Source organism: Hetaerina americana, unplaced genomic scaffold (assembly GCF_022747635.1).
Source record: "Hetaerina americana unplaced genomic scaffold, ioHetAmer1.1.p SCAF_2, whole genome shotgun sequence".
Lineage (NCBI taxonomy): Eukaryota > Metazoa > Arthropoda > Insecta > Odonata > Calopterygidae > Hetaerina > Hetaerina americana.
The window spans coordinates 31,372,018-31,443,068 of record NW_027286763.1 but is presented as its reverse complement, the minus strand read 5'-3'; the positions used below and the strand labels follow the sequence as shown (position 1 = coordinate 31,443,068).

The 71,051-nt window shown below is 38.2% G+C and overlaps 1 protein-coding gene across 1 annotated transcript; it reads right to left on the bottom strand.

The window, feature by feature from the left end:
* Positions 1-10,408: 10,408 nt before the first annotated feature.
* Positions 10,409-56,693, bottom strand: LOC139687694 (sodium-coupled monocarboxylate transporter 2). The gene is made up of 11 exons (XM_071584942.1): positions 56,645-56,693; positions 51,880-52,013; positions 45,209-45,397; positions 43,788-43,942; positions 40,711-40,851; positions 39,273-39,491; positions 38,707-38,825; positions 33,690-33,844; positions 25,874-26,115; positions 15,884-15,984; positions 10,409-10,653 (listed from the first exon to the last, which is right to left on the bottom strand). Exons 1-11 carry the CDS (start codon positions 56,691-56,693, stop codon positions 10,409-10,411), a joined length of 1,749 nt encoding a protein of 582 aa, XP_071441043.1.
* Between the last annotated feature and the right edge of the window lie 14,358 nt (positions 56,694-71,051).

Sequence of the window (71,051 nt, the reverse complement as noted above, 5' to 3'; positions counted from 1 at the left end):
AAAAGGCAGGTTTTTGAAGCCAGGCAAATTATGTTTCTTATCAAATTTGCTACTGTTTTTTGCCGTCAAAATACGCCATTTTCCCGAAAAATGAAAGCATTAAACCGAGCGCATTCCATCTGGGCATTATTTTTCGCTCATCGCCGCTTCTTCATTTTCTGTGAACTGTCTCATTTATAAAGTAAATAAGTCCCTTTGTTATCCATTGTTAGGCTTATTTTCCTCTCGCATCCGAATTCTTACATCGGGTGATACATCCGCGAATGATAGGATTACCTTTTTGCACAAAGTGCAACGCAATTTTAGCCTGCTATATGCCTGATCCAATTTTTAGGGTTATATGTAACTGGAATGATTATAGTAAGGATTTTATCATTCTCTTGATCAAAGTAAAATTAACCAAATATCCACCCCAATGATATAATACGACGACAAAGCTATTAGAGACCGAGGTGGCTCAGCTAGGAGTTGTTTTAGTAATAATATATTTTATGTATACAATTCAGAGATGGTTGCAACAAGTCATGACCGGCTTTTTCACCGATAGAAGCTATAAAGTTTTTAGTTAACAGTTTGTAAGAGACTCTTGTTCAGCCTCATGTCATTCAGGTTACTAGCTTAATCATTTATTTTTCGCGTGTGACAGAGAAGCTCTAAAACTATGCAAGTGTGGTCATGTAGAGGAATTTTCACGCTTATTGCCTTAACTCATTTTTCTAATAAAAATATGAACGGCACAGACTTTCATCCCTAAAAATATTGACGGATTTTGCCGAAACTTGGTGGATATTACGGATAATACGAAAACGTAATGTTGTTTCTATTTGTCTAAAATTACATTTGTGCTAATGTGTAAGAAGTAAATTTTTCCATAACTGCATGCATATTGAGCCTCGTCTCTTCAATATTTGTTGCAATTTTCCGAATTGTGATAAAAAGAGGCACAAGTATTCACTGTGAGGCACTTGTAAAGCTTTACACACAACGCAAGGAAAGAAACTGTGTGCACATATCTTAGTAGTTTCACTGACGCAGGAACTGGGAACTTCTCAAAATGTTGCCAACTCTACCTGAAGGAGAGCTAATGCAAGTCGCTGTATAGCAATCAATAGGGAAGAGGTGGTGGTCGAGTGTGTGTGTGACAAAGAGAGAGTGGACGCGCAACTCCCTTCTGGTGCCTCGACGAGGACTCGCTTGCTCTGCTTCTTGTAGGTTTTCCTTCCAACGCCAGCCACCGACGCTCCCAAACACACAATCACACATACATACACGTTGAAGCGGACTTGGAGAGGTTTTCCCCCACTCCATTTCATTTTTATAAGCCCGTCTTTTAAATCCTCTAGAATTATGGGAAAGAGAGGGGATTCAGCTGCGAAATCATTCGCTTCAGCAGTCCACTTTACAATCCCTTCAACAGTCTCACTTTTAATAAACCTTTGCCTACTTTAATCTCTGATCACGTCAATCGACAGTAATTTCTTGGACTTTTTTATGCCTGCGTTCGTTTCCACATGATTAATGATACAAAAAAATTTCTTCTGAAGAGCCGTGACATTTTTATCATTCTTTAGCCAGTGACGATACTGAGGCGTGTAGAAAAAGGTTATGGGATAGCCGAGGCCTGAAAAGTGTTGAGTTGAGTACATGGTCAAACGTTGACCAATTACGTTCTTACGTGAATCAGCGGTTTAATACTTTTCTCATTCTGAGAACTTTGACTTAAAGCTTTATCTATTCATCTCTAAGCCTAGCTAAATAGTCATTTAAGGAAGTTAAAGCGCCCTGATGATTTTAATCGCGGATGAATCCAAATTCGTATTATTTGTCACAAGTGAAATCACCTCGTACATATGCTGGCTGAACAAATTTCAGAAATAGAAATATAGAAATAGAAGAAAATAATTCTAGGATGTACGGCTAATTTTCATGAATTTTGCTTTGTTATAAAACAGAAAAACATACTTAATTACTCCCTTGCCTGTGTAGTGTTGTAGGAGGCTAAAGGAGAAAATCACTGTTCAAAATAGTCTTGAAATTAACGTTTAAGTTAACTTTTGATGCTAACTTATAGTTTCACTACTTAAAATTCAACCCTTCATTAATTACGTAATTAGTTTTATTCTTAGCTTTATCAGTGAGTAACGGTATCTGACTTGCTCCTTCATCCCCCTCTTCAGCGCTTTACGCCTCAATTAATAATTGTTGTCGTATTTCCAGTGAATGAACTACACTTTTTCAACAAAATAAGAACTAAGAATCAATTGGATCATAATCTTCTGAAGCGACTCATATTCCGTGAAATTATAGCCTTGGTCTCCGCGCTTATTTTACGCTGTGTGCCTGCATAATGGCATTCAATTAAACACGGTCCGCGCGTTTAAATGTATACTGGAAAACAGTATTCATCTGTGTTTTCATTTCCATGCTCACCACAAATAATGTGCTTTGTTTACCCAACCTTGTAATCGTAGAAAAGTTGGAATTATCATGGGTCTTATTTAAACTAGAACAAACCTGTAATTATAAACTCGATCTGAAAAGGAAGGAAAGATAAATGACTTCGCAAAGTCCCACATTTGAAATTGAATTACATGTTGACCAGAATTTTTCCTTACGAGGAAAAGTATTATTAAGGTATTATTGGTACGTTTTGCAGTTTTATAAATGTTCCGCCGCCTTTATAGGAAGTTTCCTTTTTGCCCGTTGTTTTCAACATATCGGTGATAATATTCAGGCAATTTTGTCTCTCTTGCTCGCGTCTTTTTGTAGTGTGTCATGAACTGGCTTACCTATCTCAGGCCTTTTCAATTAAAGTACTAGTAATAGTACTAGAAGTAGTACTAGTAATAGTACTAGAGGTAGTACTAGTAATAGTACTAGAAGTAGTACTAGTAATATCTTGGACTTAAAAAATAATTCTACAAGAGCTGATACCGCAATTGGCAGGCGGTTTTTGAGGAAATTTATCAGGTAGTAGATACAGGTGAGTATTTCAAATGATAAAAAGAAAGAGCGCACGATTAGGGTAGTTGATGGAAATATTTCAACGCTTTCCATGGAATATCAGACTGAATAATACGTAAGTAACTTTGTTCTGCATGCAGAGAACAGTGTTTACCAGGGTTCGCGAAGCTAAACAAATCATGATTGAAAGAGGCGTTAACACACATCGAAGGAATGAAGGCGCACATTCCATCCAAACTTAAATGTGACAGTAAGGAACCTAGATGGCCCAACGGAGGAGTCAGATCGGCATTAAGATGGGAAGGCTATAATCAGATTTTGAAAAGAGTTTAAAAAGTGAATATGTAGTTCATGCGAAAGCATCCAAACAAAAACTAAAAGAATGTCGCAGTAAAACGAAAAGTATCATACGCAAAGCCCTGCACTCCTTCAAGTCAAAAATGCTGTGCGAATATCTTGAAAAAAATTCCAAGTCTCTCTGGTCCTATATTAGAGAAATACAGGCTAAACGTCCAACTGTATGTGACTTGGAGACGGAAAACGGCGACCTAATCACAGACAGCGTGAAAAAGGCAAATATTTTAAACAAGTTTTTCCAGAGCGTCTACAATAAAGACACAAACGCACCAAATCAACTTCCACACACACCCGGGGAACACTGAGCGATATAACATCGCCCAAGAAAGGAAAAGAAGATCAGCTCTGTAGTATGAAAGCCAACCAAGCCCTAGGTTTGGAAGAAATATCTGCTAGAATATTGAAGAAATTAGTTGTAGATATTGCCCCGTTTTAATAAATTGTTTTCCTAAAATCGACAGAAAAAGCTTGAGTGCCTCGCGACTGGAGGCTAACCCATATGACTCTCATCTATAAAGGCAGCCATAGGGATAAGCCAACGAGTTACCGACTTACTTTAGCATCGATCTCTTGCAACGTATTAGAACACATTATTGTCAGTCATTATGAGATTCCTTGATAGTAGCGACATCCAGATCGGATTTATGAATAGCAGATCTTGCGAAACTCAATTGGGTCTTTTCATTCATGGTATATTTAGATCGGGAGAAAACAATACGCAAGTTGATGCAGTATTTCACGAAAGCCCTCGATAAATTTTCCATACAGTAAATGGTTACACAAGCTTGCAAGCTATGGTATCATTGAGAAAATAGTAAATTGGGTTAGAAACTTATTTTCAAACCACAAATAATTAGTAGTTATCGATGGTCTGTTCTCAGCAGATATAGATGTAACTCCTAACTGAATTTGTGGGTTTTTCATGCGGTTTTAATCTTAATTACGGGTGGTGAACTAACACCTTCCGCCGCACGCCTTTGCGGCAGCTTGCGGGGTACTATGTAGATGTAGAACATTGCAAAACCAAGTAGCACACATCCCCTTTGCTTACCTACTCACAGACGAGTAAATATACATTCCATCTCATTTTGTCAGCTTGAATGAAGAACACTTTATTCTGTACTCGTTTAGTATTTCTTCACAATTAATTGTTTTGGGCCCGATTAGTGTGCAAAAAGCATGAAAAATTATCAAAACATTGATTGATGATGTTATGCACATGTAATCACAAAGTTACGTAATTTGAAAAAATTACATAGGGGCATAGTTTAAACAAAAAAGGAAAACATTTTTTTTAAATATCGCCTAAAGAAAAGTTTAATTTTTGAAATAATCAGAAGAATCCTAAATCTCAACTGATCTGCTATTCTAAATGTTTGTACTTGCAGCCGTAAATTAATTTTGTTGTATTTAAATTTCAATGTTGGCGAGCACACGAGTAATCAGAAGCAATGCCAGCATTATTTAGTTATTTATATTGTTTTTTTTCATTTGAACAATACGTATAAAAAATTCAAATGGTATTTGAGTAAAAGTACATAAAAGAAGAACCCAAAATATATAACTGCTAAGGTTTTGTAATTGAATGCGCAAATAAAATACGGGAAATGGAAATTTAGAGATTGATTTAATTCTGACCTACTATGAGGCCAGAAACAGTTCAGAGAGAACAGCGACAATGCTAAATACGTAGTGATTACGTACAACGAGCTAGCATAGTCATCAATGCTGGAGAATATACGTAATGAAGTAGCTAGCTGTGAGGAGATGAGATTGGGCGCTTTGACAAACCGAGGATAAGACTGATAGGTGCTAGTTATGGCGGTTTTTCTATTCTTTTTCTTTAAAATTCTAAGAGTTTAAAGTTCTTAATTATTAAACTGGGAAACTACGGGGTGAATCCGAGGTACAGTTTTATTTTAAGTGCCCATTTTCTCCTGAGCCCAAGTCTTCTGCACGTAGCAAAACAGACGGACTGATCAATACCAAAATCCGTCCCAAATGAAGTTCAAAAATGAGGCATTGAACATCCATTATGTCTGATTGAATCTGTTCAGTGGAGATAACTCCCCTCAAATCGTTCGGCGGTCGAAGGTGCTCTCGCTGGGTTTATTGAGTTCCTCGTCCTCGTGAGCGAAACCATAGTCGTACTCGACGCTAAAAACGTGCTCACCTCGTTCTTTATGTCTAATTCATTCATTTCTATTTCAAGGGCCGAAAATAGCTAAAATTGGCAGCCTAAGCTATGGCATACATGATGAAACGTAACTAATGAACGACCTTTTGGAAAACCGAATTGGAGCATGCGATGATATAGGTATTTTGCTTAGGATGACTTTATAAAGACTTTTCCTGCTGATTCAATTTGATTTTACTTTTGTTTTCATCCAGTGATCGCTATTTGAAATTATAATTAATCTAATACAATGGTATCCTTTTGTGCGCATTTCTATGTAATTCCATGGAGACGCATTTTGCTACCAACTGAAAGCAATGTAATGTGTTGTATGACCGCGGTTGATACTTATGATAGCGATGATTGATGAGTCGTATTTCCCTTGATTAAAATTTGCCTGGTTGAATAATAATGAATATCCATGTTTTTATCCATGTGAAAATATCCATGTTTTTCAAGTGTCAGAGACCAAAAATGTCGACACGACAAAGGTTATATTTCGGCATATAGAAATTCTATTTTTTTCCGTTTATTCAAATTCAATTCGGTGAAATGGGTCAAAAAAAGCAAAATCAGATAAATTGATGGACAGAAATTGTGCTCTTGTCTTATTTGCATGTGATATGACGCGCATTTCAATGCCTAGTATTGAGATATTTTTGTTCAAATGCCCTCTCAAAAATTGAAAGTCGACACTTGTTCTCTTATAATAAAGTTTACCTTTACTTATTGTCTGTGTATTCTATTCATGAACATCAAACTATAAGTGCAGCTATAGAAAATTCAGCAGTTCTCTGTGACAAAATTAAACTTGTTCATCGATTCATTCGACCGTTTTCAAAAGTATTTTTCGCCTTAGCTCACATGGAAGTTCGGCCGGGTGCGTGGCGTTCAGATGATTGTTGGGGACATGGGAGTATGAGTAATTGAAGCGCGACGGTAGGCGAACGGAGAGATGCGGTAGTGCGGTAGGGTACTTAAGTTTAAGAACTAAAGAATCAGGAGAGATTCGAATGAGTTGGAAAGAAAACATTTGTTAACAATATGGTAAATATATTTTGCCAGTAATCTCAGCTGTAGAATATGACGTAACTGGAGATAGCTTAGCTTCAGGTACCTTTGATTGCGCGGTAGAAAGGGAATTACGGGAATTGAATTCAAATAAGGCTCTAGTAGTAGACAAAGTCGCGTAGAACTACTCTAAGGTATGAGAAAACGTGGCAAGAAGAGTTTTTATGAGTTAATTCGTATGTACAGTTGGTAAAAGATAAGGGAGGAAATTGGCCGGAAGATTTCGTCTGATAATCATCGACATCTACTCAATACCCCTCAAGCCGCCGCGAGAGAGTGTTAAGACACCACCCGTAATTAAGAAAGAAAAAAAACCGCATGCAAAAGCCACAAATTTATACCATCCGCAAACAAAACATAGTATGCACTCATGCAAGAACACATACACCCCACACACATGCAAACACTCAAACCAACAACTAACATACACATGCACCTACAAATACACCTTATATCCTTTCTATGTTTAATTTTTTTTCGACTTGTAAATTCAATGTTTTTAATATTTCTATAGGGACTTCGATTTTTTACTATTATGATTTCTGATTTTCCGGGGGAAGAATGAGTATTTGTATCTATCTGTCCTGGACTCTATCTCCCTTATTTTATCTTTCTGGTCTGATCTACCTAAGTAGTGTGGGGCCATTATAATTCCTTTAGTGTCATCGTTAAACTCTTTTGTTCTGAACCTTTCTAAAAGTCTAAGCCTCGCTTGTTCTCTCCGTACTTCAAGTGGCTCCCAGCCTAAACCCCTTAAAAGACTTGTCACACTTATGTTCTTATAATAACAATTTTTAACGAATCTGGCGGATTTTCTCTGGGCTTTATCTAGTTTTTTTTGCCAAATTTTCTCCTAAGGATCCCAAATACTTGCGGCATATTCCAAGTAAGGTCTAGCTAGAGAAAAATAACACCTCTATTTAACATTTTCATTACATTTCCCCACCACCCGTTTAATGATGCCGAGTTTCTTTACAGCGGATTCCTATATTGTCCTGATATGTGCTCCCCGTGAAAGGCGTGGTGTTAGAACTACCCCCAAAACTACTATTTAACTTGATTTGCCGTAGTCAATACTGAACCCTCTATTTCGTAGTTTATGTCCTCTTCCCCACTACGTTTCTTCCAAAATTTCAAAACTGCGCATTTATCAATATTGAGCATTAATACCCATTTCTTGCACCATTCCGGGATTGTGTCTAACTCTTAAAAGAGTATCTCGCGATCTAGTTGCCTCCTTTTTTCCCTGTATACCACCGTGTCGTCGGCAAATAACCTCAGATTGCTACTAACGTGTGTGCTTAAGTCATTAATGTATATTAAGAACAGAAGAGGCCCTATTACGCTTCCCTGGGGGACGCCCGAAGTTACATCTCTATCCGTTGAGCACAACTCATCGATGACTACTATTTGTTTGCGATTTGACAATAAGTCTCTAATCCAATTAATAATTTTCTCATTGATTCTTTAGTATTTAAGTTTATGTAACAGTTTAATGTGTGATCACATCCCAAAAAAGAAAGGCAGCCAAATCTGAGGTTCAGAGAACAATAGGTTTAATCTCGTTCAAAGTAGTACTTCATCGAAATGAGATCTTCAAAAAGATGCTGGGGAAGAGAGGAAATGATTATTTAGGGGCTTGTTAGTTTGAGCTCAGTAAGGGAAGAGGCACGCGGACGGTCGAAGCAGCAATGATGTGACTAATAGAGAGTTACATGGATTGCAACTCTGATACATTTGTTTGTTTCGTAGATTATAAGAAGGTGTTTGGCAGAGTTAATTATCTAGAATTAATGAATGATTTATAAGCAATTGGAATACAGTTTAGGTATAGGCTACTTATCCTCAACCTGTACTAGGTTCAGACAGCTCAGGTGCGAGAGGCGGTTGCAGAGTCCGCAAGGGCAGTTTCAGGAAGAGTACGAAGGCAGGGGTATCAATGATCTTTCTTGCTGTATGTGTGCATTAAATGGCTAATGAGGCATGGGAATGACTAGATATAGGAATGAAAGTCGGTGGAGCAAGAGAAATACTACCTTGATCAAAAAGTTCCCGGAATAACCACCGTGTGGCGCTCCCATCATTCCGATTTGAGTTCTGTTTTTTTTTGTTAAATTGGTACATCTGTTGTTGATATTCCCTTTAAATCTTAGTGTCATAACTTGACATTTGCAAAAGTTACGTAGCCAAGAGTACATCTATCTCTGTGTGTGTTGGCGATTTTTTACAATTTCAGAAATGGATTTAAATTTGCAACAACGAACTTGTATTAAATTTTGCGTAAAAAACGGATTTAGTGGCGCACGGACGTTGGAAATGTTGGAAAAGTGTTTCGGCAACGATTCTCTATAAAAAACGGTCGTTTACCAGTGGCACGAGCGGTTCAGAAGTGGTCGTGAGTCAATCGAAGATGATGAACGCAGTGGCAGACCATCGACATCGAAAGTCGGTGAAAAAATTGATAAAGTAAAAGAAATGTTGGTCAATAACCGCAAATTAACCATCAGAGAAATAGCGGAGGACTTGAACATTGCCTATGGATCCGCCCAAGACATTGTGGTTAATGATTTGGGTTTCCGTCGTGTAGCAGCAAAGTTGGTGCCAAAATACCTCAATTTCATGCAAAAAAGAGACCGTGTTGACGTCGCAAAAGACATGATTTGCGAGGCTGAATCCGATCCCACATTCATCAAAAGGATCATTACTGGAGACGAGACGTGGGTTTATGAGTACGACACGCAATCCAGACATCAGGCAAGTGAATGGCGTTCACCAAATGAGCCGAGACCAAAAAAACTACGTCGTTTTCAGTCAAAAAAGAAGGCAATGCTGACGGTTTTCATGGATTACAACGGTGTAGTGCATCATGAATTTTTGCCACAAGGCCAGACAGTAAACAAAGAGTATTATTTGGGCGTTATGAGACGTTTGCGTGAAGCAATTCGCCGAAAGAGACCAGAAATGTGGGCAGAAAACTCGTGGATTTTGCACCATGATAACGCACCGTCGCACAGTGCTATCATTATTCGTAATTTTTTGACGAAAAATGCAACAAATACCATCCAACAGCCACCGAATTCACCTGATTTGGCTCCCTGTGACTTCTTTCTGTTCAATCGAGTTTAAAAACCATTACGGGGAACGCGTTTTAGCAGCCGAGAGGAAGTAATGGAAAAATCGCAGGAAGCACTGATGGACATACCGAAAACCGAATATAAAAAATGTTTCGAGGATTGGATCAAGCGCTGGCATAAGTGTGTTGCAGTCGATGGGGATTACTTTGAAGGGGACAATATAGATTTAGATGAATAAACTTGTATTTTTAATTTTCTGAATAAATTCCGGGAAATTTTTGATCAAGGTAGTAGATGAACAAGCAAGCAGGTAGGATAATAAGGAAAACAGTAACACGCTGTCATTAAGAGTTGATAAAGTGCGTTTAAAGGCACGCATAGCCCGAAGAATGAAATTAGCTGTAATTGTCAAATACACATCCAAATACGGCAACTCACCGAACGGCGAAAGCATTGGCATCGGCCCGGCAAGTGGAGGCCCTGTGGCTTCAGTCCCGGTGAAGGTTTTCGCAATTAGTGAATTTTAACTGTCTAGACGATTCAACCAAAGTCATTTACAAGTTCTGACATCTCATTTTGAAGAATTGAGTGAAGACGTTGAATTTTTTGAAAGCTTTATTTTTTTCAAATTAAATTACAGTGCATACACACGGAGGTAGTTAGCTCTCCGAACAAACATGGATTGCATTTTCAACAAATCAATTTGGTTTTGGTATATTCGGGGAAACATTTATGAGGAGGGAATTCTGGCGGTTGGGGGAAGGTGTCAACGGTCTACATCCAGGCCACCGTTGATGTATCCACCTTCCTCCTTGCCACCGGGGGTGTGGTTGGTCTTCGTTCCCCCCTCCTCATCCTTGGACGCCCCAGTGGTGGGTGACGCCGCCGCCTTACTCTTCAGCGTGGACTCGAATGCAGCATAGACTCGTGGTTTCCCCGGCAGCCACTTAGTCAGCTTGACCACGGCTGGGTGCACCATCCTCTCCTCGAAGGCGTCACCCTCGGAATTACCTTTCGAAGGAATAGGTATCCATCTACATATCAGCGGCCCATGAAGGCAACTGGTGATACAATTTATGCCGCCAAAACTGTACCAACATTTTGTTACTAATTAATCTTTCATTTCGGAAATGAGTTGTCGTTAACCCTACATTTTTCATGCAAGACCTCACACGCCTAATAGTTTTTTCAACAACTCCCTTCTTTTTCTATCCTTAATATTTATCCCATTGTCTCTCTCGTCGTATTAATTCATACAAATCTCTTTTTAAAAGGTTTTTAGTTGCGTATTTGTTTGCAGGAAACTATCGAGAACGAAAGGGGGTAAAGGCACTGAATAAAATTCGTCCAAAATTGTTACCTTTCTGATTCGTTTTCGTTCAGTTTTCTTTCTAAATTCAACTTGTTATTCCTACGGTATTTTATTGAAAATGCCGATATTTTCAGCCATTATCAAGGACTATCGATTGAGTTATGAGTCATAAATAATGTTATTTTCCGTAATATCCCTGTTATCATTATTATTTCAGAAGCATCGTAATTGTTAAATAATGTTTATAACTAATTAATTTTTTACATTCAGATAACAACTTTTGGGGCAAAATGTACTCGATGAAGTATGCTTACGGTGCTGCCATAAAATAGTGAATATACATGTGAGTAAATTGCCCAGAAATAGACATTTTTTGGTATTTCAGCAATTCTTATAAAAGTAAATTCCTGCACCAGAGATTTTTACCCCTTCTATTTTTTTGCCGCCTGCATTGTGTAAACTATGAGATAGATTGACGGTCATAAAGATACAGTCACTGTTGAAACTCTATGGAACTTTTGTAAAACTTGTCATAGTTGATAAACTATGAGAAAAACAACTGTTAAAAGGTGATGAATGGCCTACTTCATCTGTATAAAATACCTATTTCAATGAAGTGGATTCTCTCCAAGATCACCAATGAAAAATACTAGTAAGTAATAAACCTCTCGGGAAAGGTGAGCAGTTGTGTATCCACTATAAATTCATTTTCAAAGAAGAAAGATTAAGGCCAGGTTTTATAATGTCTCGTTGAACTGAAGGTTAATCTCGGGTAAAGGCCAAAACTCAGTTTTATGACCTCTAGTTAAGTTCAGAACCGATCGTTTAAGACCCCAATGACGGAGAGATTGATGTTTTTGATATGGTTATAATGTTCACAATGGAGCTAACTAATGAGCAATTTTATTTGTTTATAGAATCGGAAATGTCGGTTTTATCCACGTTAAGTTAAAGTTCATATGAACTAACGATTGGATTTAAAGTTAAATTCAAAACCAGGCCTAAATCATGAGCATCAGGGGGAAAAAAGAGCACGAAATATGTCCTGGTTAGCCCTGTAGGTAAGGCGTTCGCCGGTTGATACAAAATCCATGTTTGAGCGTGTCTGTTGCGTATATACATGTTGGGGGTATTGTAATGAATGTAAGGTTTACAGAACGCAATAAGTGCTTAGAGTCAGGGCACTATAATATGCACCAAGACATATAAATGAGCAGCAATGAAAATAATTCGTTAGCAAGTAAAAATCAGTAGTCGGAGTTATCAGCAAGGAAATTAATTAAAAGCTATAAAGGCGACTGGAAAACACACAAAAGTTATTCTTTTGGAAATAAGCTGTAAAACTAGGGCAAATAAGCTGGAAGTTAGACGAGGAAATGCTTAAGTAAAATACGGAATTCAAAAAACAGGTAAGATTTGAAGCTAAAAAATTGTAATACTTCATTTTTCGCCAGTTTAGAGAAACTTTGGTCTGTAGGAACACATCACCGAAGAGTTTAATTGATTCTTTGCATATTTTATTTCTCCTCAAAGGAATTTAATTGTACTATATGAAGAAGGAATTTTGATAACAAATTGTTTTGTTTTTAGTGCTTCTTAAAATTACATCTTTGTTCAGAGGAAAATTCAGTTTTATTACGTAATTTTATTACATTGATGAGCAATATTCCATTTAAAGTTATGTCAACAGTTTTAAAGGATAATTTAGAGGGTAAGGAAGGATTAGAAGTTCAAGAAATTTTTCCACGATAACGTTTGCATGCTGAGATACAGCTTGAAATACTCCTCCTTACTTGACGCTGTCGCCTCTAAATACTAAGAGTTCAGTGTATACCAAATCTTCCTTTTGACCTTTAAATAAAAATAACTTAGTTTCTGTTGTTTCCTTCAAATGATCCCAACGCGGCGAGGAAATTCAGTATTTCTTTTCGGTCATCATCCCATAGCATGTGCAAAATGCCAGCTCAATACCCGCTTCTCAGAAGGGGGGTGTACGTACGTATATCGTCTCTCCCGGGTGTAAACGGTAGCTATTTCGTCACTGCATATGTTTTTTTCCCTAAGGTTATCATTTTCGAGTAGTTATATAATGTTTCTGTGATTATATATTTTAGCAAGAACGTGTTTAAGAGTGCGATCAAAACATGACAGAGCCTATAGAAAAAAACTTTGGTCCTTGATCTTCATTTTTCTGTGGTAATGTCGAGTGAGACATTCGTTGCAGCAGGTGCCTCTTTCTCCCCTCACTGGAATGTTTTCTATCCCATGGAGGTTTGTCCATCACCACTCCGCAAATAAACTCTGCCGGCTAAATAAATATTATTCGAGGTGTTTGTGGCATATTGCCTGCTACTAAAATTCCATCGGACTACTTCGTTAAATTTTATGAATGAGTAAATTTTTTTAGAGTCTAGTACGTAGTTGGCATTTTATATTCTCAATTTTTTCCAGCAACAGCGTGAACTACCCGAATAAATTTTCGAGTGCAAACCCGGACTAGCGAGACTACAGATGCTTGCATCGGATCCACCAACGCCCAGAGGCAATGAATAAAGTCGGAATAATTCTCCCATTTACACGAATTCACTAAAGAACTTTGAATTCGCCGAGACCTTATTGTATTCCATTTCCAGTGCCAAGCCTGTGAATGTTAACTTTCTTACGAGTACGTATTTTAGGATCTACGTCCTTCTTCCAAATTTTCTACGGGGTAGAGGGTATAGAGCGTTCTAGTTCCCACTAGTCTAAGATATTCCCATTACCTTTCAAATCGCGTTTTAAAAAATCTCCTCGTGATATTAATGATTCCTCGTCATCGGAAATCATCCAGCTGACGACGAAGTTAATATGAGACGAGAATCTGTTGGTAAGCTTTTCCTAAACCGACAGAAACGCGAAGAACCCCGTCAGAGAAATAAGCATGAGCGAAGGGAAGAGAGAAGACCGGAGAAGGGATTGTTGCGAGAGATTTGTAGGTTTCCCGGTTGCAACAACAGATCTTGCGAGCCCATTCGCGTGAGAGCCTATGTATTTTGTCTCCTTGGCATTCTTTGGCATTGGCCTTGTCACAAACCGGCGGCAATTATGGAGATTTGGCTATTGTAGATGGCGTTAGGAAACAGCAGTAGGCTTTCTAGGATGGGTAACGTTGACCAGGAATACTCAAAATTGATGTACGGTTGCATTGATCTTCACCAATATGCTGTTCACTTTCAAAATTAAATTTTTTAATAAATTTTAATACGATATGTTAAACAGGCCAGTTTTAACAGGGGGTTAATCACCATTTTCCTTAGTAATAACATCTGTTCAAGTTGCCCATTTCATGATTTTTTTATTTTTAAGTTCTTTTGTGGGCCTCTCACAAATAATGAAAGATATAGTATGCAATGCTACCAGACTTCGCAATCGCCAAGTTTATCATTTCGTGGTAACATTTAGGCGCGTTTAGGTACGAACGAGTGCATTGACGTCATCATTCCATGAGTGAAGCCCAGCGATTACAATACCAAACACCGTGCACCCTGTCCAAAACCAAAGATAGTCTCCCTTCTGAAGGTGCTGATCAGAATCATATAAACATTTACTCCACTGCAAAACTTGACTAAGGTACCAGTGAAATAATTGAATCATTTCTTATAAAACCTACGAAATAAACTGTGGTAGGTTTTTTGTGAATCAATTCGAATCACTTGTTAAAAGACCTGTTTAATGTAACTAGACTCTAAGGAGAAAACTAGAGTGTCATATTTTATTCTCTTCTTTTGAAATTGATTATCTTCCCATTATTAACGTTTTAAGCCATCTTCCACCTGTGCGTTGGGAAAGTACCCACCCTAAATAGCCGAGGCCTACGTAACGTCACTTAGGCCCCGGCTGAAAATTTTTTCTAGCGAAAACAAATTTTCAATGCAGCATATTGCCCTTCCCGTGCTATCTCCATCCTCGCCCTAGGTGAATAGAATGTGTTTCAACTTGCAATGGTCGGTCGTTGATGACGCAATTCTGAGTCAAACCAATGACGTGTAATACTCTTGTATACTCTTATATTACTCATGCAACTAATATAAAACATTATATTAATTTTTTTTCATTATGAGTAATGTGCATTAAAAATAATAACTACTCTTTGTTGAATAGTCCTCGTGCCTTATGGTGTACCTGTTCTTCTGTTTTATTCTCAAATATTATGTAAAATTACGATCCCTCACATCAGGATACATATGATGCACACTTTCTTTTATTTTTTTGATATGGTTTACCAATTTGTGTTTGATGTGCGAGTAACGGCCACAGCGTCGATATGAAAGTTCATTAAGTACCTACATACTAACCGAAACCCTAAATTGAAGATCCTAGATCTTATGACAATTGTAAATTCAGAACGGCATTCAAATTGAAGCATAAAATATTTTCGAAATTTAATAATAGTTTTAACGTATCAGCGAAAATACTGAGAAGACTGAGAAAGAGTGAAAGCATAAGAGCAAAACGAAATATTTTCAAACCCCTAAACCCATTCTAAAAGAAAATTCTTGGCATATATTTAGAAAATGCAACAATTTCAAAGGATAAAAATTATTCGCCTTGACCTGGATGATTTGTAGGCGAATGATTTTTACACTTTGAAAGTGTTTCATTTTATGTACATTATCGGATGATTGTGTTAAAAGTTACCGTCGTGAACTCCTGCTGCTCTTTGAATTTATATGTTTAGGAAATTATATATTATCGAAATTTCATTCTTTATGAAAGACTAAACCCATCGAAATCGATCCTCGCAACTCAATTCGATCCTATTTGTAGTTTTTTCATAAAGATGGTAATATTTTTCTCTGTACATAAAACAGCTGTTTATTTATAAAATAAAAGGACCGCTGGTCCTGAAAAGTTACGATTTATAGTTTCTAATATTAGATGACTCCTTACCCGTTAGCAGGCTCACTGCAAGTCCGACCACCACAGTCACAGTGCAGCCAAATAAGTTGTAATACATAAACGACATAGCGTACAGCCAAGTCAGGATATTCCTGGAAAACAACAGAGTCAGTATTAATTTGCATATTTAATTTGTCAAATTCACCCAGGGATGTTCCTAAAAACTCTTCGCCAAAGAAAGCAATAAAAAAACATTATTTCATGGATGGTAAATATCAATCTAAATATATCTGTCCCATGGCTAAAATTAGGTAGCATAGGTGACCTACAAATTGAATATTTTACTTGCAGGTTTTTTGAATTTTATGAACGAAAAGCAATATCCACTTAAGAATATTCGAGACATTGCATGGAGAGACCCAATATCCCTTCAGTAATCCCCTAAGTCATTTAAACCGAAATACTATATACCTAATTATTAACATATAAACATGTTGAATGGCTCTTTAGCTCATTACATAATTTTTTTAAATCTGCCAACTTTTTGCCTGACACAGGTTTGAAGTTCTTTTTGTGATAAATTTTATCTGGATTTTTAGATGGTAAGAAAGTTGATTTTCTTCGTCGTATAGTTTTTTCAAAGCTTTATTATGATGGATTTCAGAATAGTTTATCATTGGCATGCCTGACATACAGAATTGTAAAAGTGAAAAAAAGGTGCATGGCTAAAAATAGGTAAAAGCTAAGAAGAATAATGACGAAAAATAGTTTAAGAGCTGGTACAGAATATTTTTAAAAAAGTGTATTTAATTACTTTTCATTGCACGGCAAGATTTTGAGTGAGATTTCAATGTGTCGACGTTCCTTCCCCAGGCCAGGAGGGGGGACACTGAAACCAAGCATAGTGCGTTCCTGCCGACGCCAGTCACTGGCAAAGGTGGGCTCAAATTTAAAGCGATGTTGAACCTGTATCGTGTATACTAGAGGGTAGAGTTGTGACGTCTAGGGTGTCTAAAAGTTTTCCACCGTACAATACTTGTATATGTCCAGAGCACATCGAATAATTTGTAAAGTTTTCGTCGCTGTGGAAATAAAATAATTCACTGCCAACTGTTATTAGTATTCCTATTGTAATTTCAACAGTCGAAAGATAGCATGACGTTTAGTAGTTGGGCGTATTTGTCATTCAATCCTTCGGTTGATTATTTACGCTACGCTGCTTGTATTTCCATTATTCCGCCATGGCCGCAACCGATGTACATATAATGTATGTTTTTCCACCGGCCTCGAAGAGGAACTTTCCCTCAAACGGGGATTCCGGATCATTGTTTTATAACATTTTCTATATTATTGCAGTAGATTCATGTATTTATGTATACATACATGTGTATGCCATTATACACTAATGAAGGTGGCTGGGACCACCAACAAATCAAAGTGAGTTGTGATTGCGTAAATATTTTAATATTTTTACCATAATTAATTGCTTGTGTGCATCAAGCAAAAACAAAAAAAAATATATATATATATATATATATATGTGTGTGTGTTTATACATACATAAATATTCAATGCCTATTGCAGCATCATCAAATTATAGGCACAAATTGAAAGTATACCAAAAAAATTGTAAATTATAAAATTGTGAAATATTAATAAAAACAGATATGGCGACTATTTCAACAATTGATCTAGAAGAACGATGCCTTTTAAACTATAAACTTAATATCTCTAAAGCTTAAGTGATACTAATTGTACACGTTTCTTCTGGTTTGGCGACATCGAAAGACGGTAACAATGGTGGGTTGTTTCTGCTCGTAAGTTTTATAAAAATGTTCAAAAACCAAGTTTTAACGCCATATTTCCATTTTAAAAATGGTAAGAATAAATTTCAATTATTCATGTACATTGATTGAAAACTGAAAAGACCAGGTGTTGTAACTATTGATACATTTTTTTCTTGTTTGAAAGCCGTAAAAAATGTCCGCCCTTGAATTTCACCTCATTCTATGCTTTATGACTGGGACCATAAATCTTGTCTCGACTCCAGCTCGGATCGCTCGCGTAGGATTTTCTAGGCCAGCGTGTGAGTGAGTACATACTTTGAAAATTTGGGACCTTCAAGCTTTCTGAAAGTTACCTTGGGGTTTGGCGTCAGTGTTTGAGGCACTTACACTGGTGGCAAAGACCGTACAAGTATTCAAACCTGGGTCAGCTAAAAATATTTCACAGAATTCTACAAATTAAATTTCATTAAAACATATTTCAAACAATATAATAAGTTTATATTCAAAGGTACCTATTCCGCAATTGTACTAAACAAACACACACGCACGCGCATACATATGCGTATGTGAGTTCCTTCCTTCTCTTCCTTGAGAGAGGTGGCTTGTACCACCGAACATTCGAAATAGAGTGAGTTTCTCTCAATTTGTTTGGTTTCTGTGTTTTTGTCTTTTTTCAGTGGTGCTAAGTTCATATGCATTATTATTTACATCTGTGAGGCTGTCATATAAGATATATATATATATATATATATATATATATATATATATATATATATATATATATATATATATTGTCCATCATATTTTTCTAGGGAATGATAATTGAGGTGGTTTCCCGTTGCCTTCCTCAATAGTGTTTTTAACGTGACACCATCACTTAATGGCCGCCCCACTGGGGTCAGACGCCATTGCAACCGCCTCACTGAGGGACAGACGCCGCGTGGACTACCTTTCGTCTGGCTCCTAACCTTCGACCTATCTGGCATGGGTGACCCTACCAGGAGCAATTTTTATTACTCCCGCTAGCACAGCTCTAGGGGTCATCGGAACGCACAAGCCCTTCCACCACGTCAAGGTTGTAGTCCGGGGAGGGACGTAGGATAGACGTAGATTGGAGGCTTTTGAAATGTGGGTGTGGAGAAGAATGGAGAAGGTGAAATGGACAGAGAAGAAAACAAATGAGGAAGTACTTGGTATGGTGGGCGAAGAGAGGGGTTTGTTGGGAGCAATCCTATGGAGGCAGGAAAAGTGGATGAAGGGGGTGTTGACCGGCAGTGGGATGTTGAAGACTGTGATAGAGGGTAGAATGTTGGGCAAAAGAGGAAAGGGAAGGAACAGGATAGGAATGTTGGACGGGATGAAGGGAGGAAGAAAGTACTCAGAGATGAAGAGGGACCTGATATAGAGTAGGATGATGGATTTCGTGTTTTGTTAGGAGTAATAAAATATCTGTTTGGTGGTTAGTTGTGTCCATCCAAAAACCTACCTTAACCGGTAGATTACCTTAAAAAAAAAATATATATATATACTACCTTGATCAAAAAGTTCCCGGAATAACCACCGTGTGGCGCTCCCGTCGTTCCGATTTGAGTTCTGTTTTTTTTTTGTTAAATTGGTACATCTGTTGTTGATATTCCCTTTAAATCTTAGTGTCATAACTTGACATTTGCAAAAGTTACGTAGCCAAGAGTACATCTATCTCTGTGTGTGTTGGCGATTTTTTACAATTTCAGAAATGGATTTAAATTTGCAACAACGAACTTGTATTAAATTTTGCGTAAAAAACGGATTTAGTGGCGCACGGACGTTGGAAATGTTGGAAAAGTGTTTCGGCAACGATTCTCTATAAAAAACGGTCGTTTACCAGTGGCACGAGCGGTTCAGAAGTGGTCGTGAGTCAATCGAAGATGATGAACGCAGTGGCAGACCATCGACATCGAAAGTCGGTGAAAAAATTGATAAAGTAAAAGAAATGTTGGTCAATAACCGCAAATTAACCATCAGAGAAATAGCGGAGGACTTGAACATTGCCTATGGATCCGCCCAAGACATTGTGGTTAATGATTTGGGTTTCCGTCGTGTAGCAGCAAAGTTGGTGCCAAAATACCTCAATTTCATGCAAAAAAGAGACCGTGTTGACGTCGCAAAAGACATGATTTGCGAGGCTGAATCCGATCCCACATTCATCAAAAGGATCATTACTGGAGACGAGACGTGGGTTTATGAGTACGACACGCAATCCAGACATCAGGCAAGTGAATGGCGTTCACCAAATGAGCCGAGACCAAAAAAACCACGTCGTTTTCAGTCAAAAAAGAAGGCAATGCTGACGGTTTTCATGGATTACAACGGTGTAGTGCATCATGAATTTTTGCCACAAGGCCAGACAGTAAACAAAGAGTATTATTTGGGCGTTATGAGACGTTTGCGTGAAGCAATTCGCCGAAAGAGACCAGAAATGTGGGCAGAAAACTCGTGGATTTTGCACCATGATAACGCACCGTCGCACAGTGCTATCATTATTCGTAATTTTTTGACGAAAAATGCAACAAATACCATCCAACAGCCACCGAATTCACCTGATTTGGCTCCCTGTGACTTCTTTCTGTTCAATCGAGTTAAAAAACCATTACGGGGAACGCGTTTTAGCAGCCGAGAGGAAGTAATGGAAAAATCGCAGGAAGCACTGATGGACATACCGAAAACCGAATATAAAAAATGTTTCGAGGATTGGATCAAGCGCTGGCATAAGTGTGTTGCAGTCGATGGGGATTACTTTGAAGGGGACAATATAGATTTAGATGAATAAACTTGTATTTTTAATTTTCTGAATAAATTCCGGGAAATTTTTGATCAAGGTAGTATGTATATTTATATATACATATATATATATATACATATATATATATATATATATATATACATATATATATATATAAATTGAACAACAAGAAATAATATGAAAAGACATAAAAAGAACACTCACACGTTCTTTCTTGATAATTTTGACGGAATTTAGCTCCGTCGTCATCAGAAGAAACAGAACTACTATGGTCAGTAATTCTGTTTCTCCGATGAAGACGGAGCTAAATTCCGTCCAAATTATAAAGAAATAACGTCTGAGTCTTCTTTTTATGTATTCTTATATTGTATGTTGCTGTCGAATTTTTTTATTCAACACTTCCGTGTTAATTCGACGAATATGTATGTATATATATACATATGTACATAAATTTGTTTATATGTATATATATGTGTGTGTACATATATATATGTATATATGTGTGTGTGTATATGTGTACGTATACATATATATATATATATATATATATATATATATATATATATATATATATATATATATATATATATATATATATATATATATACATATTAGGTAATCTACCGGTTAAGTTAGGTTTTTGGATGGACGCAGCTACTAAATAAATATTTTGTGACTCCTAACAAAACACAAAATCCAGCATCCTACTTAACAACAGGTCCTTCTTCATCTCTGAGTATTTTCTTCCTCCCTTCATCCCGTCCAACATTCCTATCCTGTTCCTTCCCTTTCCTTGTTTGCCTAAAATTCTCCCTTCTATTACAGTCTACAACATCCCGCTGCCGGTCAATACCCCCTTCAGCCACTTTTCCTGCCTCCATATGATTTCTCCCAACAAACCCCTCTCTTCGCCCACCATACCAAGTACTTCCTCGTTTGTTTTCTTCTCTGTCCATTTCACCTTCTCCATTCTTCTCCACACCCACATTTCAAAAGCCTCCAGTCTACGTCTATCCTCCTGCTTCAATGACCACGTTTCCGCGCCGTACATAGCTACGCTCCATATCAAAGTTTTTACGATTCTTTTCTTAACATCCTTACTGAACGTCCCCGTCATCAACTCCCTCCTCCTTGTGAAAACCTCTTTGCTTAGCGCAATTCTTCTCCTTACGTCCTTACTACTTTGACCGTGTTGGTCCAAAACATTACCAAGATACGTAAACTAATCTACCTGCTCTAGTTTTTGGCCTCTTTTTTTAATGTTTATCCTACCCTTTTTCTTTCTGGAAAATAGCATAACGTTGGTTTTATTAATATTGATTTTCACCCCATATCTGTCGCACTGAATTTACAATTCACTTAGCAATGCTTACAACCCCTTGGGTGACTGACAAACTAAAGCTTGGTCATCAGCAAACCTAACAGATTTCACGAATTCCCCGCCTACTTTCATTCCTACCTCCAGGTCTTCCCATGCCTCATTAATCATTTCCTCTACATACAGGGTGAACAGCAACGGTGATAATGGGCAACCCTGCCTTACACCTCTTCCTAACACTGCCCATTCGGACTCCCTACTACTTCCCAACTCGCACCTGAGCAGTCCGAGACATGTACAGGTTGCGGATTAGCCTCCTTTCCCTCCAATCTATTCCTATTTTCCGCAATATAATCAATTTTTTTTCCCAAATTACTCTATCAAACGCTTTTTTGAAATCTACGAAACAGGTAAATACGTCCTGATTGTATTCTATATTCCTCTCGATTAATAATCTCATTACTGCAATGGCATCACGCGTACTTCTCCCCTTCCTAAACCTGAATTGTTCAACCCGAAAGTAATCATTTGCCCTTCTCTCTATCCTTTTGTTTATGATCCTTAGAACAACTTTAGCTGCGTGGGATATCAAACTTATTGTCTTGTAGTCCTTACTTGATGTAGCATTTACCGTCTTCGGAATAGGAACTAACACTGATCTCACAAAGTCTTTCGGCCAGATTCCTTCCTCATAGATACTACGAATCAGCCCATATAACCTCTTTCTCCCACATTTTCCTAAACACTTCAGTAGTTTCGCAGGAATGTTATCCACCCCCACGGCCTTGTTTAGTTTCATCTCCCTTAATGCCCTTTCTATCTCATCTTCGAGTAAAGCTGGACCTAAGCTATCTTCCTCTACGTCATATTCCTTTTCTATGTCTAACTTCGTTGGTCTAACTTCTTCACTATACAGTTCTATATATTCTTTCCATCTCTCTTGGATCTTTCTTGCGTCTATTGCAACTATTATCTTACCCGCCTTATCTCTATCTGTCAGCATTGATCTTCCTTTCTTACTGCCGGATAAAGATTTAACTTTGCTGTACAGCGCACCAATTTCACCCTTCCTCTGCCAACTTTCCATATCCTCAGACTGCGTCTTCCACCATGTTTCCTTTGCTTCATTTTTTGCCCGTCCCAAATTATTATTTAACTCTTTCTACTTCCTTTTGCCTAGCTCTCTATTTACATTCTTCTATTTCTTCTTTCATCTATCTATGTTATCATCTCATCTGTTATCGGTTTTTCTTGCCCTTCCCGGTGGCGGCGGGTTAACGTCCTCACCTACTAACTTAGAGGTCGTGGATTCGATTCCCGCCTATGTGGATACTCCATCTAGGGTTTGACTGTATGTAATTTTCTACAATACAATGTCTGTAATGTAATGATTTGGTGGAAGAAGGGACTATAAGTCTCAACCTCGCCCAATTAAGTCGATAAATAAATAAACATTAAGTAACGGTTCCAATAGTTTCATTTGCGGCTTTTTATATCTGTTTCTTGATACATTTCCATTTTTTTCGATGGTACTCAGCTCTTTACCCTCATCCATGATTTTCTATACAGCCTGCTGATACTCCTTCCTTGTCAATCTATTTAATGCTTCTACATTTTATTTCCTAACCCGCCGCCCCTGCCTTATCTTTTTAAAACGGACGCTACATTTCATAACAACTAAACTGTGGTCAGAGTCCCTATCTGCTCTCGGGAAGCTGTGCGAATTTATCACATTGTTCCTAAATCTGGGCCTGACCAGAACATAATGTAACTAATGCCTTTCTGAGTCACCTGTCATTTACCATGTATACCCACGCCTTTTATGGTTTCTAAACCAAGTGTTGGTGATGACTAACCCCTGTCTCCTATAGAACTCAATTGCCTCTCTCCGCGGTCATTCCTCGTACCTAAACCGTAGTCCCCCACCTCATCACCATCTCTTCCTTCGCATACCGTCGCATTCCAATCTCCCATCACTGTCAAATGTTTTTCTGCAGCAACACACTTGATTATGTTCTCTAACTGTTCGTATATCCTATCGACTTACTTGAATAATAACCAAGTTCTCTATTTATTATTTAACTCTTTATACTTATTTCGGCCTAACTATGTTTCCATTCTTACATTTTCTTCTCCCATTCATCTTTGCAATCATCTCACCCGTGATCCACGGGTCCTTGTCCTTTTTCCGTTAACGGTTCTTATAGCGTATTTGTCGGCTTTCGATATCCCTTTCTTGACACAATCCCATATTTCTTAGATAGTCCACAGTTCTTTACCGTCCTCCATGTGTTTGATACAGCCTGCTGGTACTCCTTGTTCGTCTATCCATTTAACGCTTCTACATTCCATTTCTTTACCCGCCTCCCCTTCCTTATCTGTTTGAAACGGACGCTACACTTCATAACAACTAAATTGTGGTCAGAGTCCGCATCCGTTCCCGGGAAGCTGTGCGAATTTATCTAACTTTTCCTTAACCTGTGCCTAACCAGAATATAGTCTGATACCTTTCTGAGTCACCTGGCATTTTCCATGTGTACCGTCGTCTTTTGTGGTGCCTAAACCAAGTGTTGGTGATGACTAACCCCTGTATCCTGCAGAACTCAATTTTTTTCTCCCCGCGGTCATTCCTCGAGCCTAGACCGTAGGTAGACCTCATCACCATCTCTTCCTTTGCCTACCGTCGCATTCCAATCCCCCATCACTATCAAATTTTTCCCTGCTGGAGCACACCCGGTTATGTCGTGTAACTGATCGTATATTCTATCGACCTCTTCCTCCTTATGGTTGCTCGGTGGCATGTATACCTGAACAATGACCAAGTTCGTCGGTTCTGCTTTTATCTCTACCAGTAATATTCTATCCGTTGTTTGTTCTATATTGACTGTGCTTCTACCTGTTTATTTAATATTAAATATGAATAGATTGGAGGGAAAGGAGGCTAATCCGCAAGCTGTACATGTCTCATGTTAGATTAAGAATTCATATTTTATTCCTAGTTTTAAGTTTCACCTTCTCGCAAACCGCACGTCCACCTCAGCTATGTTTCTTTCTTCAATGCCATGCTTTTCTTATGTTCAATTACCGGTAAAGGTGGGACTTCACTCATCGGGATGGTTTATACTTGCCCGCTTGGGCAGTCAATGAACATTTGTGCTGCTCAGGTGCGAGTGGGGAACGGGGAGTCCGGATTGGCAGTGTTAGGATGAGGTGTAAGGCAGGGTTGCCCATTATCACCGTTGCTGTTCAACCTTTATGTGGAGTAAATGATTAAAGAGGCATGGGAAGAACTGGAGGTAGAAATGAAGGTGGGCGGGGAATACGTGAAATCAGTTAGGTTTGCTGATGACCAAGCTTTAGTTTGTCAGTCACCCAAGGGGTTGCAAGCATTGCTGAGTGAATTGTAAATTCAGTGCGACAGATATGGGGTGAAAATCAATATTAATAAAACCAACGTTATGCTATTTTCCAGAAAGAAAAAGACTACGCTAAACATTAAAGTAGGAGGGCAAAAACTAGAGCAGGTAGAACAGTTTACGTATCTCGGAAGTGTTTTGGACCAACACAGCCAAAGTAGTAAGGACGTAAGGAGAAGAATTGCGCTTGGCAAAGAGGTTTTCACAAGGAGGAGGGAGTTGATGAGAGGGACGTTCAGTAAGGATGTTAAGAAAAGAATCGTAAAAACTTTGATATGGAGCGTAGCTATGTACGGCGCGGAAACGTGGTCATTGAAGCAGGAGGATAGATATATAGGCTAATTGGGTGATTTAGAGCTACGAGATAGCTCGTAGATAATTCATTAGTAATTATAAATATAATTACTGATGGATGGATGGATGGAGTCACGATAATTATTGTGTCATATTTCGTCTTTTGACTCTGTTGGAGACATTTGGAAATATTAGTTGATATTTGCGGGTTCTTTTTTGATGCCTATTAATAATTTATTCTTATATATAAAAGTAAAAACCCCGCGGGTGCGAAGTACTTAATATATCAATCACTTCAAATTTTTGTTTATTACATTGATTGCAAACTAATTCTAAGTATAAATTACCCACCAATTGTTAATTTTTTTAAATACCACCGCGGTTACACCTCATATGAGGGGTTTAACCACGGTGGGTTTCTGTGGCGTTTGTGGCATCACTTACGCGCTTTGTCCATAGCCCTCGGCCAGCATTGACTCTACTTGAAGACCGCTGTGGGCGCTCGTGTAGTTGAGGCCATCGGCATAGGGGAAGGGCGCTAGGGAGTCGTAGGTGGTGTTGCAGCCTGCGATGGAAGTTGGCAAGGGGTCAACCCGCGTCTTCACGGCGCTTGTGTCCACGGCCAGTGCGCCAGCCGCCACCCAAAACGTCATTACTTGGCCGGTCACCATGCCGATTATTGCCCCCTTAAAAACATAGGAAAACGTAGACAAAACTAAGATATTTTTATTGACGGCATTCATTTTCTGAATGCCGTCCTGATGGGTCTATACCCAAGTACTTTTTCTTTTGTAATAAGTTAATTTAGAATTAGTTTGATGCCTTGCACTAAATGGATTTCGTCTATACAAAATTATGAGTGCATAATCGTATGAGAATGGATTGAGAGTTCCTAGTTTCTAAAATACAATTGGCTGTAAGAAATTGGAAAGCAACTCCGTATGCTATTCATTACAATTGTTTTTATAGGAATAATTAAAATATTTCACTTCATGACTCATTATTTGTTACGGAACTTTTAAAAGAGTTTTGGCACAATTATTGTGTAGGCCGCATCAGATCAAGAATCTTTGGTAAAGGGCACCGCATTCGATGAGTCGCTCTCCGAGCGGTGGATAAACTTTATCGGAGGAATGCACTTCACAACGCGGCCTTTCTCTTTGAAGGGTCCTAGTCCCGTATTAATAGTCGCCTTTCAACTCTGGAAGGCTCTTAAGAGGCTCCTACGGTGTAATTTTCTGAGCTATTTTCGACGTTGAGGTCTCATTACACACTTCCAGAGCCGGGAGACAATCGTTTATATGGGTCATTATCGCGCATTTGCTCTTTTGTGAAGTGAAAAATCAATGAGAAGGGCTTTTCAGTTCCTCCTGTCAGTGATAGTCAAGGCCGGCTCCAAAGAATGTTACCTTTTCGAGGAAGAGGAGGCGATTGCAAGTCGGCGAGGTCGTTCGGGCCTCGTGCCCTTGTGTACTCGAGGACAACTGCTGAAAACCTAATTTATTTAAAAAAAATAAACCATTTCGCCAGAGTTGGAATTAGAGTGAGTTGAGCCAGTGGTAAAGAAATTGGAAGTAGGGTCAATTTATGAAACGCGAAAATTTCATGAATAGAATTAAATGGAAAATATTGCGTCATTCTTATCTAGTGGGAACGTAAAGGATGCACGTTGAGCTTATAATAAGTAAAGAAGAAAATATTTCACTTTTAATTTTTCAAAATATTACAATATGCGTAATCTTTCAACAATGCAAAATGGCTAACTTAGCGAAAGAGTTTAATAATGATAAGCTAGAAATACCATTGGTACGAATTATGCAAGAGTTGGTAGTATGAAAATGGAATTGATATATTCATGGGTAATTTCAGCACTTTTTAATTATTAGTGGAATTTCAGAAGTTTATGTTTGAAATTTGCAAGTGATGTAAGATGTTTCGGCTTTGCATGTAGATATGTGGGTTTGCTATCTCATATACTATAGTTACCATAAACGACCTTCAAGAAGGCTCTGCAATGCTGCTCTTCGCCGAAAATAAATCCATAATGAAAATGAACTTTGCAATTATCATAATTTTATTTGATAACAGCACCATGCCTTTTGCAACAGAGTTGCGCACTCAGTTTACAGATTAAAATGCTACATGATAGTCCATACAAAGTTCATTTGCGTCTTGAATATCAAAGAATTCCACGAATTTTGATTTCATCCTAAAAAGAGCTCCCATGGAATAAAATTGTATCAAAAAACATCTATCTCTAATGTGCTTCCATGTAGGCGACTGGTTTCTTTTCATTAATTCTCTCGCACAGCGCTCAAACTATGCAAATAAATACAATGTAATTCGATTCATACAATTTCAAGATTCAATTTTAGCGCCCTCTTTATCTTGCTTTTTTCCTCCCGCGTATAAAAGTGGAAGGCTGTGTTCCTCCGACACTTAGTAATTTCGCGAACTTGACATCAGGCTGTAATAGGATATCATTTCATCAAACGATATTGAGGCTATATGGAAGAGGCTGTCAAAATTTCACTCTTCTTATACAAACAGCTGCACCATCCCAAAAGCTAGGTCGAGAAAATTGGATGGTGCGCATTGCCCTAGTAAGCATGATAGACAAAATTCAGGGTTTTTAATATACTGATTCACGTGCCTGTCATAATTTTCCTCCTCCATTATTTTATAAAAATAAATTTTGGGAACTTTTTAGTTTATTTTTTACACATTAAATAAAATTAGATTTCCCATCGACGTTAATCTTAGGTGACTTCTGGTCTTTACTTTCAACCTAATTTCTCCAATTTACTGATTTCAATCTCAGGATTCTCAAGATTCTATTGATGAATTTCCTCGGAAGTCATTTGTGGATATTCCTGTAGTATAAGCTAAAATTATAACCTCTTATAATCGCATTCGTGTTTTTTTGGAGTATAATGTTTGACCTAGCAATTCTCTCACTTGCAGTTGACGAATTTCGAACCAGTCTTGCGTTAAATCTTGGTCCTCAGTTTCTTTCGAGTCCCATAGCTTCCGCGTAACCGACTGTCTTCTGGCTTCCATTCCCCATGGAAATCGACTTTTATCCAACTTATTTCGGGCACATCTCATAATTTCTGACCACGTCGAGTGTCCACCGCAGTACAGCTTGCTTGATCTTTTTTCTCACAGACTGTCCCCGAGGGCTCTTTCTTACTACCTTCTGCCTACCTCGTCCCATTCGTGTAGTTTATTTGTTTTCTCATCATAGCAAAACAACAATCGGAACAACGGAAGTATTTTACAAGTACGCTATTCATGTTTACTTTAACGTGACCCAAATTGAGAGCCATCTTTTCGTGTGGTCATCATTAATATATGAATGTTTTACCTATATTTTTTTACAGAAGGGCTTGTGTCAGAGAATTCAAAAAAAACTTGTAGATGTCATTAGGAATCAAAAATACTGTATTTATTGATTCCAAGACTCGGTCAACAAGTATTTCTTCGACATGATGGCAGTAAAGGACGATTAGCATCTCAACCAAACTTCTTCCCGCTCTTTGAATCAATGTTGATTACCTGATAATTTTTCTTTTACATTAGAATCAATTGCTTAAGTTTCGTTTATGTCTTCATGTATTATCTCGTAATCAAGGTTGTTCTCCTTTGGTATTCTCTCTTTGCATGTCAGGTTGGAAAAAAGGCTTTTCCAAGCCCAACATTAAATCGCACTCATTAGTCGATAGTTTTGTTGCAAAGAAACCGCCAAAATATGAAATAATCAAAGTGAAAACTCCATGGTTCCAAGTTTCGCTTAAAGTTTTGGCATTTTTATTATGAATGAAACACGTTTGTGATATTGTCTTAATTGATTTCCAATATCTGTCTTTCAGATGAGACAGGTCAGATTACCATTGATTTAGCTTTAGTTTATTAATGTGCATGAAATATTATCGAAAGAACCAGCATATTTTACTCTTTATCTGATCCTTTACTTTGGCCTTCATGTTATTGCCATGGTCAGGTGCAAATTACCTTAGTCGTCGAGATATCATTTATTAGCGCTACTATTGTGACGGCTCAGATCATGCGCGAAGTTTGTGAGTCCCTCAAGCACAAACTCACTGTTTGTATATTGATGATGACCGTTATAAAATAACCGTACAAGCCGTAGAAAGAAAGGACGCGGGAGTAAATCCAAGAATGAATGATGAGATGCTAGTATTGTAGGATGTGCAAGGGACGATGAAGTAATTAATAGAATATCAGGTGACAGGATAGCTTGGAAGGCTCCTTCGAGCCAATCCTAAGATTAACACCCTGTAATGATTATGGCTACCTGCATTCGAATTCTCTCTGATAAGCACTGCAGTATCTGTATAAGTGCTTCATTATACACCGAGAAAAAGTCTTCTTTCCATGGAGAAACATTACTGATTGAGTTTTAGTTGACTTTCTTTCGAACCAATACCGGTCACTGTTAGTTCCATCATCTACAGGCCCGCACCGTTACTCACTCCCAAACTTGTTTCTTTGGTCTTTCTCCCCATACCCTGGCCCTCTGCTGCAGTTTCATGGAACTCCTCCCTCAACAGAGACCCCGTGTCAGACATGACTACAACTGCAGCAGTTGAGAGAACTCCGCATACCATCCTAAATATTGCATAAATGCTAGTATTTTTATAACTTTGCCCAAATATGTCCTGAGGAAATCTTTTAAGAACAGCCATTGTTTCCGAGCAGTAAATTTGAGGAATCCGGTAAGGATGAGGGTTGATTGAGTGGATATTGTTTTCCATATCATCTCCCATTGCAGTAGGCCGGCAGCATGTGTTCAAACATGGTGCACTGCGTCCGCCGCCGCACGCGAAGGGGAAGTTGACCTCGGCCCTGCCTTTACTTCTGGTGTGGGTCAACCTTTTGCGAACGAGGAAGGCATTCCTCTCTCCCCTGTCTTACCTCCAGTCTTCCAAACAAAGAAAGAACGAGTTTTTACGTCGAAACATGACCTAGTCCAGCGAATTCGAATTGAGGGGACGCGGAGCGTGTCCTCGCCAGCTAACATGGCCCGTTTTATCTCCCCAGTATCGCATCCATAAGGACAATGAGAAAACAAGATTCATAAGCCCCTAAACTATTACGTCGATTATTCACTTCTTAAAGTCACTTCAGATAGAGTCAATCCAAACAGCCGTTGCCGTTTGATTAGACCTCGATCGACGTTTAAGTGTTCCTCCAGATTGCCTTCTTCTTCCGTTGATTTTACCTTCATGTCCCTTTACATTTTGGGGAATGAGAAAGAGAGAAGACTATCAGGGTATTGAAAGTTAGATGTGCGCCAACCGACCAAGGCTTATTTTTAAGACCTCAAGGTACCTGACATTTCCTTTCTCAATATTCGTCGAATTGGGATAGGCGCAGGCGGTAATTCACGAGTGGATAAATCTGCATGGTAAAATTTCGTGATGTTCATACTTACTTTCTCTACCTTCCAGCGAACGATGTCAGTTATTGTTATGTTCATGATAACTACTAATACTAACCACACACTAATAGTTCGCTAATTTCATTTTCTTACAGGATTTGAATTTATCATTACTCTTAATGAACATTAAATTGTATTTCGAATTCGCATCCTCTCCGGGACACTGTGTGAACTCATGACATTGTTCCCGATTCCAAATAACGTTATAAACCACCACATTTATCATTTCGAAGGTTGGCATAATACGAGGGTAAGCCGAAAAGTAACAATAATACGGGACAATACGGGATAGCAACTGCAGGGTTATAGATAGCAAAAATTCCACTTGCCAACCTCAGCGTCTAAAAAATAATTAGTTGTATTTAAATGCATGCTCTTCCACTAACCTTATGCGTTTTGTTATAATAACCCATTCTTTCCGAATGACCTCATTCGTGTTCTGTTCATCTGTTTTTAAGTTTCCCTTTCAATCCCTCGTCCCTCTCCGTGGGGGGAAATTCCTGCTACCTGCAACGTTGGGTCGCATTCCTTGCCTTTTACAGACTATTTGGGGGTGGAGTGTTTCGTGGTACATTTTCATGTGGTAGTGATGTTTCAATTTCTTGCTTGTTTTGTCCTGGCTTCCGTGTTGTAGGATGGCTTTCGTGCTGCATCATGGGGTGCAGTTTTTTAGTTGTTTTGCGGTATATGTGTTTGCATGAGTATTGGATGAAGGGATTTTTGCATGAGTGTGTGCGCTGCTGTGGGTGTAATTTTCCGTGTTGTTTCTTTTGCATGTGGTATATGTCCTTTTTACGGTTGGTGACCTAACACCCCCCGCCACACGCCCTTGCGGCGGCTTGCGGGGTATTATGTAGATGTAGAGTAATGTACACATGCTTGTAGGCCACAAACATATAGCAAGATCGGACAAAAAGTACAATTGAAGTACAATTCTTAAGTTTCCAAATCTAATATTTATTTTTCAACATATTCACCGTTAAGGCAAACATATTTCTCCCAACGTGTAACAAGTTTTTTCATTCCGTCACTGAAAAACTCTTCCGACTTTTCTCGAATCCAGGGGATGATGGCTGTCTTCACCTCATCGTCTGAGGTGTAATGATAACCCTTGAGGTGTCTCTTGAGTTGAGGAAAAAATAAAAAACGCGAGGCGTAAGATCGGGGGAATAAGGAGGATGTGGAATCGGTTCAAATTTCAGTTTTCGCAGAGCCTCTCCAGTTGTTCGCTAGGTGTGTGGACGAGCGTTGTCATGTTGCAAGATTATTGGCGCCAGGCTGCCTTTAAAACGACAAACTGGACATCGGAGGTGTTTTAGAGTCTGTATATACTGAGAAGAATTTACCATTGCCCCTCGTTTCAGAAAATTGGTCACATAAACTCGGTGAGCATCCCAAAACCCAGTCAAAAGAAGTTTTTTTGCCAATGGCTTTTCCAGGCTCGCAACCACGAAATTGTACTACCCATCGATTTACAGTAGACCTATCAACAGCATCGTCATCATAAACGACAATGAATCACCGTAGGAGCCACTTTTTCAGCGCAGTTTTTATTCGCTGTGACATAGCACTAGAACACGTCTCCACACTTCCGCTTCCCGAAATACGCTGAATGAATGACATGACCTGAAACCTGCGCATGCATGTTGAGGGGGAATGTTACTTTCACTTGCCACCAGGAGTGCTTCTGAAGGTCATTTTGTTTGTGGTCTACAAGCATGTGTGCATTAGTTTTCAGCCTACCCTCGTAAGTGCGGTAGACCTCACCTAGCACCAAGCCCAACGGCGTGTGAAGTTGGCACATTATAATAGGGGGCCAGTGGCGTCTGCCGGTGCACTGCCTTACAATGTGCCGGTTTCCCAGCAAGATCTGGTAACCAAAAACTCGCACACCTGAGGGGGCCTAGAAGCGTCAACTTGAATCGAACTCGGACCCTCCGATCAATAGCCCAGCGTCCTACCCACTGGTATAAAACCTATTTCACAAATTCTTTATCTCCTGGTTTTCCAAGTATCTACGTCTATTGTGCTGTTTCTATCAGGTGTTAGTGAAAATTAAGATATTCTAGCCCATCACTGAGTTCCATTATCCACCACTGTCAAGCGTTAACTTCCAAATATGCTCGCAATAATTTTCTTAGGTTGATCTTTTATCCACTGTCTGATACCTCCTTAATTTGTTTTTTGTTTAAACCTAGATGATAATGACATTAGTTGTTTCTGCTTTAATGTCTACTAAAAAGACTAATTTTCACCAATAATATCACCCATCCGCTCCATTTTTAATTTTCTTGATCCTGCATTGAGTTTAATACTCCTGCTTTCTCACGCTTGCTCTCTTCTTCTTCACTTTATTGCTATGGGACTATTTCTCTAGTTATACTATCTTTCCATCTCGCCTTGCACAGCTTTAACATATCTCCTAATCAATTGCATGACATCTACTGTACCGCATTTCCTCTCTCCTTCTCTCGCTTGGTACTTTCTAACTTTCTTGTCATCAGCATCTCACTTACATTCCAAGTCAAAATTCTACCGGTGGTAGTGCTCGTCTGTGTCCTATTTTCTACTGCTGTTGATAAGGCTTTGCAAGGACTTCGTGTAATGACAACCGTGGAAGCCTTGCCTCCTCCGATGCCGGACAAAACACTCACGATTAGGTTGAGTGCCTTAGTTGGCAGGGTTTAGCATTTTATATTGAGAATTTTGTCTGTTTCAATAACGTACGAGAAAATAAGAGTGCTTCATCGTTTTCCTGCATTGAGATCCGACAAATGAATAATTTTCACCTTTTACCTTTGAGTTGGCCACCGGGAAAAGAATGGCTAGCAGAAATATGCCGAGGAGAGCACCGCTTGTGGCGGAATTGGTAATCATGGAGGTCTCGACGATGCCAGGAAGCAGAGCAGCAGCAAACGTCAGTCCCATGATAATGAGGGCCGAAGCGATGGCTGCGAAAACATAATGAATGAACCCAGGCATTACAATAACACAAATGCCCATCAATCAGTAAAGAAGTAGCTTAAGTAGAAAGCAAAGCGGTATTAATGAGACTTGTTTAAAAGGACAGTCAATAGATATAAAGGATATTTAATATCTAGAATTTCATGGTTACATAACAGGCGTACTTTAACAAGAATACATCTAAGAGTTTTTTCAGTAGTACCACCAATTATTGAACTTGCGGGTAAAGAAGAAAAATATAACGAATAATGGCAATGCAAAAAACTATAATGTAATCTAGAATTGCCTTTAAATCAAGCTTGCGATAAACGCTTCTTCAATAAAGATGCGGCTGGTGCGGAAAACCTTTTACTAACTAATGATTGTTCCACTGAAAGAATTATTAACTCTATTGCGAAAAAGTTCCCGTTTCTTCTGCCTGTTACGGTCGTTCATGAAGTATTCAGCGGATCAACTTGGCGAGGTTTTTCGCTCGTTCATAAACATTCTCAGACCTTGAACTAAATACTTATGAAATAAAGAATGTTTCTTGAACTGTTGGGATTGAGGAAATGAAGTTTAACAAGATGAAGATAAAGTGTTTCATTCAAATATCACATGGACTACTTGAATAGAGTAATTGAAGACCTCCGAAAAATCTTCTTTCTTACCGGTAACCAAGAGTTTCATCTTTTTAATTTCGTGCATTGATCTACGAATTTTGCGGGAGCAGAATCGTGACGGAACAGCGAGTTATGTAACCGATCTCCTTTATGTTAAAAATGAAAAACTCAATCAGCCTGAGGTCACATCGAAGGTCTACATGTATATCCATTCAATTAACTCACACAAACCTCGATTACAGATTATATAAGCTTAGAAATTCCGCGTGATCTGACACCTATTTTTCCCAGTTTCATTAGGGCCAAAGTTTAATATATCGACTGCTTGTATGTTTTAATACTTGAACCGTATTTGAAAAGTAAATACTGTATGCATAAGAGTTTAAGCTGGGGGAAACCTGTGCGATAAGTAATATGTTGGGGGTTTGAGACTACCCAAAACTTTAAACTACTTAAATAGTTCGAGTAAATGCTCTCGAGTGATACTTTTGATTTTTTGAAGCATCCATATAATGTCATGTTGTAAATTTCTTAGCGAACAGATTTACTTGAAATTTTCGGTGTCAGAGAATGATAGAACGTGAATTTTTGTGAACATTGAACGGAAGGAGAATGATGACGGGGCTCTCACTCAATGGGAAGAGAAAGTAGGTCCATGTGGAGGTTGATGACCGAGGTCATCTGAATTATTTTTCTGGAGAGAACGTGGCTTCATAAGAACTAAACCACCCACTTGCTTCCTTAGTACTTCCATAAAAGAATGAACCCATATATTGATGCTTAGCAATTTAACAAATCTTAATGAGTGTTTCAGTTATTACGAAGAAATTCAGTGAACATCGAACTACCGTTATTGTCGGAGAGAAAGAATTGATAGCCATTGTGTAGCTCTTAGATCTCTCTTGAAATAACTATAATATCAACGACAGTACCATTAATTTCCAATCACTTATCTCCATCTCGGGATCTTTGATAATACGAGGCATATTCGAAAAGTGAATACCGTTTTAAAAACTGCGGTTAGAAGAGCAAAAATATATGCATGAAGCGCTATCTACGACTATTGATTGTTTCCAAAGCCGCTGAAGTGATTGTTTTGGTTCAGTAGTCGTTTGCCTGTCAGTGAATGCAGACAATAATGTTCGCGAAAATCGTTGCTCCCGAAAGTGGCGAAGTGCGTGCTGTGATTCGATTATTGTGTGCAAAAAGATCATCAGGAGTCCCTAATTCATCGGAAGTTGTGCCTTGTTCATGGGCCTACAGTAATGAGTGAAGAAAAGGTTAGATAATGGGGTCGATACTTCAAAATTGGCCACACAAATATGCACGGTGAAAAGCGGAGTGGCAAGCCAGTATCCAGACCCATGAAGTCGTTCAGTAAGTGGACCAAGAACAGCGATTTGATCGATGATTGACGATTAGTGCTCTTGCTGATAAATTTCCTCATGCTGGACGCATCACTATTTACACGATTGTTACGGATAAGCTCGCATATCACATATTAAGTAACCCATGAAAGGTGGATACCGAAAATGCTTACCGACCAAGAGCATTTATTATTATGTAGACCCGTGAGGGGTGAGTCCCGACCTTGAAACTAGCAACCATTTCCTATTCTTGTACCTAAAACAGCGGCTTGATGGAGGTTTGAAGACGACGAGGAAGTGAAGACCACCGTTGTCAACTTATTCAATTCCCACGCGGCGAATATCTATGTTGAGGATTAAAGGAGCTGTTGCAGCGTTACAAAAATGCTTAGAAGTGATCAGCGATTATGCAGAAAAGTGGAGTAGGTTTGTAGGAAACTAAAACCGCCAGTAGAAGCTTTTTCTTACGAATATATTTTTTTATGACCAAACGGGCCCAACTGAAAAAATAACCCTCGCATTTTTGTCTGGCGGTTGATAAGTTAGTTGCCTACAAAAGACATTTTTGTCAGAGTCCAATGAAGAGGAATATTGTCGAAGTGAAAATTTGAATAAATGCTATGACGGAAGGAATCTGAAGGATATTATAAAAAAGTTGTTTTCCTTATGCTACTAATACTACAATACAATACAATACAATACAATGTCAAGATGACTCTTTGATGACTAATTGTTTTATCATGACCTTTAATTTTCCTGTTAGTGTTTCCATTGCCTTATTCAGACATGGCTTCACTTCTCTGATGAAATTTTTAACTATGCAATTAATATAACGATGTTATTTTAATTGATTACATCTAAGAAACCAAAATGATGTCAAAGATATTGTTTAATTATAGCTCACACCCCATTCTTCCTACTATAGAATTCCTTACATGAGCGAGCCATAAGTCAAGAACGTCTGTTGTATAACATAAGAATTGCTTTTCATATACATCTGTTAGCTGTTCTGAATTACCAAGGTCTTCAAAAACATTATAGGGTTCCTATCAGGTCATTTTTTATGATAAGTAACTCTTATGACCAAGTCATTATGGAATCATCAATTCCATAATTGATCTTTAAAATTCCTTAATATAGCCACCGGTCTCAATCGAAGAAATAATTTTTGCTTTGTGTGTGCAGGTATTTCTCGATTTTAAAAAACTAAACTGCTTCTACCGGACGTAAGAGAAAGTCGCCTTTTTGCTTCTAATATCTTCGTTTTCTAGATTTTTCTCGGATCTGTTTCTTTGATCATGGTTATCCTTTACGACTCAATACGCTATTTAGAAAGCAAAATAATCTGCCAAATATGAAAGTCTATGCTTGTAGACTAAGAACAAGAATGCGAATAACTAGAAACTAGTTATTCGTATCCTTTCTTTCCTAGTATTGGTTACCCCTTGTAGTCGTGCAAATCTTCCTCGTTTAAAAATTGGGATAGATCAAGGAGTAGCGGACTATGAAAACGTTTAACAAGGTTTGAAGCAAAAAATAAAGAGAAAGTATGAGGTTGAAGTTGATTAGTCTGTTGATTTATGCGACTGTCTTATGTCGTCAAACATACCCAGGATAGTCATTGATAACTTCACTTTATATCGTATGTGACGTATGAAGGATCTCTTTTTGAGTGCCCTTTAAATTTGGAATTATTTATGACCAATGTGTGATGTCATTTAAAAAATGTCCGTACACACTTTTGCAGCATTTAGGAGATTGAGTTAGACAAGTAGCAAGTAAAAGACCAAAGCCTAGAAGCATTCATTTATTTCGTGACTGTCCTACGCTCGTTAAAATTGAACTATATAGAGCAGTGGTTGAATATATTCAATGATTGTGACAGTCTATTCCATTATTCATCGCGTCTACCCATCTAAAGATTTACCCGCATGAGCCATACGCCTGTGTAACATGGCGACTACTTTCATAACTTCACTTTGATGCCGGACCCTGGAGTAGATCTCCTACTTTAATATGGCATTTTGACCTAAGTTAGGCAATGAGCAGTTGAATTGAGATATTTGTGTTCATAAATATCAGATGAATGCCTGCTAATCGTATACGAACATGCTTAAAGTATTTGCATTTTATTCTAAAATTACTTTGTTCTCTTCAAATGTGGGCATTAGTTAAATCTGCGGTAACATTCGATGATAGCATTTATAAAGTGAGAAGTCATCATGTTTCCCAATCAAAGGGCATTTGCTCCACAAAATGCGGTGACACGTCGGAAGAAGTACCCTCCATGTGTATAAACCCCCACGTAGAATCGATGCAAAGGACGTCACTCTTTATTTATTGAGTGAATGGAATCTTTATTGAAGATCTGCTTCTTTATTGACTAGTACTTGTTAAATATTTTTACTCTGAGTTAGGTCAAATCCAACGCAAACCAATTTCGTCGACCATATACATCATTAAGAAAATAGATACAAGCAAGCCGCGATATGTTTTAACTATTTTACATTTTAGTTATCATTTTTCTCTCCCAAAGGAGTGCATATATTTTATAATATATCTTTGTAGCAATCTTAATCATAATTAGTATCTACAAACTTCCATTTCAATTAGAAAGACAGCGGCTTCAGATATGCCCAAGTTAGATATTGCTTTTTTTATTATGGAAATATTGGTTCATTAAAAAGTATAATTTTATCAAATCCTTGTTTTTAAGTTGCTTTTAAGACTTAGCGTTGTCTTTACTTTATTTATTTGATAACCCTGATACATTTGCGAAAGATTTTATTGAAGAAAATGTAATCCTATTATTCATTTATTTTTCAAAAATGCAAATGAAAGGTTACTAGGGACACAATGTTCATGTATTACAAATCTTACCTAGACCTCGAATGATTAAAAGCTGATGCTTGTCTTTCACGTGGGTGAACAAAGAAGTATTGCTCACAAAATCCTCCCATATGACAGTTCCAACAGCGTTGAGGTTAGAAACAAGAATACTGAAATAAAAAATAAATTCTCAAATTAAAATAGTTTTAAATGTTTTAAAAACCCGTTTCATGGAATGAAAGAATTTTTCTCTTTCACCACTAACTACCACAAAATCACGGTCTTCAACTCGAAGACCGTATATGCAGGAGTTGGAGTTCATAGTTGGTATAAATTCCTATGGCATATGATATATTCAAACTTCAAACAAGGAGGACCAGTTCCTTTCCCTGTGACAATTTTGGTCCTCCATAAAACAACGGTATTCACAAAGATAGGGTGAAATGAAGGTGCCCAAGGTATCTCCCAAAGTTAAAGAACCATGGATCCTCAGATTGGTAGCGTGGTGCTACAAGTAGGGACTGAGCTACCAAGCCACCGCATGGTGGAGTAAAGACGTAATTTTCAAGAGACACCTTAAAACGATGTTCACTAAAGCCTTGGTTACATATGCTTACTTTAATCCGCTGTTCAGTATAATGGCGAGGAAAAATCCAATGAAGCCCTGGTAGCCTCTGAAATACTTGGACACAAAGTAAGGAACGATGCCGTCGACTCGCGATGTTATTCCAGATTCCAGTGGGTCACAGTCTGCGAGGGCAGCGAATATACCGATTCCTGCCAGCCACGGCATTGAGAATACTACAAGTATGAGAGGTATATCCCCCAGGAGTGCACTGTAAGTGATGAGGGCATGTATTAATAATTAATAAAATACTAGTACAAATGGGAAAGAGTATAAAAATTATCATGGTTTATGAAATTATTTTTTGTTCTCTCTTGAAACATGTACTAATCAATAATTTTAGTAATTACATTTTTCCTTGCCTCTTCATTATCCTATGGGCTTTAACAAACGAATGTTTAAATTAAACTACCAATTTAGCAAAAACTCGTATTGATTAATCGTAAATGTATTGTAGTCAATTTTTTAATTGCTGGATTGAGTTATCGTTCAATTAATGGCTTATGATTGTTTAATGAATATTCATTAAGTACTGGCATAGAAGTGAGTCACCCGCTTTAAGACTCTCTTTTCCAGGTTAACCGCTTAAAGCCTCTTTTTATATAACTCGGCCTTAAAAGCCTCCTTTTCTTTGCTTTTTCTTTTCTATTTTCTTAGTGCGTACACCAATAGCTTACTGGAGATCATAATTGAAGGAACGTGGAGGGAAATAATACCAGAGGGTAGATGGTGAATTGCTAGAAACGAGTTAGGGAATGATGGAATTTTTGGTTGGGAACGGAACTGTTCGAAAACTGCTATATGGTCATTTCAATAGGTTATCAATCCTCGGATTGATAACCTATTGAAATGACCGTATGTACACATTTTTGGAACGAAAGCTTCGCTGAGGAAGAAATTCGTATTTTTTGCCTCAGTATTTTAGAATCACTAAGGATGATATTGGCGACATTGTCCAAAGTCTAAATGATTAACGTAGATGACAGTTTATTGTTTGACCATAGTATAAGCTTAGACGTTTACGAGCATCTAAATACATTTTCTTTCATTTCCTTTCTTGTCTTGTTCATTTTTATTCGAGTGCGAAATTCATATGCGAATTTTCACCTAAAAGATATACTGTAATTATTACTGGGTGCCAAAATGCACGCTTTAGTGGCCCCTCTTCACCAGTTGACTGAATATCATACTTTAACTACATCATGTGCTTTCAAATTCAGGATTCATATAAAGACTTCATAGAATGATAGCAAATTTTATAAAATTTTATATTTATTTATATCAACCCGTGCTAGTGTCATGTCGTATGAACAGTCACAAATCTAGTAGAGAGTATGTAAGGGAGTCAATCAACCTCCCCCATTCTGTAACCAAGTGATCATATCTTTTATTGCTATTTTTAATTTGAACAAGGAGTCGTGAATACTTACATCACAACGGATCTCTTGCTTGGCATGCTGCAAAACCTCTGGATCTGATTCTGCTGACAACCCAGAACGACTAGATGAGATCCCAATGTCCCCACGACAGCCGAAATCGTGGAGATACGAAGCGTCGGATCCAGGGACATGCTGTGGAAAGGGTAAGGGTAAAAAATCACTTTTAAGCAGTTACTTCCAACTTGGGCATGTTGGTCTCCATCGAGAAGTCATAATTAATATGGAGCCTAAGACTTGGGCCAAGGAAGCTGGAATGTCTCTAAATAGCATAGGTAGTTAGTCTGATTTTTATTAGCTGTTAAAATTGCTTGTGCAATTTTTAGAACTATTTTACGCTCTTTTAATACGACAGATATCTTCAAACGCTACTCAACCCATTAAAAATTCTTAGCAAATCTTGTGCAGATACTCGAATAATTCTAAAGAAAGCATATTCATAGAATTCTGGGAAATCGATACACGTAATGTATGTTTTTTAGTTGATAGTATATGTATTTGCATGCATGTAAGTATTTTTGCATGCATGCATGTAAGTTGAAAGAATTCTTGCATGAATGTATACACCTCAGTGGGTATAGGTTTGCATGGATTTTGCATTTGGTTTTGTTCTCTTTTCCGGGTGGTGACCTGAAACCCCCGCCACACGCCCTTGCGGCGGCTTGCGGGATATTATATAGATGTAGATGTATGTCAAGTAATACTATACTTGTTGTGTGGTGGATTATATATGATTTATAAGGGATGTTGGACTTGTGGTTTTCATCTTGAGAACTGAGGTCATGTAGAGGAATCTCATACGCTCGATTAAGTTGCAATGAAAAAATAAAATTTTCTCGTTGCTTATAAAATCGCCAAAATAATATGTTGTACACCATATTTGACGATATTTCCATGGGAAAAAGCTATGCATTCTCGAGCGACTTCTACGCACAAGTTTGAGACCTTGTAGGTAGTCTAGTGTTCCAAATTCTAAGTGTTCAATCTAGATTTCAGTTTTTATATTGTTACTGCGATCTTCCGTTAATGTTGAGGATTCTAAGAAGTGAAAACACATTTAAGTTCGCCTGGAAGAGCTTCTACTAATTTCTCGGCGTGATCTATATTTGTTTAAGTATTGAAATCGATTAATTTCCTGAAGAATAAATTAATCTTACGGAAGAGATAAGTAAATGCTATTAAGCTGACTATCAAAGTCGTAATGACTCTCAGATATTTTTTAAACCCTTCAAAAATCGCGTATTTCTTGTATTTATCCATTTCGAAGCTAAGAAGACTTGTTTATCAATACCTAACGAACTTATCAACCCCAGTTGGTTTCGTAAGTGAGGGTAGAGCTCACCTATTACTAAGTCCAACGGCATATGAAATTCATCAGGGAGACCAGGCCCTTTCCTTGTGCCGCCTGTGGTTACCTGTAAGATCTGGTATCCGAAAATCACAGTTAAGATGAAGCTGAGTGTATCCAGAGGCATCCCCAAGAATCGAATTGGAGCCCTATAGTGCAACGCTCCACCCACTGAGCTACTACGTCCCTTGTAGGAAAGGAAAAAGCTTAATATATATTCAATCTTTCCCTTTCAAAGCCAGTGGTACGTCATGTGGTACTATATATGTACAGTGAATTTGTAGCTTAGGCCTTTGTGTAACAGATTGCCGGCTGTCTGTCATTGGAAAATGACTTCAACCAACTAAGAACCTTGCCCTCTATACCAAGTGGAAATTATTTGAAAGTTTCTCGATTACCTGAAGCCAAAATAATAAATTGGCGTTTAAAAAAATCATTCATGAGTATAGTCCTAGAAATCTATTTTTACTTAATAAAAATTCCTGCTTTGAACTACCTATTATAAAGTATTTCATGAATGGTCTAGAATTGAATAATTCAGGAATCGATCGAGATTTATGGAGCAAGATAGAGAGGCATGTAATGAACTTTCCCTTGAAAGAACTAAACGATGATAGAAAGCTTGCCTGATCACTATGTTTATGGTATTTGGGTTCTTGTTTAAAGATAGCAACAATTCAAAAATGATTGATATTGCTCAGAAGGTGGAGAAACTATTCTATCAGACAAAATTCCTACCCGGAGTTTGGAGTAAATATATTTAGGATAAGAATTGAAAGAGTCGTAAACATTTTATGCGCATTTTGACAAAATCATAATGCTTAGTTAACGGACGAGGAGGACATGATAACAGGGAATTCAGCGTTCGGCATATCCTAATTTATTGTAGGCATATGAATGAAGGATAATGGTTTTCCTCATCGTGCTGTTCCGTAATTTCACGGCTCTTTCAAAATTTCCAGTTGACAAGTAAACTTTAATGTCGCGTGAGAGACCTGTAGAATCTCTTTACTGCTATTTTATTCAAAGAAAAAAATACTGATTTTATTTAATTTAAACTAAATACTATAACTTGCTTTTTAAACTTTTAGTGAAAAACTAACTCTAGAATCTAACGAAGAAAACCCACTTCATTTTAATTGAACATGCTTTAAAACAAAATTTAACCGAACAATTTTGCTTTAATTTACTTTAATAACTGCCATGGTAGCAGTGAGTTCAATGCCGATCCCAGAATACAACGTTCATGACATTCCGAAGAAATAATTATGTGAAAGGTTCAGTCCCGTAGACAACTTTTAACCCACGTCACTAATTTAAGCGAATGTCGAATTTTCCTAGTAACGGACAAGTGTATTGACCTATCGTCTTATCTCCGTAATTATTGGGCCATGTCCCCGTCTATAAAGATTTTGGGTTCGATTACCACTTAGGTGAGTTTTCCTCCACCTAGGGCTTACGTGGTAGTAATTGTTCTTCTTGTAATTTGATTTTTTAAAAGACAATTTAAATGTGATATTGGATGAGTTTGATGTACGATTAGAAGCTAAATTTAAGTAATTTCGAATAAATTTAGCACTTAACATTAAGTATGCAGGAATTCCTAAAAAAATCGTTTTTATTCTGCCATTAAATGAAGCTGAGGAAGCAACCATAATAAGGGTCACCAAATATTTCGGCGAGTGCTAGGCAGTGCTCAGAAATTAGTTATTGCAGCACTTACTTGAAGAAATTGAAGCGCCCCCTTTCGCTGGTGATACGAAACGCTTCGGCAAGCCCTCCGGCGTGGTAGAAACCGACGGCTGCGATGACGATGGACACAGAGCACAGCATGATGCCCTGCACGGCATCCACGATCACCACTCCGCGCAGACCGCCCTGCCGAGAACATTGAGACTTGTTAAGGTGAATTGAACCCAGAACTCAACTTTCATTCCCATGCAGTGACCGTACTGTTTTGAGGCCCACGCTAAATTGTGTATGTTGTTCATTCAATTTTACATTCAGAACCTGTTGATACCAAGATTTAATTTCTCAATTCTTAATTTACCACTCCTCTAAAATAAATCATTAGCGTAACATGAAAGTGTCAAAATCACATCCTGCGATATGTAAGTAAGTGATAAGTGAAGTGACATTTATTTTCTTGAAGGGCCTTAAATGAGCAACAAATGAATACTAGTAAATGAACTAGGAAATTTAAGTAGCCGAGGACTCTTGCTCGGGATAATCCTCGGTCTGGCCTCTCATTCAATTTTCAGTTATAACCCTATTTTAAATTGCTTCAAGTCATAACACATGTGGAATCTCTATTTCTTCAGCATGTTACACCAATCTGGTTGTAACTGTCTAGCGATGACGAATGGATGTACGTATTAATTTCGAAAATAAGAAAATGACTGGTGGATGATAATCCACGTGCTCCCTCGTAAAAATATTATGCTCAACATTATATTATTATGCCTTGTTTTTTGAGAAAAGTATTGTTGTTGTTGAAGATGTAATTATATTGACATTTTGTTATAAATATGAATAACTTCTGTGTTTTCGCCAATCCTGTTTGCTCCCGGCGCCAATAGGCTCTAAATAGTCCCGTGCCCCCGGGCCTTTTCGATGGAATTCTTCCAAGAAACTGCTCCATCCTATCTCGCCTCAATCAAAACTTTCGTTATTAATGGAGCATAACCTATAATGATTACATTTCTTCTTTAAGCTTCCACTTGGCATGTTGCTACTCTCCTGATAGCCATAGTCACAGAAAGTTTTTTTACCGAGGAGAATCTATCCAGGATGGAAGCCATCACATGCTTGGCTATGAATGAGTCTGCCTTGAGCTTTTTGATAGCAAAAATATGACGGCTGAAGTGAAATAGTTTTCTTGAATGAGATGTTTAATGCCATCCATTTCCTGGTCCTGAAACTTTCTCTAGCCTCTCACTTTGTAGACGGAGGAAGTTTGATGTGTACTTGCTGAATGCCTTCCTTTTCCTCTCAATTTATAATCAAAATTTCTTCGCATTTAATGTGAAATCGTTGCATTCAGTTTGTGGGGTGTCTTGTGCGCAATTTTTCCTCGCTTCGGTCGGAATCTGTCGACGGCAATGCCAGGAGGGTGGATTTTAGCTGAGAATACGAAGTAAACACCGTTAGAGAGCCGAGGACGGTGAGACCGCCGATGATGAGGATGCACGCCCAGAGGGGCGCCCCCACGAGGCCGCTTAGTGCGATGCTGGGCGTGAGCATCGTTACGCTGAGGCCGATGATGCAGCGCAGGACATAGGTGAAGGACGCCAGGCACCGAGCCGCCTTCGACCGGAATCGTAGCTCCAAATACTGGAAATCAAAGAAAGATAATAGGAATAAGGATTCTCACTCCGCTTGGCACAAGTTTGAGGAAGTCGAACTGGAGAATTTATGGGGTCGTTATAGTTTTAAAGGAAAGGGAAAGTTACCTCTTGGTTTATCCAAATGGCATTCGATTCAGTGCCCCTATTCAATGATACACCCCCATTCGAATAAATGGGAGTGAAGCCCATCAGGATTATATTTTATAAGGTACGCACTGAATCACATTTCGAGATGAAGGCCATTACGCGCGATGATGATGGGAACTAGATCATGAATCATAATCGCTAGTGCGTCTATCATTATAAACACAATGAAATACGGACTGTCTAACAAAATTTTTTTTCTATTTAGCGCTATTAAATCCACAAGAACGCGATTTCTGGCGCTACCAGTGATCATTAGAGCTGGGTCGCAAGATCCATTAAATGCAAACTACGCTGAAACGGAAAATCGTGTTATGGATATTAATAGAAATGGCTCACATGGTACCTATGCGTTATGTCAAACTGCAAAACCTTTATTAATTCGAAAAATATGTGTGTTTGTGTGTGTGTATATATACGATACGTGTATATATATATATATATATATATATATATATATATATATGTTTATATATATATACATATATATATATATATTATTATCATTATTATTAGGTAATCTACCGGTTAATGTAGGTTTTTGGATGGACATAATTACTAATTAAATAATTTGTGGCCCCTAGCAAAACACAACATCCTACTCTACATCAGGTCCCTCTTAAGCTCTGAGTACTTTCTTCCTCCCTTCATCCCGTCCAACATCCCTATCCTGTTCCTTCCCTTTCCTCGTTTGCCTAACATTCTCCCCTCAATTACAGTCTTCAACATCCCGCTGCCGGTCAATACCCCCTTCAGCCACTTTTCCTGCCTCCATATGATTTCTCCCAACAAACCCCTCTCTTCGCCCACCGTACCAAGTACTTCCTCGTTTGTTTTCTTCTCTGTCCATTTCACCTACTCCATTCTTCTCCACACCCACATTTCAAAAGCCTCCAGTCTACGTCCATCCTCCTGCTTCAATGACCACGTTTCCGCGCCGTACATAGTTACGCTCCATATCAAAGTTTTTACGAGTCTTTTCTTAACATCCTTACTCAACGTCCCCGTCATCAGCTCCCTCCTCCTTGTGAAAACCTCTTTGCCAAGCGCAATTCTTCTCCTTACGTCCTTACTACTTTGGCAGTGTTGGTCCAAAACACTTCCGAGATACGTAAACTGTTCTACCTGCTCTAGTTTTTGCCCTCCTACTTTAATGTTTAGCGTAGTCTTTTTCTTTCTGGAAAATAGCATAACGTTGGTTTTATTAATATTGATTTTCACCCCATATCTGTCGCACTGAATTTACAATTCACTCAGCAATGCTTGCAACCCCTTGGGTGACTGATAAACTAAAGCTTGGTCATCAGCAAACCTAACTGATTTCACAAATTCCCCGCCCACCTTCATTTCTACCTCCAGTTCTTCCCATGCCTCTTTAATCATTTCCTCTGCATACAGGTTGAACAGCACGGGGATAATGGGCAACCCTGCCTTACACCTCTTCGTAACACTGCCCAACCGGGCTCCCCGTTCCCCACTCGCACCTGAGCAGTCTGAGACACGTAAAGGTTGCGGATTAGCCTCCTTTCCCTGTAATCTATTCCTATTTTCTTCAATATACTCATTAGTTTTTCCCAGTTTACTCGATCAAACGCTTTTTCGAAATCTACGAAACAGGACATACGTCCTGATTGTATTCTATATTCCTCTCGATTAATAATCTCATAACTGCAATTGCATCACGCGTACCTCTCCCCTTCCTAAACCCAAACTGATCATCCCCTAAGTAATCATTTGCCCTACTCTCTATCCTTTTGTTTATGATCCTGAGAACTACTTCAGCTGCGTGGGATATCAAACTTATCGTCTTGTAGTCCTAACATGATGTAGCCTTTACCTTTTTCGGAATAGGAACTAAAACTGATCTCACAAAGCCTTCCGGCCAGATTCCTTTCTCATAAATACTACGGATCAGCCCATATAGCCTCTTCCTCCCACATTTTCCTAAGCCTTTTAAAAGTTCCGCGGGAATGTTATCCACCCCCACAGCCTTATTTGGTTTCATCTCCCTTAATGCCCTTTCTATCTCATTGTCTAGAATGCCTGGACCTAAGCTATCTTCCTCTACATCATGTTCCTTTTCTATGTCTAACTTCCTTGGTCTAAGCTCTTTACTATACAGTTCTTCTATATATTCCTTCCATCTCTCTTGGATCTTTCCTGCGTCAACTATTACCTTACCCGCCTTATCTCTAACTGCTATCTTTGATCTCCCTTTCTTACTTCCCGATAAAGATTTAACTTTGCTGTATAGCGCACCGCTTTCACACTTCCTCTGCAGACTTTCCATATCCTCGCACTGCGTCTTCCACCATTCTTCTTTTGCCCTATTTATTTATTTATTTACACAATTACGTTGCAATTAGGCAAATTTCCTGGTGGCAACGGTCAGGTTCGGTCAAAGATAACTACTAACAACGAAAATTACATACGAACACATAAAAACAGATAAGAGACAAAATATTTTTACATAATGACACTTCCACATCACATACAAACAAACTTCCACACCACATATAAAATGCCGTCCACATCACATACAAACAATATTTTCAAAACTACAGTGAAGTTTATTACCCAGTGGCTACTTTACATTTCAACTTAAAACTTCTAAAATTGGATGGAAAGGGCTCAAACAAACCTCCAGGCAGCTGGTTCCAATCAATAATGGTTCTATTTAAAAAAGATTATTTTTTCTTATTGGTTTTTTGAGTCCTTATTTTTATTTTGTGGCTATGGTCGTTTTTTCACTTAAAGTTAGGCTTTTCTATCCCTAGCCATACATCTTCCCACGCTTCGTCCTTTTTAACAATTCTATACATCGCGCCTAACCTGCTCCTTTTTCTTCTATTTTTCAAACTCTCCCATTTCAGTACATCTAACATATCCGTGACACTATCTGTTCTTTTGTACCTTCCGAGTACATATCTTGCTGCCTTTCTTTGAACTTTTTCTATCTTTTTAATATGTCCCACCTCATATGGATCCCATACTATGGAGGAGTATTCTAGGATAGCGATAACCAGTGCCTTATATGCTTTTTCTTTTGTGGCTACGCTACTTCCTTTTAAATTTCTCATCACCCAATGCAATACTTTAAATGCCTTCCGTGTCAAATTATCTACTTGGACTCCCCACCCAAGATCCCTAGTTAAATAAATGCCTAAATATTTGCATTGACTAGTACATGGGATTCTTTCTCCAAAGAGGGTGTAAATTTCCTTTTCTGCATTCTTTTTATTTGAAAATTTTATATGCTTACTTTTACTTATATTAATGCTCATGTTATTATTTGTAACCCAGTCACCAAGGCGATCGATGTCATTTTGCAATATTACGTGGTCATTTACATGTTCTATCCGTCTGTATATAATGCAGTCATCAGCAAAGAGTCTTATTTGGGAATGTAACTTGTTTGGTAGATCGTTTACGTAAATTAGGAAGAGTAATGGCCCAAGAACACTACCTTGTATTTGTTGCCCGCCTCAATTTATTGTTTAATTCTTTGTACTTCATTTTGTCTAATACTGTATTTATATTCTTCCATTTTCGCCGCTCATCCATCTTTGTAATCATCTCATCCGTGATCCATGGTTTCCTAGTCCTTTTAGTGTTAACGGTTCCAATAGTGTCTTTTGCGGCTTTAGGCAACCCTTTCTTAATACTTTCCCATTTTTCTTCGATAGTACTTAGCTCTTTACCATCCTCCATGATTTCCTCTTCCGCCTGTTTGTATTCCTTCCTTTTCAAACCATTTAATGCTTCTACATTCCATTTTCTGACTCGCCGCCCCTGCCTTATCTTTTTGAAACGGACGCTACATTTCATAACCACTAATGTGGTCAGAGTCCACATCCGCTCCCGGGAAGCTGTGCGAATTTATCACACTGTTCCTAAACATGTGTCTAACCAGGATATAATCTAGCTAATACCTTTCTGAGTCACCTGGCATTTTCCATGTATACCTGCGTCTTTTGTGTGTCTAAACCATGTGTTGGTGATGACTAACCCCTGTCTTCTGCAGAACTCAACTGCTTTCTCCCAGCGGTCATTCCTCGTGCCTAAACCTTAGTTCCCGACCTCGTCACCATCTCTTCCTTCGCCTACCGTCGCATTCCAATCCCCCATCACTATCAAATGTTTCCCTGCAGGAACACACGCGATTATGTCCTCTAACTGGTCGTATGTCCTATCGACCTCTTCTTCCTTATAGTTCCTCGGTGGCATGTATACCTGAATAATAACCAAGTTCGTCGGTTCTGCTTTTATCTCTACTAGTAGTATTCTATCCGTTACCTACTCTATGTTAACTACGCTTCTTCCTACCTCTTCATTTAATACTATGGCAACCCCTCGTTGGCTCTCGTCCCCGCCGCTGTATATTATTCTATACTTATCACTCCAATAATCCCCGCTATCCTTCCATCTAACATTGCATAGACCTAAAATGTCTATATTTCCCCTTTCCATCTCTCGCTTAATATTCCCTAATTTTCATGTCCTCAACATCATCCTAACATTCCAAGTTCCTTTTCTAGCTAAAGTGTTCTTCTTCGGCGTCTTCTGTCCTGCTGCTTTCGGTTGACCCTTGAAAGGGTTTCGTGGAAGTACGGCCGCGGAGGCCTTGCCTCCCCCGCTGCCGGGCACGACACGCGGCCGATTGGGCCGAGCCCCGTAGTTGCCAGGACTCAAAATCTCTGTTTTGTCCATCATATTTATCTTGGGAATGATAATTGAGATGATCTCCCGTTGCCTTCCTCAATAGTATTTTTAACGTGACACCATCACTTATTGGCCGCTCCTCTGGCGTCAGACGCCATTGCAGCCGCCTCACTGAGGGACAGACAGCGTGGACTACCTTTCGTCCTGCTCCTAACCTTCGACCTATCTGACATGGGTGACCCTACCAGGAGCAATTATTATTACTCCCGCCAGCACAGCTCTAGGGGTCATCGGAACGCACAAGCCCTTCCACCACGTCAAGTTTGTAGTCCGAGGAGGGATATATATATGTACACATATGTGTGTATATATATATATATATATATATATATATATTTATATATGTATATATATATGTATATGTGTGTATATATATATATATATATATATATATATATATATATATTTATATATGTATATATATATATGTATATGTGTGTGTGTATATATATATAGTACAATACACAGTAACACACAATATAGAAACACAAAAAAAGAAGAACACTCACACGTTATTTATTGATATTTCGACGGAAACAATCCGTCTTCCTCTGAAGATATAGAAGTAATGGCATTACTTCTATATCTTCAGAGGAAGACGGATTGTTTCCGTCGAAATATCAAGAAATAACGTGTGAGTGTTCTTCTTTTTTTGTGTTTCTATATTGTGTGTTACTGTGTATTGTACTATTCGGCACTTCCGTGTTACGTCTACGAAAGCATATATATATATATATATATATATATATATATATATATATATATATATGCGCATTTCTTCAGTGTGTAACCTGAATGATTTTGTGTATTCTTCCAATTGGTCCCTTGGCAGCTAGCAAATTAATGTGTCTGCTTATAATGTTTTTGTTTCTTGAGCGATATTCTATCGGTTTTCTTCGGAATGTTTTCGTAATTTCATTTTTATGAAAATTTAAACCTTTTAAATGAGTTCTCACTGTTTTGTATGGAATGCCTCGATCTTTTCTGGATTAAATTTTCAGCAAGTTTTTACTTCACATTATTCATTCATTTTTTTGTCTTTTTGGTCTTTTTTTGCCTTTTTATATTTCATTTAAATCTTTTTAAATTGATGCATTTAAACTCTTGAAGCCCAGCAGTTCTCTCCCCAGGAAGTTCACGTGTGGTGGGCAGAACGCATTATAACACTTTTAGGATTACGAATAATTTCAGACGTAAGACACGTGAACGTATCTTACCTATTATTTGGCACAAGCAGAGAATTAAGCATTGAGAAGTAAATTTTGTATTATACAGCCATATCTTTAAGTAAATTAACAGTAAATAGCATCAAATGTTAAAATATTTTTTGAATTTTTAATATTTCATTGATTTCATGAACTTCGATAACTTTTTCGCTGCATCATCTAATGGATATAACTTGTTTTACCTAAATATTCAATACTTAAATGAATTCTTACATTTAAAATGAGCTTTATTGAGTACCCTTGGCATCGGTATGCTTGCCGGTGTCTATAATTTTATCCCACGCCAACAGGTTTAGGTTATTTAACTATTAGATACTTTGAAGGGATTTCACCTGGAATTAGGTAATCTTTTAAGTGCTACTGCACTGGTACTTACCTGGTATACTGAAGTCACTCCAAGGTCGTAGTAAATTGGAAGGAAGACGAAAGCGACGATTGGTAGCGAGAGAATGATTCCGTAAACGGTTTCCCACATTCCAGCGCCCCAATAGTACATCTCCGATGGAAAACCTAACTCGTAGAGGCCGGGGAAACAAATGAATAGTCACTTTAATCAATACTTAAGGTTCAGACTTTATTAAAATTCTTTTACAGTCCTTAAATAGAGTTGGAGGCGATACTTTCAAAGTAATTAGATTGTTGCGAAATAAAATATGTTATGATACTGCGGCACTGTACACATGCGAATTAATTTTCCGCAGAATAACCCGTTAAATTTATCTTCGTCTTCTAATTAATACTATGCAAGTAATTTAGTATTGAAAATGTATCTGATAAATATTTAAATTAAGATTCTATAGGAATAAAAATATACTATATTTATGTGAAACTATAAATGTAAATAAATGAAATACCATGACGCCCTCCTTATGTAAGCGACAAGCCCTCCTTATGTAAGCAACCTTGTCATACATACTCATTTACTCATTTGTATGCTTATCTAGAGAATTGTAAATAGACTTCCCAACTCTTTGAAAGGAAACTTTGAACACTAATAGCAATGGTAATTAATTCATTTCATTTATTTCTCTAATTTACATGTTATTATTACCTAAAATTGGTTATTCGTAAAATTATTTCAGATCATTATAAACCATTAAGTGTTTCTTTCAGAAGTTTAGAAAAACTAATTTTCTGATAAATTGTAATAATTAAGTTAATGTTATTTCATCTATCATTGTAGGGCAAAATACAAATTCAATTCACTGGATTTTCACAGGAATAACGCTGGTCCACCAGTTGTTACTATTGACAATTGTTTTGTGTCCCGTTGGGCATGTAGGCTATCTGGGTGACGCGGCAGTTAAACACCCATTAAAAAGTGTACATATTCTTGGAGGACAAAGAAATGCTCAAAAAAACACCAATGAAAAGTAATGAGAGCGATGGAATTATAATGGAGTTGCTTCGTTATATTTAACAAGTGCTGTATGCCTATTTATGCCATTCTTTAATTCACGGGACATCCATAAATCACGATGACATTTATGAGGAGGGAGGTTTCCACCCGAAATTCTCAGTTCGTTCTTTTGGCGATGCAGAGTAGCTCCAGTCTACATTACGCAACATTGGCTGAACTAGTAATTTTGCTTTGTTCTTCTGTTTTGTATCCCATCCATATGCTGTGCAATACAACACAGGTGCATTCTATTTGATTTATTCGTTCTGAAAATCTAAGATAAGCGCTGCATAGAAATTTGTAATCATTATTAGTGGCGGAATAGTTACATTTTATGAATATCAAAAATTCAGTGTCCCTTCCGCTGTTTTGGAAAAATGTAGCCCGCATTATGCTATCTACAGGGTTCGTCCGGAAAATAAGTGTACTGAGCTCAGGAAAAAAAATTTATTACACTTTTACTTATCTTAAGCCAATATTCCTCAAAATAGGACCCTTGTGAGTCGATACACTTGTTCCAGCGGCGTTCCCATTCCTGGAACGCTCCCGCGAAGGCATCGTCGGGAACCTCTCGAAGACTCGTCGTCGACCTCTTCTCTGCCCTCCACGAACATCTTGTGCCACCGAAAGATCATGTTTCTGGACATGGCTGACTCCCCGTAAGCCTGGTTAATCATACCGACAGTTTCGGTAGACGATTTCCCAAGCTTTACCGCAAATTTGATGGAATAACGCTGCTCCAAAAACTTCGGCATCGCGTTCCGTGACGTGGGTCGAGCGTGGAGGTTCGCGTTAACAGAGCTCCTCACTACACCACAGCTCAGAGCCGACTGCCTTTTTCAGCGTCGCTTGCCAACATACCCCCTCCAATCGCAGCCCGTCAGAGCGGCGCTGGGCGCGCCTGGAGCGGCGCGCCCAGCCTAGGAGTCAGTACACTTATTTTCCGGACGAACCCTGTATGATTCATGTGCAGCGTCAGTTATTTCCGTACTGTGGAGTGACAGAGCACAGAGCAGATGAAGCTCTCCATTCGCCATGAAGATTCAAAATGTCTCAAACTATGAAGCTTCGATGTACTTAGGGGGTTAGAAAGAGGGTTAAATTATCGCTTGCTTATTATATATTATATATCCATGCCTTACAGAAGGCATGGAAATAAGCAAGCCAGTGCAGTATGCACAAGCGAATCGTTCGCTAAGGCCACGCGTTTTTTCGCTGTGAGAAAATACATTTGCTGTAAAACTAGAGCATTCCTTTAAAATTTTGTTTATCTCTTTTTTACTTTCTAATATTTTACTTCTTTCCAAAAAGGTTACAGGCCAATGGGGAAGCATGTTATTTTAAATCTTTCTAAGTAAATCTATAAATGTCTCAATCCAAATGTCATCATATTTCATGTAATTTAACTGGTGGCCCTCATCGCAGAACAAATTGCTTCGATTTTCAGAAAGCAAACTAAAACTGTCCGTTTTTACGCTCCACATCACATAATATTACTTTTTATGGGACGGCTTTGAAATCTGCATCCTGGAATAAACGCCGTCAAATAAAATTATCATAATTTTCGCCATGTTCCTTGGCAAGAGGCAGTAATGAACTACTTGGGTCGAATGGCGACATATGAGGAAATTTCAGGCGTGAATGATTATTAGTTGGTAGAAATGAGAAATGGGTATATCGCAGTGTTGAGACAAGGACTCATTAGTATTGTAAAAGCGATCGCCAGCCGTTTCTTACCGTAGTCCTAAGTTGCTGAAATTTTTACTTTGAAAAGAATATCCAGATAAAGAGGTCCTACTTGGATGAGGTTGCCTCTGCATGAAATATATATTACCTATTCTAGTGCGCAAATGGTGTTTGCCTCTTTCTAATGTGCATCGTAAGCATTTAGGAACTTACACTGTTGTTTCTTGTGTTTTTTTTGAGTCTTTGAGAATGCGTACGGTGTAAACTACCGTCAACTGGTCGAAGTCTGGCTTAAATCTATTTCGCAATTAATTATTACTCTCAAATGCTTATGGCTTTTTGCTTCCAATTTTAGTACTAAAAAAATCTTTCTTTCACACCTGTTTGAATGCTTTCAAATGTCCATGGTTCCATTCCCAAGAATGGAACATGTAGCGTGCTAATGGAAAACATGAGGAACGGCTGGATTGTCTATTTCATCATGTATGATGAAATAGACATTAAAGGCATGCCACACTTTGAGACATTTTCAAACACGATTATGCAATGTGACAGTTAAGATATCAGAGTGCTTTGATTTCCTGCGCTAACAACGTAGGAGTTGTCAAAAACAACCTTCAATATTAAGAAACAATCTTTTCTCTTCAAGTACTTATTTTACAAGAAAAATCACTCTCCAATCTTGCGTTTTTCACCAAAGTAGATATCTTGGCAGAGTATTTCAAATAAAACCTAAAATAAATGTTTCTGACTCCTATGAACATTTTTATTTAAGTTTATTTTCGGATTTTACTGCCATACTGGATTTTCTCCCTCTTTACGTCACTGAAAAATTCCCGTTTTTAATATCCTCTACATTTGAGTTTTTCATCCTTTTTGTGGTTAAATGGTCATTACACAGTTTTCGAGTTGTTTCCATAGATTTTTTTTTCATTTCTCATCAAAATGATGAGTCGGATTCAAGCAAATGGTAAAATTCCGCGGTGTTCCGATTTTGAGTGAAGGTTCGTTACTCGAGGAGGTAAAAGATGACCCTAAAAATCGCAGTTCAAAGTCCTTCCGCCCTCTTTGCCCCATAAACAATCAAGAAACCTCGTATCAGCACCCCTGATCCCAAGGTATTTCTCGACCACTGACTGTCGATAAATCTTTCCTCTCAAAATAACGGGTTTGTTATTACGTCAGTCTTGTTTGTCATAAACTATTTCGTGTGTCATTCCAAAATACTTGGCCATCCCTGTTTCTAAAGATTAAGTCCTGAATTTTACTTCAAATTATTGTCTGAACCTATTAAACGTAAGTTTTTCCTGTTCATTGCCGTTTCAAGTACCTCGCAGTTTTATTCGAGAATAGTGTATCGTATATTCCTCCTTAAATTTCATCAAAATTAAAGCAGATCACATATTAGTCTAACCTTTATACTAAGCATCCTCAATGAAAATGACTCTTGTATTTTTTATTATTTATTGTATGTCAAGAACTTCCACGAATTCGCACTATATTCTTTTAATAGTCTTTCTAGATATTGTTCATTCATATTATAAAGTTCATTGTCTCATTTTTTTGGATAAATAAAGCAATCAATGAAGGTGTAGTTGAGTATTTCTTTCGAACTGAAATTGGAAAAGGCTTCAAACTAGTCCACATGTTCTAACTAATACGTAGAAAAGCGAACGGAATTTTACTATATAGACATGGTTAGGGTTCACATTTTCGTTACGTTATATTACTTAGGAAAGTAAGTCGTAAAAGAGAGAGAAAGAGTGTAACGCAAATTATGGCTGTCCAATTAGACTAGCACTTTCCTTTTTGCGCACAACCCTTTGTTTTACTATTGTACCGACAGATATCGGTTTGCCGAATGGAGTGAATTTGTTCAACCGTGGTATGGGCCAGCGGTATTACTTGGCAGGTTGTACATCCCGGGTTTTTGGGAATTTCATTCGATATATCGATCGATATATAGATCATTGTGCGACGCTACCGTCAGGCAGATTTTCCGTATGTACACAAATTCTTCACCAGTTGCCAGTGGGTGTAGCCTACGGGAACTTACCGACGAACGCTCTGACCCCCGTCGAGCCCCTGGCTATGGAGAGCATCATTGTGGGGATGGCGGTGGCGACTGCTGCCGCAAGGCCTCCCTTCCCTCCCCTGCCAAACACGTACTCTGACTTGGCCCCCTGGCCCTTGGTGGTCTTCCTCCCCGCGTAGGATCCTAGGGCCTCGATCCCCGCCAGCGTGGCCCCGAACAGCACCCAGTCCACCACAGTCAGCCCCTGCGAGTTCTCCTCCGTAGAGATCATCGTTCCTTCGACGTCGGCCATCCCTTCCCCACTCTGGCGCGCAGCCCACTCGGCCTGAAGAGAACGGAAATCAATCAGTGAGGGTTCGGTCGATCGGGAGAAGCGGGCATTTTCCTCCGCGACTGGGTCGTCTTTGGGGCCGGTTCGCGTTCGCCGACGTCTCCGGTAAACTGTGGCTGCTATCGCCTCATTCGCACCCCTCTAAAGAGTGAATTGGCGCCCCTTCCCTCACATCGTTTCACCTCTTCGGGGAAGATTTATGACTCCCAGCGTAAAAGAATAACCCCCAGCCAGAGATCGGGAACGGATTGCTCTCTGAAGAGAAGGTGGCACAGAATGAGGTGACGAATATTGTCCAATGAATGTCTCAAATTCGCACCGTGGTGAAGATAAAGAAAACCAGGTATTCTTCAGGCATCCGCGACCTTCTGGCCCTCAGCGCACTCTCAGTTCCCGGTCAGTGACAAGGTGTCAATATTTAGAATATCTTAGAAACGGTGTATAGTGATGGAAAAACTATAACACTTAGTACAAATCAGTTTAATCATTTGATTTACAAAACTTAAGTATATGTTATTAGTTTGCATTTAATTCACACCACTACATGGACCTGCGAGGGAAAAATAATTAGTGTAGAGGATATTATGTTCTTTTCTTGTGATGATACTTGAGAAGAGGTCTCTTTCGTGCTTTGATCCATTCCTTCATAAAAACTGGAAGGCCTCTAATTTTTTTCCGTTGGAAAATGCCCCTAAATTGCTTATACGTCACACGAAAAGCAAACACTTGCATCTTCCCGGTATAAAAATAAGATAAGACAGAACACCTTGGAGACCAACGGCAGCCTACCGTGTTTACTCGGGAAGCCGTTTTGAGAAATGATTTCTTGCAAGGAATGATGAAAGGAAATCTCGCGCTTGCAAGCTTGCTCGCGTTGCTCACTGAGTGCCTTCTGATGAATCGAGGTAACGTGGTGTTAATGCCATAGTACCCTAGTGAAATCGGATCCTTCTTTGAAAATCTTATCCGAACCCGAAACCTCATCAAAGGAAATCATTATAATACCGAATGCCATTTTAATATATCCTAAAAAATTAGGATGATAAAATTGCGAACATTTCTACAACTTTCGCTGTTTACTTCCTGATGAATTTAGCCGACGCAAGTTTTTTGTCATACTTATACTTATTTATAACTTTTCTCTCGATTATACAACTCCATGTTTATAAATGCATCATTATGAACTTTTATAATCATGATGTTAGAAATATGGATATAGTTGGTTTTCTGAAGAATTTCTTAATTTATCGGTGTAAATATTAATAGAAGACTTTCGGCAACGTTTAAAGCTATTAATTTTTATTGAAATTTTCAATTCGAGCTACCGTTGTAAATGTGGAATGAGTAACTATGAGAATCGTGTTATCAGTTTAAAAATTCTCCATAATGAAAAACGACTAATTAGTACGCAGTGGTAATGAGATATTCTCACATATTTTTTATTGGAACGATAGCATTTCATCATTGTAATTAAACAGCTATATTCACACTATACGACCTACCAGATGCATTTAAATACGCCTTCGGATCCTCATGCTGAAAATCATTTTCTTCCATTTTCGTTGAAGCGTATCTTATCAGTTCTATAAATCCTGTCTTCTAACTCGTAAATTACCTATAAAGTTTTCAATTATGTACTCCCCTTTCCCTCTTAATCACCTGACGCCGTTCACGTGTGATCTCCCGTTTACATTTCTTGCCGAGGAACTCTAAACCTTAGATACGCAATCACGTCTCTAAATCTTAGAACGCAATTTTTCCTGCAGTCTATAGTTCACGAAGATTTTCATATGTCAGATTAGATTTTCGTTTGATTACCGAAAATCATCTTTTGCTAAAATATGTAGGATTGAAACCGAAATGAGAAATGCATCCACCAAACAAACCATCAATATTAGGTCATGTATTCTTGACTCCCAGAAATAATGAAACTTCGCCAAATTGTCAATTACCTTATTTCTCAATACTTATTTCACATAAATCGAAGTCACATTCAACTCTAATAAATAATCGCTTCATACTTGTGAGTGGGATTTTCGTGGGTCGAAATTACAGTGTCTCTGAGAAGAGATATAAAAAAAACGACGGCCGGGATTTGCGACCCCGTTTCGCTCTTGACCTTGGATTGTTCCCTCACCCTCCCACTCGAATATCTGTTTACGGTCCATTCCTTTTCCTAATTAGCACAGCAATGTATACTGGTTCATGATTTTGCCAGTACAAGTATTGTTGCATATTGTAAGACTCATATGAATGCAATACAAGACGATGCCCCTTTTCCTCTAAAATACCGCCCAAACACATGATCAGCGACATCAGCTCTAGTTTATTTCTTCCTTCTTTAATTGATTACCCTCTTGAACGATAGGTAACATTGTTAATACCATTATGCTTAATATGCCCTGCGTTTTCAAATATCTCCCTTGCACAGTGTCACCCTTTCTAATTTCTCGAGGATACGTCTGGATACCTTTCTCCCTCCTTCTTGTCCAAGCCTGTTACTGCTCTTATTTTGAATGCAGGATATTGAACCTCAGGATTTTAGATAGAAAGGCTTTTCAACCTGCCACTACTCCTACCGTTCTGCGACTTGACTTACGAAATCCTCGCAGTCCGTGTTCTAGGGATGGCTGTTGATTGAAATATCTTTGCATTCTACTGTTGTCCGTCCATGATACTCATATAAATCATTGCAGGGAAGAAAAAAATGAGAATTCTTTTTCTTCCACAATCTCCTCTAATCCAGGTGCGCCTGTTAGGTGCAGGGCAATGACGCTGAAAGACAAGAGTTGCGAGAGTACCGATAGCTGTTGAAGAAATAGCATTAGATGGGAGATAGCGACTACCCTAAAAGACAATTTTAATGAAAGAAGACTGCAACAAATTATGATCGACACCTCCTTAAAAGACCTCGCCCTCTTGATTTTCTTACTTACTCATGTAGCTCTGTTACTTTATTATGCAGATGAGTAATGTAAAGATAGGCCGTAAAAATGCTTGACCGTGATGAAAATAGCGACTAAACCAATGAAATTGTGATACCAGTTCATATGCCTGCCACGAACTACGATGGTGACTAGGTGGAAGATGACGATATCGCGCAAAAACGTATTTGCGGTTGCTATTTTCTGGCAAGGGCTATAGAGATGAATTGGATGAATACGAGTATTTGAGAATCGGAAGTAGATAGGGGAAATGAAAAATGGAGAAATAAATATAAAATTTTATTAATTCAGGGTTGAGAAGATACGTCAAGTAAAATTTTGGAATCTATTAATAAATATCGTGGACGTGACGTGGAATCGATGGTTTACATTAGCCATAAAATAAGAATTAAAAAAGGCACAAAAATAAAATTACTGGTGAAGGACATAAATTTTACGAAAGAATAAATAATGGTATTGGCAAAATTAGCGGAAAGGTAAGGAGGAAAAAGCAAGAATATTAGAATATTAGTGAAGAAATAACGTTTAGACTTACGCTGGAAAAAGTTGAAGCCGCTGGTGTAAATGTGAGACCACTTACATGTAATTAACTCAATTTAAAGGTCATTAAAAGGAGCAATAGTGAAATTTATATTAAATATCAACTTTAGGTAATGGGTAGAAAGATATTTTTATGGTGCAGGAGTGCATACAAGGATAGTCGAAGAAGAGGAGAGGGCGTGGATGATGATTAAGAAAGATAATTCATACTTAAGGCTAAATTTGATGCCTCAGTGAATTAAAATTATTTTCAAGGCACCATTCTCACTAAAATTCCCAGATGAAATATAAAAAATGTGGGATTAACGACATTGACGAAGCTCTTTGAAACAATCTATGATTTATTTACTGGATGAAAATATCTCTCGACTTTTAGAATAACACATCCGTCCTCGTACATTACTATCCATGATTAGGATGAAGATTTATATTAACTCATCGATTTGATTTACCTAACAATAAGGGGATCGAGATGGTGCGGGGGCTAACGTACTGGCTTCCCACCCTGAGGGCGCGGGTTCAAATCCCGGCGGTGTTGAATATTTTTCAGAGGTATCTCGATCCCTACTTGAGGTGCTTTGTGGAGGGCACTTTGAGTGAGTACGGCGTCCGTCGGATGGGACGTTAAGCTGCGGACCCCTTGGCGCCTTTCGTAAAGAGTAGGCTAATGCCGACGCCGGGTTTCTCTCCACCCTTCATCCTTTCCTATCCATCCCCTATGGCGCAAATGACCTTAGCTGTCGGTCGCCTCCCCTCAAAACTACTACTACTACCTAACAATAGTGAGTAAAACAAAAGCATATTATTGCGAGGAACTAATTGGATTACATTTTGAGAAGCAAAATGAATTTTCCATGCTCATTGGGAAGAGAATTACAAAAATATTAACCCACCTTAATGACTTAGTACGTAGATCTGGAGAATGTTTCCAATGTGGGTGGAATATAATGAGGCGTATTCTGAAGGGAGTTGGAATGAAGTGCAGTTAAAAGAGATTTGGTACACACTCTGCACGTAAAGGAGATGGCTACAATTGAATCTAATGAATGTAACGAAGAAACTAAAACAAAGAAAACTTTGGAGGAGAAGTGCTTATCATTTACCCCTGCTCTTCAATATATATGTCGAGCAGGTACCAAACTAGATGGACGGAAATAATCATCATATTAAATCAAGGTTTGTGTAAAAAGAATCAGAAAAAGCTTCGGAAAAATAGGTTAATTTCAGATGTTGCTACAATTCCTCAAAATTCTTCAAAGTGCATCCCTAGACCATTGACACTTTTGCCAGTGGCTTTTCCACGACTCAAAGGCTTCCTGGTAGGTGGATTCCGGAAGGTTTTTAAGGGTACATGTGTAAGCTTCTTTGACGGCACTTAGGATCCCATGGCGATGTCCTTTGGAGGAGGATTTAACTTTTGGTAATAGGAAATATTCTGCTGGCGCCAAGTCTGGATTATCCAAAAAGTCAGAGTCTTCTTCAAAGCGTTGCAGAAGGTCTTCGCAAGCAGACTCTGCTTTTGGTCGTCCCTCAGGATCTTCGGGACGAGTTTAGCGCAGCGCGCTTTCAGTGATAACGGTGTGCACTGTCATCTTATCTAAGGCAATGCGATCTGGGATCATGCGCACACTTAACTGACGGTCTTAATTCAGCACTTCACGCTCATTGTACGTCGTTGTCGGTTTGCTACGTCAACGGTCATCCAGTGCGAGGTCCTCCACACTCTCTCGGCCATCTTTTAAGAGCTTATGCCACTTAAAAACTGCAGTTTGTGACATGCTTTAATCCTTGAACACTCAGAGAATCATGCTCAACGTCTTCGTACCGGATTTCCCCAATCTAACAAATTTTTCCCCAAAATTTGATGGCCTACTTCTGTTCAATGGTTCGCTGCATTTTGCGCTTGCACCGAGTCACTTGACACGGGTCCACTAAAACCACGAACCTAGCCTGAACGAAAGCTCGCCGGCGATTAGCTCTTGGCGTGTATTGAAGTTCAGACCCGCGCTGCGACGTACAGTTATGTCCGAAAAAAATGGTTATCGATACTTTTTATACAAACCTTGTAGGTGTGAAATGGGGCTTACAGGGATTAAGCAGAATGGGCTGTTTCCTAACGACAAAAAAATTCTTACAAATAAATAAATATATACTAGGAATATAAGGCTATCTAGAGGAGATAATGACAAATGACAATCTTAAGAATCCAAATTTAAATAAATATAATGTTATGTTTAATAATTAAGATGTTAAATATAATTTTTCCAGAAAAGAAGTGAAGGACACATTTTACGAGTTGAAAAAATGCTCTGTTCATGCAGCTTGATTAGCAGCAACGGAGGAAACGTGGGAGACGGTATGATGATCCAATACCGTCTGAAATTTCATTAGGCGCATCTTCTAGTGTGAAAGTAATGCTTATTACGCGGATTGGTTTTTTTTCCATTCAAGGAAAAAATATTTGAGAAAATGTCATAACTCTGTTTGATGATTAATCTTTGAGGACACTGACTGTTAGCACCATACTCAGAGTAGCTCATTACACATTCGCAAAGGTCCCTCGAAAGCGAAATTTGCCTGAAAACATTAATTTCGACCTGGATATGACCAGAAGAAATAGCTTTTTTTTCAGAAGAATCTATCAATGAAATCGCAATATTTTGGCAATAGGAAATTTTTTCATAACAATATTTTATAAAGGTTTACTATGTTACAGCCTGTAAAGGAAGCGATCGTAGCAGCATAGAAAATTAACATTATAGATTATATAAAGTTGGTGTCGGAAATGAATGGCAAAAATAAAATATCAGACAAAATTTAAGGAAGTTCAGAGAAAGAACTCTATGGAATTCATTAGAAATACAAAGAAGGAAAAATAATTTAATGCATCAAAATGCACTTTAGTTTACTGGGATTCGCATTGTATACGGAAAGAAAGTATATAGTAACGATGCTTAGAGATGGCGGCCAAAGATGAATACGAGAATGGAGTAATGAAAGACGTCCGTGCATGGAAGCATGAATGAGCAAAGACAGAGGTAAAGAATTGGTAGGGTAAAAGGATGAAAAGGAGTTTCTTATCCCCATTCTTACCCTTGATAAATTGCCTTTTCCGCGATTCTCCACATAACCATTTAAGTTCAAGCTATAACCACGTATTTACAGAAAAATAAGTAGAGTTATTTCACCGGAGGCATGGCTACAGGTTGCATTGATACATATGCAATAGCTTATGGTATGTTTTGAAAAGCGAGTAATAATTAAGAGTTGTATTAATAATTTATCATAGCCATAAAATATCACATTGTTGCTAATAAATTATTATTGAAGGTGGTATAGTCAAAAGTTGGCGGAATTTATGGAGAAACAATCACAAGCCATAAATTATGGGTGATCAGTAATAAATGCCTCTTATATAATCACCAAGGTGCCATTGAAGTTACAACTACTATTGTGGCAAAGATTCACCACTATTGGTATTAATGGGTTTGAGACTTCTTTTTCATTTCTATTTCTTCCCATAAGTTCTGCTAATATAAGAAAATATTTAAACGTATTATAATTGGTCCATAAACATGGTAAGAACAAGTATATTTTCCAGTGGCTTTAAAGAGTCAGGTCAAAATTTTATAATTGAATAAAATTCACTGAATGGAAAAATTGTAGCTTACACTTATATCTGACAGGGCCCTTCAAATTTTTCGCATAATGCCCTTGACCGAGTTAAAGCAAAAAAGAAAACCTTACGTCCTCATTTTCTCAGGTAACAAATTAATGTGGCTATTTCCGCAATCAAATCTAGTCAGAGGTAGCACAAACAATCATTATGAAAAACGTACGGAAAATTATAGCTGATGCCCTGAAGTAAGAGAAAAATATGAGGTGGTTTCTCCCAGTGTGCTGAACGTTGCCCTGATAATTTAAATGCTAAATGAAATTTTATCTGCCCAGTTTCGACGCACCCAACAGTCGTGCCCTTGATGATGTCGACGCGCACCTCGTAAGTTGGTGCCCTAGGGCTCAACCTCCTTCAATGCGTTTTAAAATATTTGCATGTGAAAATTCACGCTAAGTGATTAATCATCAAGCCCCCTTCCAGCTTGGTATTCTGAAGCACCAAGAGACATGTCCCGTGCGACATTTATCGAATGAGAAAAAAGCGTGCCGTTTATCTCCATTTCGAGATGCGGAAGGGGAACTTTTACCAGCCCCCAGCGACCTGCACAGCTTCACTGGGCGGCTACCCACTTATTTCTTATGGTAGCATCAACCTTGGAAGGGGTAGTAATAATAACAGCATTTTATGTTACTTGAACAAGTGACCTCATTTATGCATGAGGACATGAATAAAATGGAAAGGTACCTGAAAGGAATTAGGACAAACATTAAAGGTTGTGTGGAATTTTGATTTAAGGTTATTTAATGAAGAGCGCAAAGTTTGATTTATTAATATTTAAATTATCCTTTCTGGAAATTCAAATTTAAAACTTTATAAAAACCTTAATTGAATCAAGTATCATTTAATGTGGTATATATTACGGATGGGCATTAAATATTTAATCATATTTAATTTTGAATCTTTAAATCAGTTAACTTGAATACCAGAATAAATGAATTATTGATCACAAAAAGATGACCGTTTTGTAGGTCATACATGAAAAAAAAGAATAATAAAATTATTGTATAGGAAATGTATCAAGATGGTATCTCATGCGTATCGTAAGCACATTAAAATAAAGAGAAACATCATATATTTATTACATCTTAAACCAATTATGAATGTATGAGTTAAATTAAATGGTAAAAATGAGTGTATGACAAAATTCATGCGATAAATTATAATTTTATATTCTCAGAAGTCGCATTTTATCATGGAAAAAGCTTAAAAAATACTCCTTAATAATCAGATGTAGAAATAGATGAATTATACCCTATTGGCGATTACAATATAAACTGTACATATTTATGTAGATTGCATAACTCACTAAATGTTTGCCAAATTTCAGGTTTTCATCTAGACACTTCCAATTCTAAATGATAATTATTTCTCAGATTTCCTGTGGCTTTGGCATAGTAGAAATATCATTGGTGTTTATTGCATTGCATTAGCTAACCACCTATTCAAACTGAGAATGAGGTTGATGGTAGGGATCTTTAATTAAGATACAAAGGAATGCAACTTTGGCACGGAGGTATTCAGGAATAAGTTCTTTTAAAAAAGAGCAACGAAACTCAAAGAACTGCAGAAAATACCGTGACAGTAACTTTTACGGAGTCATCCGCATAATAATACGCATTCTAATGCAAAAATTTCCAAGTGTAAAAAACATTCGCCTTGAATGATTTTTACCCTTTGATATCGTTGACTTCTAGCATTAGTGTGGATTGAAGGCTTTTGAGATGTGGATATGAAGTAGAAAGAGAAGTTAAATTTGGAAAGGAAAACAAAAGGAGTTTGTTTGTGATCGGAAGGTGAGAGTTTGGCGGTAGATTTTCGGAGAGCACAGAAAAAATGAGAGAAAACAGGTATTGAGAAGGTTGATGAAGACTGCGATTGAGGAGAGAATTTTGGAGGAAAGTAAGGCACATAGTAGGTATTTTGGACGGTTAGAAAGGAGATAGAATGTAAGAGCGAAAAAATGGTTTATTGTAATGTAAGATGTTAGTGTACTTTAATGGAATGTTCGGAAGAGCAAACAAGTTTAGCAGACTTAGTTCCTGGAAGTTAAACAATATTTACTAGTTTTTCTGGGTCCATCAAAACACTACCTCGGATGCCCCCGTTTCTCAAAGCTACGAGTCATTTAATAAGTAGGAATGCAATTGCTGACCGTAAAAAAATGGCCGGCACTTCCTGCAATACATAGTACGCGGATTTGAAACTTTTATATTGCATTGAAAACGGTATTCAGAGTATATGTATATTGACGTGTACCTTTGAAAAACGTCATTACATAACTATAACTATTTTATTATTTTACTTTCCTAATACGTACAGAACAAGAGTACTAGCTGATTTAAATAGTGGAATTTGTTTTCTCCGGTGTAACTTCGTGGAATCCATTCATAATGAAGCGAAAATTGACACTTGGTTATTCCACATTTAACGCGATCAGTACTGTGTCGGGGTGCATCCATGTAGTACTACGACGAGGACAAGGTACTTTGGCATTGTTATGAGGAACTTCTTGGGAGTATGGGAGGGTGTTTGGGGTAGGAAGCGCCCATTTGTTGATTTTATGAGAATGCCCCGGCCACTATTCATGTGAATGACTTCATCGCAGATTCGTATGACTCAGACTTAATCAAAGTGATAGCTGAGTACCAATGAGTGATGCTAATAAAAACATTGTTAAATTACCTTCAAATATTAGAAAAGAAAAGGAATGAATTAGAAGGTTGACCCCCGGTGTCAGTTTTTGATTTCAGTTAACCTAACGTCAGTTTTCATTTTATTAAATAAAATAATGAATTCAGCTCCACGAGAAAACCAAGGAAACGACTTAAATTCCTCATATTCTTTCACACAATCTTTATCTCGTACATGTATTTTATATATATATATATATATATATATATATATATATATATATATTATAAGGTAATCTAGCGGTTAATGTAGGTTTTTGGATGGACACAGCTACCAAATAAATATTTTGCGACTCCTAACAAAAACACAATCCAGCAACCTGGTCTACATCAGGTCCCTCTTCATCTCTGAGTATTTCCCTCCTCCCTTCATCCCGTCCAACATCCCAATCCTGCTCCTTCCCTTTCCTCGTTTGCCTAAAATTCTCCCCTCTATTACAGTCTTCAGCATCCCACTACCGTTCAATACGCCCTTCATCCATTTTTCCTGCCTCCATATGATTTCTCCCAACAAACCCCTCTCTTCGTCCACCATACCAAGTACTTCCTCATTTGTTTTCTTCTCGGTCCATTTCACCTTCTCCATTCTTCTCCACACCCACATTTCAAAAGCCTCCAGTCTACGTCTATCCTCCTGCTTCAATGACCACGTTTCCGCGCCGTACATTGCTACGCTCCATATCAAAGTTTTTACGAGTCTTTTCTTACCATCCTTACTCAACGTCCCCGTCATCAACTCCCTCCTCCTTGTGAAAGCCTCCTTGCCTAGCGCCATTCTTCTCCTTACGTCCCTACTACTTTGGCAGTGTTGGTCCAAAACACTTCCGAGATGCGTAAACTGTTCTACCTGCTCTAGATTTTGCCCTCCTATTTTAAAGTTTAGCGTAGTCTTTTTCTTTCTAGAAAATCGCATAACCTTTGTTTTATTAATATTGATTCTCATCCCATTCCTGTCGCACTGAATTTCCAATTCACTCAGCAATGCTTACAACCCCTTGGCTGACTGACAAACTAAAGCTTGGTCATCATCAAACCTAACTGATTTCACGAATTCCCCGCCTACTTTCATTCCTACCTCCAGGTCTTCCCATGCCATTTTAATCATTTTCTCTACATACAGGTTGAGCAGCCACGGTGATAATGGGCAACCCTGCCTTACACCTCTTCCTAACACCGCCCATCCGGACTCCCCGTTCCCACTCGCACCTGAGCAGTCTGAGACATGTACAGGTTGCGGATTAGCCTCCTTTCCCTCCAATCTATTCCTATTTTCTGCAATATACTCATTATTTTTTCCCAGTTCACTCTATCAAACGCTTTTTCGAAATCTACGAAACAGGCAAATAACTCTTGGTTGTGTTCTATATTCCTCTCGATTAATAATCTCATTACTGCCATGGCATCATGTGCCTCTCCCCTTCCTACACCCAAACTGATCATCCCATAAGTAGTCATTTGCCCTATTCTCTATCCTTTTGTTTATGATATATAGTATATATATATATATATATATATATATATATATATAAAATACATATATATATATATATATATATATATATATATATATATATGTATTATATATATAACTTATGTGAAAGTCTCACACATGTAAATATATATATAAATAGATATATATATATATATATATATATATATATATATATATATATATATATATATACATATATATAAATAGATGATGCTGCGCAGCATCGAAACCATGGTCGTAGAACATTAAAAGTGTGTGGAAGTGTTAAGTTTCTCTTATTTTTTACCCTCATCTTGAGTCGTTACGTTCCTCCTTATCGTTGATTATAATTACCTTTCTAAACTAATAAGATTTATTTCTATTATTGAATTAGGTATCGGAGAGTTCGTAGTGGTTGTCTCTGTTTGTACGCCGATTACTGACCTGAGATTCCCGAATAGACTTGACACATTTATTTCAAGAGGTAATTGACCGACCAACAAAGCGTCCCGGAACACACCCCTCCTCCGCTAGGCATCCCTAAGTATTTGCGCGGTCTTACCAACCTCTCCCCTCCATCATTGCCCTCCTTTGCGCTTCCTTCCATTGTTGAAGCCTCAGCTCAGTAGCGCTTTCTCAATGCTACCATTAGTTACACTCTGCAGCGTAGACTTGGTGAAAGTAAAAGTTTGAGGGTGAATTGCAGGATCGATGCCTAAACCCGAAGATTAGGTGCCTCTTTCGTGAGCGGCTGCCTACTTTTCCATTGATTTAAGGTTGAATAGTCAGAGTTAACGGAGACGTCCAAACGTGTAGAAGTCTCTAAAAGCGGTTTCATCAGAAACAATTGGTTGTTATTTGCCGGCGATGTTAGTTTCAAACATCACTTCACCTATTTTTGAATTACCCCATACACTACAGAGCTGCCCAATCAAAAATCTTTTATAGGAGTGACTTTCAAATATATTTGAATTAATACACGAATTCGAAGTGATTGCGTAATATTAAAAAAATGCTGCAAAGGTATAAGGTGGTGTATAGTAATGTATTATGTGTTTTATCTATCGTCAGTGCTAGGTGAAGTGAATGCACATTTTTGTTAGTGTTTCCCATAAGGAATATCAACCAGAGTAAGCAATCCGGCGGCTATTTTGAAAGGTGAGAGTAGCGCTCACCTCGCTGTAAGGTGTATGAACGGAATGTGAAATGCCGACATCAGGCTGTATTATGGGGCATAATTCCTTTCTTTCTGCCTTAACCAGTTTCCCAGTAAATCTGGTACCCGAAAAATAGAATAGTTTTGGTGAAGCTGGGGGTGTTCTCTGTCACCATGAATCAAACCCGAGCCCTCCAGTCATTTGCGGAACATTCTATCCCCTAGAATATATGGTACTTAAAGGAAGACAACATATTTCATAAAGGTAATGTATGTGTCAGAACTTGGCTAGCTGAGAAAGTTGATCGAAGTGAAATATTGGAAAAGTAATTTTTTAAAGCTTGTGCTCGATTACGTAGTATCCTTAATGGGAATAAATTTGTCTGCCATAACTTATTTCCTCCCTCATTATACCTTTTCTTTAACACTTACTCTTATTTCGTACCCTCGCTTAGTAGTAGTACAGTTATTGACGCTGGGCTTAAAGGAGAGTTCCAAATTTCCTTTAATCGATTAAATGACTCAATTTTCTCACATTTAATGTTTATATCGGCCGTAACTTCAAGAGTGTGTATTTAATAATTGATAAGTTAATAATGACTCACTGTGTTGAAATCATGGAAGGTATATTGAATTAAATGTGAAAATGACTTCATTAATCCTTTTATTGTAATGAATCTGAAATATTTTCTCAGGGTGACTCCCGAGACGCAATTCTAGGGTTACAAATATTTTTTATGTTGCCCCTGGCAAAAACTGTAATTTTGACTAATACAAGTATTCCCACAGCTACGCACTGACTTTGGGTACCTTAAAGCAGAAATTATAACATAAAGACAAGAAATCAGGACGGTAAGATAAAGTCCCAACTTTAGGAGAGGCGAGCACACCGGCTTTTTATCGATCTTAGTTTCGAAAGGTTTCATTCACAGCCTGTTACAACCACAATAGGTGCTAAAGACTATGGTGCTCCTGCGAGCCTGCTTTCCTTTCGGTTTAACACAAAAAAATCCACCACCAATCTTCAACAATACTGGTTCAGGCACGGCCGTGACATTTATTATTTTTTATGATATGTGATTAAATGAAAAACTTTTGGATGCTTTCCTACGCTTAGTGTTTAAAAATATAAAGTTCGCAATTCGGTCCAAAGCAGTCAGTAGAGTAAGGAGTATCCCGGATGTGGCCATCATCGCAACTTGCCTTTTTAAAACCTAGTTTATGAATTTTCCGGGAGAAAGCATTGTCGGATAAGCCGTTTTACACAATGGGTAAAATGCTGACGTGGGGTTGGTGAAGGCAAGACATCGACCTCACCTACTAATCAGAAGATCGGGAATTGGAATCTACTCAAGGCGAAGTTTTATCTTCCAAGGGCGGGTATTTCTCCTATTTTGCATTCAGATATATTTAATCGTGGTTGACTTGCGTTTGTTAAATTGTTTTAATTAAAGAAGTATAATACCTCGACCTCAACAGGATTGCCAGGAGCCAGGTTTAGAATTGTTCCAGAAACGATGGTGTTGGTATCTCCCTGTCCTAGGAGTTCCAGAGCTGAGAAACGACATTGGTGTCATTATCTTTTCACGGACGCTAGCATTTAATTTTTAGTCTTG

Bases quoted from the DNA above. Each gene is read 5' to 3' on its own strand.
- LOC139687694 (XM_071584942.1), bottom strand. From the start codon at position 56,693: ATGATGCTCTCCATAGCCAGGGGCTCGACGGGGGTCAGAGCGTTCGTC. The intron at 43,943-45,208 runs GTGTTTACTTCG...TGTTCTCGGCAG, and splicing joins CCGTCCTCGGCTCTCTAACG to GGCGGTCTGCGCGGAGTGGT. The intron at 40,852-43,787 runs GTAAGTGCTGCA...CCCTTTCCACAG, and splicing joins GGGCGCTTCAATTTCTTCAA to CATGTCCCTGGATCCGACGC.